The 71,587-nt window shown below is 41.7% G+C and overlaps 1 protein-coding gene, 1 long non-coding RNA gene and 19 other non-coding genes across 22 annotated transcripts in view; 1 reads left to right on the top strand and 20 right to left on the bottom strand.

The window, feature by feature from the left end:
• The window catches only part of LOC120546083, a 782-nt gene extending 204 nt beyond the window's left edge, over positions 1–578 (top strand). The window contains exons 2-3 of the long non-coding RNA XR_005636784.1: positions 92–187; positions 510–578. This is a non-coding gene — a long non-coding RNA (uncharacterized LOC120546083). The remainder of the gene's footprint in view (positions 1–91; positions 188–509) is intronic.
• The window catches only part of LOC120546081 (ras-specific guanine nucleotide-releasing factor RalGPS1-like), a 199,585-nt gene extending 187,956 nt beyond the window's left edge, over positions 1–11,629 (bottom strand). Inside the window, exon 1 of one of the 2 annotated variants that reach the window (XM_039780850.1) lies at positions 11,293–11,629. The gene's annotated coding sequence lies outside the window, so the exon portion shown is untranslated. The remainder of the gene's footprint in view (positions 1–11,292) is intronic. The other variant, XM_039780849.1, reaches the window with a different exon arrangement.
• Positions 11,630–24,406: 12,777 nt separating this feature from the next.
• Positions 24,407–24,543, bottom strand: LOC120546119. Its single transcript, XR_005636795.1, has one exon. It is a non-coding gene; the product is annotated as a U4 spliceosomal RNA (small nuclear RNA).
• Positions 24,544–46,317: 21,774 nt separating this feature from the next.
• On the bottom strand, positions 46,318–46,458 carry LOC120546124. Its single transcript, XR_005636800.1, has one exon. It is a non-coding gene; the product is annotated as a U4 spliceosomal RNA (small nuclear RNA).
• Positions 46,459–47,147: 689 nt separating this feature from the next.
• Positions 47,148–47,288, bottom strand: LOC120546117. The gene has a single exon (XR_005636793.1). It is a non-coding gene; the product is annotated as a U4 spliceosomal RNA (small nuclear RNA).
• A 689-nt stretch (positions 47,289–47,977) lies between these two features.
• On the bottom strand, positions 47,978–48,119 carry LOC120546112. The gene has a single exon (XR_005636789.1). It is a non-coding gene; the product is annotated as a U4 spliceosomal RNA (small nuclear RNA).
• A 695-nt stretch (positions 48,120–48,814) lies between these two features.
• On the bottom strand, positions 48,815–48,957 carry LOC120546115. The gene has a single exon (XR_005636791.1). It is a non-coding gene; the product is annotated as a U4 spliceosomal RNA (small nuclear RNA).
• Positions 48,958–49,645: 688 nt separating this feature from the next.
• Positions 49,646–49,784, bottom strand: LOC120546123. The gene has a single exon (XR_005636799.1). It is a non-coding gene; the product is annotated as a U4 spliceosomal RNA (small nuclear RNA).
• Positions 49,785–50,474: 690 nt separating this feature from the next.
• On the bottom strand, positions 50,475–50,617 carry LOC120546118. Its single transcript, XR_005636794.1, has one exon. It is a non-coding gene; the product is annotated as a U4 spliceosomal RNA (small nuclear RNA).
• Positions 50,618–51,300: 683 nt separating this feature from the next.
• Positions 51,301–51,441, bottom strand: LOC120546121. The gene has a single exon (XR_005636797.1). It is a non-coding gene; the product is annotated as a U4 spliceosomal RNA (small nuclear RNA).
• Positions 51,442–52,125: 684 nt separating this feature from the next.
• Positions 52,126–52,266, bottom strand: LOC120546111. Its single transcript, XR_005636788.1, has one exon. It is a non-coding gene; the product is annotated as a U4 spliceosomal RNA (small nuclear RNA).
• A 683-nt stretch (positions 52,267–52,949) lies between these two features.
• Positions 52,950–53,090, bottom strand: LOC120546120. Its single transcript, XR_005636796.1, has one exon. It is a non-coding gene; the product is annotated as a U4 spliceosomal RNA (small nuclear RNA).
• Positions 53,091–53,773: 683 nt separating this feature from the next.
• Positions 53,774–53,914, bottom strand: LOC120546110. Its single transcript, XR_005636787.1, has one exon. It is a non-coding gene; the product is annotated as a U4 spliceosomal RNA (small nuclear RNA).
• A 683-nt stretch (positions 53,915–54,597) lies between these two features.
• Positions 54,598–54,738, bottom strand: LOC120546113. The gene has a single exon (XR_005636790.1). It is a non-coding gene; the product is annotated as a U4 spliceosomal RNA (small nuclear RNA).
• Positions 54,739–55,423: 685 nt separating this feature from the next.
• LOC120546133 lies at positions 55,424–55,564 on the bottom strand. Its single transcript, XR_005636808.1, has one exon. It is a non-coding gene; the product is annotated as a U4 spliceosomal RNA (small nuclear RNA).
• Positions 55,565–56,251: 687 nt separating this feature from the next.
• On the bottom strand, positions 56,252–56,392 carry LOC120546144. Its single transcript, XR_005636819.1, has one exon. It is a non-coding gene; the product is annotated as a U4 spliceosomal RNA (small nuclear RNA).
• A 683-nt stretch (positions 56,393–57,075) lies between these two features.
• Positions 57,076–57,216, bottom strand: LOC120546143. Its single transcript, XR_005636818.1, has one exon. It is a non-coding gene; the product is annotated as a U4 spliceosomal RNA (small nuclear RNA).
• A 683-nt stretch (positions 57,217–57,899) lies between these two features.
• LOC120546125 lies at positions 57,900–58,038 on the bottom strand. The gene has a single exon (XR_005636801.1). It is a non-coding gene; the product is annotated as a U4 spliceosomal RNA (small nuclear RNA).
• Positions 58,039–58,721: 683 nt separating this feature from the next.
• On the bottom strand, positions 58,722–58,863 carry LOC120546109. The gene has a single exon (XR_005636786.1). It is a non-coding gene; the product is annotated as a U4 spliceosomal RNA (small nuclear RNA).
• Positions 58,864–59,551: 688 nt separating this feature from the next.
• LOC120546122 lies at positions 59,552–59,693 on the bottom strand. Its single transcript, XR_005636798.1, has one exon. It is a non-coding gene; the product is annotated as a U4 spliceosomal RNA (small nuclear RNA).
• A 691-nt stretch (positions 59,694–60,384) lies between these two features.
• LOC120546116 lies at positions 60,385–60,523 on the bottom strand. The gene has a single exon (XR_005636792.1). It is a non-coding gene; the product is annotated as a U4 spliceosomal RNA (small nuclear RNA).
• Positions 60,524–71,587: the final 11,064 nt, after the last annotated feature.

Below are 71,587 nucleotides of genomic sequence, written 5' to 3'. Positions count from 1 at the left end.
TTATTTGTGGACATATGTTCTGTTTGGACTGTTTAAAATCAGCTTTATGTAAACTCTTCAGTATATGCGAATTCTGTTTTTATCTGAATAGGAAATCCATGACATACACACCAAGCGCACTACTGTTCTCCACGTCCTTCCTGTGTATCTGCGCGAGGACGTCTCTGGATGTTTAAGAACCTGCACAGTGAGTCTCCTTAAGTCACTAACAGATTCTGCTGTGTATTATCTAACCCGGTAATACTAACATTTTATTCAATGTTCAAGTAAAACATTTTCTTGTAAATGTCCTTGGTTTCAGTCAGCACTTAGATCCTCTGGTATTTTGGTTGATTCATGTGTGCAGAACACGGATCTTATGTTTTTCAACTCTTACAATGAGACCCAGGTCTCTTTTGTAAAAGTGGTATTGGATTTCAATGGGACTTGGTTAAGGAAAGACAAATTATGTCATCTGTTCTGTTCCATGTGTTAGTTTGTGATTAGTATCTCTTTTTTCATTCATTCAGGATGAGTCTGATGAGCCAGAGCTTGATGGTGTTGCAGTGGGCCTCATTACTTTCATCGGGTGACCATGACGCAAGTCCAGTTCACTACCACCCTGTGAGAATCACTGTCGTCATTGAAAGTGATGCGCGGTCAGCCTTCCTCAGACTTGGCGATGCCTTCCTGGTAATCTGTGGAGTGATCTATGCACTGCACCTCAGCTATCCAAAGCACTGACCAACACTTTTGAATTCACTCAAAAGATTTAACTTGGTCTAGAAAGTGGTAAACTATCCCCTCGAGGTTGCAGACCCTCAAGAATGAATTAATGATGTAGAAACTCATCTGAAAAAAGGCTGCAGGGTAAAGCATTATAAAAGGCTAGTTCAAAGTTATTTTTGTCTAAATAATGCCTCAAAAAGTTACTGCACTACTGCAGGTGTTCAGCCAATAGGCCCAAACTACACAATATGCCTTTGTTCTCATTAATATAATGCAAAAGTAACGCTAATGTTTTGTATGTTTTAATGTTTTTCTTAACCATTGTGGGCTGCGCAAGATGACTCACATTTCACTGTGCATTTGATATGGTTTGTAAAACATTTACATTTTAGAGTTTTAAGTGAAAATGTTCTTAAACTCTATAGAATTTTTGAAATTTCATCCAAATTGCTGCCCTGTCGCCTTTACTGAGGAATTAGCAAGGAAGCCAGCACAGTGTTTTTCTTTTATAGCGTGAACTAACGATAATTTAATTTTGGTATTATTGTTTTTGATTACTCCAGATTATTTTCCTGACTATCTGATTAGTTGTCTGGTCAATATCAGAAATGTGTGATAAATATTTATTTCTAGGGCCTTAAAGAAACATGCCTACCGATTTTCCTCGGACTATAAGTCGCCCGGAGTATAAGTCGCATCAGTCAAAAAGCGTCATGAAGAGGAAAAAACATATATATGTCGCTACCGGACTATATGTCGGATTTATTTAGAAATGTATTTCACAAAATCCAAAACTACACAATAGCACCCAGAACAACAGGCTGAATAACGGTAGGTGTCCGTATGTTAACGTAAACACATTAACAGTTATTAAACTATACAATAGCACACAGAACAACTACACAGGGGCGACGAAGTTAGCGAGCTAACTGCACCGCTGACAAGCCTCTCACAGCAGCACGTTGTTCAAGCACCCATGTGTGACTCGTTCCTCCAGCTCTGGCCATCTTGCTTTCAGCCCGCAATTAGCCGACATTTCTTTGTTTTCTACTTGCATAAGAGTCACCTTTTCGCCAGTCCCTCACAAGTTTCTCCCTTTGTTTCAAACTTTCTTTCTGCTGCTCGATACCGTTTTCGGCTGCATATTTTACTACCTGCAGTTTATCTCTTTTCTCTTTCTGCAGTTGTCTTTAGGGAGCAGCATTCTAGTTGTCACAAGCATAGAGCCCTCTTGGCGGCTGTAGATGGTAATGTGTTCAGTATGAATTAACATTTAAAAACATGTTAAATTATATATATTTAGATATACAAGTCGACAAGTCACAGGACCAGCCAAAGTAGGAAAAAAAGTGCGACTTATAGTCCGAAAAATACGGTCACTTATTGGGATTTATTCACAGTATCCCCCAAGAGTTAGATAAGTCCATACATACGCCATCTCCTCTGTAAAGGCGTGTCATATCTCTGTCTGACGCACTCCATGCCTAGCTTAGCACAGATCCTGAGGTATCTGGCTCCATCTATGCTCCTAATAAGTGACAAAATAACGCCAACATTTTCCTATTTACATGTTGTGATTTGTACAACATGTGCTAAGTTAGGCTAGCAGTGGGTGCTCGACAGAGTTACAACACACACTGAGATGAGAAGGGTATTTATGGACTTCTCTAACTCTGAGGATAACGTGAATAAGACAAAGTCCCATTAAGTCGGTGTGTTCGCTAATGACCAGGAACACATTTGGAAGGATAGAATCAGAGAATTTTGAGTTTTTCTTCTTAAAAATCTCAAATTTATTTATTTATTTAATATACAATTAAAGTATATAAGTATATTTTAAAATTATTTTTTATTTTAATTTATAAATGTTTTTCTATTTCATTTTAACATGTAACTGTTCAAAAGCAGACGTTCACTTACTTTTGATATATAAGTTAGTTAAACTTAATGTAAGTGAGGCCACCGTTGCCTAAAAATTTTAAGTTTTGAATCACATGTTTTTAAGTAAACAAACTCAACATATTTGACTAATGTGTAATAAAAAACAATGACAAAACAAACTAATAAACATTGAGTTTTATTAACATAAAAATTGTGTGGTTGTGTACTTATCTTTTAAAGTTCTGTGAACTTATTCCTGTGGATTGAAAACTCAAAACTGTAAGTCATAATAACTAAAAATATATAAGCGCCCCCTTAACAGAAAACTAAGTCATATTAACTGCAAATATTTGAGTTGAGCTAAATGAGCACTTTTAATTTAACGGTTATCAAAAGGTACAAGTAGCAATTCAACCAACCTTTTAAGTTCGGAAAATGTTGACTTTTAGTTATCAACTTAAAAAGTGAGGCAACTGATTGCCTCACTTTTTTGAGTTCTGGTAACTTATTCGGGTTTACAGTATATATAAAAAATATATATATAAAAAAAAAAAAAAAAAAAAAAAATATATATATATATAATGGACAGTTTAGTAGAAATGATGATTCCACTGAAATCTAGTAAATACTATATAAACACAAATACTGAACCGCAGGGGACTATTGGTCAGGGGTGAAGAACATTCATCACTTCAGATACATCCAATGATAACAACACGTTTTATTCATTCATCACCAAACTATAGTAATATAGTATAGTAACTATAGTATTTGACCAGTAATCAAGTGGTGATAATGTTCACTCCAGGCCTGTTGTTCTGCTGTGCTTAGCTGGTCTTTACTCAGACTTTAAGTTATGTTATGATAATTATATTTTCTTATGTAAGTCTTAAAGTTACAAGTCATACTATTCTACTGGAATTTAAGGTTTTTACAGTTCAACAGCTAAATAAAGACAAGTTATTTATATCATTCGTTCATGGATTAATTGATCCCGTTTTATGTTAACACATAGGCCTGGCCTTTATGAAAGAACACTTCCTATGTTAAATGTATCCACTGTTGTGCTTACATACTGAATCACGTTTTCTGCAAGGTCTGCACACCAGTTACAGGTTTTCTCGATTGCTAAGATACATTTCTTGAAACCCTCACCCATTTTCTCAAAACTGTAAACACAAAACCAAATTCTCAAACTATATTCACAAAACACCTGACTCTGCTAGCATAATCAAACAATGCTTTCAGATCATACACACAGCCAGTCAATAACTACACACTACACAGCATTCATTATTATATTACCTCAAAAAAACACAGTGTTACTGTAATTCATATAGTTAACACATTTTGCAATGAAAACAAAAAGTATATCACAACTGAAGGTAGTGCAAGTACTCCAATACTGAATGTCTGTATATTAGGCACTTGTAGAACAATACAGTAGTCCAACTGCAAAAGGCCAAAGAACAAAGAACAAAGAAAACTAAATGAAAAGCACATGACAGTCCACTAACAAACATGGTGAAACCGCAAAATCAGACATTAACATTCAACGCTCCTGTGCCACCTGTGCACTCTGAACTGGCTGATATTCTCTATGATTGGTTTGATCACCTCATTAGAAATATATGTGTGTACAATTTTAAAGTTGTTACAACAATTCAAAACTTTTGCTGCCCGTGTTAACCATTCTGCAACACAAGTGCATCTCAGTGTGAAATGTGTTTCAGCAAGTGAGAATGTGTTTAGGGTTTTGCCAAAAGAGCGACTGATTCAATAATTGGGTTTAGGCCACTGAGCATTTGGTTCAGAGAATGGGGTTTAGTGTTTTAGCTATTCAGAAAAACTGTAATCAATTTAGACTGGCTCAGATATTCTGAAGTACAGAACCTACCACAAGACGTTCCACATGCAAGCGGACAGTGTACACAACCTGGACAGAAGGCAGAGATTGTGAGAACAGCATTACAAGCAGAGTGGCTGTTTTCATTGCTAAGACGGCCTCTAATGTGCAACTGAAATGCTGCATGTGTGGATGACCACTACTGAGAAAAGTAGATGCCCTCTTACACATCACATCAGCCACAGTCCACTACATGCATACAACAGGGTGTTATTACATTAGCTGGGTCACATACCAGTGATATAACCAAAAGATATATCCTTGGATTCATTATTTGTTTAAATAATAGTAATAAATAAATATTTTTTTAGTTTTACTGAAAGAGACAATTCTATTGTTAATCACAATTATTTCTGAGACAATTAATTGTACAGCCACATTTGGAATTGCTCCAGCTCTACAGTAGGTTAGTGTTTGAACTGCTGGTTTTACACAGAGAACTCAGCCTGTGTCTCTGGAGGAGCTTTGGTATGTCTGAAATGCTTTTCTTTATTTATTTATATTTATTTATTTATTTATTTATTTATTTTTATTTATTTATTTTTACATATATATATATATATATATATATATATATATATATATATATATATACACACACACACAAAAAACATAAAAATAAAAAAAAATTATGTGGTAAAAAATTATTAAATATATATAATATAATATATATATATATATATATAATATTTTGTTAGAGAAGAGAAAAAGAGAGAGAGAAAGAGAAAAGAGAAAGAGAAGAAAAAAAAAAAAAGAGAAAAAAAAAGAGAAAGAAAATAATATATAATACAAAAGAGAAAAAACAGAGAGAGTATATATAGTAGTATAAATAACAGAAAAGTATATAAGATATAATAATAAGGAGTATAATATATAAAAAAAGAAGGTAAAGAAAAAAAAAAAAAAGAAAAGAAAAGGAAAGATAAAAGAAATGAGCCAGAAAGGAGTGGAATGGAGGGGGGAAAAAAGAGAGGCATCAAGAGACAGACAGAAAATAAACTTTTGGTCAAAGGTCAGTTTCATTCGGGCGAGCAGAAATCAACTTTGCGAGAATTTACCTGCGGAGTGTGTATGCCCTCCAGAAGTCACTAAGCAAACACTGGCTGGCGCATGGTGGCTGCTCTGTGTGCGTGCTGCTTATTTTTATACGCACAGGTGCCATTCTTTCCCTCTCCCTAGGTTTTGTTTCACGCTCGCAGCTGCCTGTTCAACTCTCGATTGTTGAATTGGTGCGTAAAGAATAATATCTGTGTGAAATTATAGAATTTGCTCTTGAGCATGGTTTATTGCGCTCGCGAGATATGACATTAACATGACTCCATAAAGTGGACTATTGGCCTCGGCAGGGGGCAGCACTCACAGAGTGCATCATATTACAATTAGCTGGCGTGACATTCATGAGTTTCCATCAGCATGAGTTTAAAACAGCTCATACAGCAGCCTCAGGATTCAGTTCTGCAGAGGAATTGAATAAGGAAATAATAAATCTCTATTGTGATTGCGGATGAATCATAATGAAGAGATCTGTTAGTTGCCCTAAAGAGGCAAACACTATATCATCTATCATTTAGGTCCAGGCCTATATAATCAGGTCAGTTATCAGATGGTTCCTCTGTCACAATAGGCCTACAGCAGTTCATAGAGCATATCTAATTATTTTTCTTAGACTATGATTGTTATAGGAAGCATGATAACCAGTTTTTAATCATACTGTGGTATTTTTTGCAGCTTTCTGAGTTGATAAAATGTCTACAGATTAGGGCTGAACGATTAATCGGATTTGCAATAATATCGCGATATGTTAAAATGCAATTTCCTAATCGCAAAGGCTGCGATTTGGTCACGTGACTCGCAAGAGCAAATCAGTCTGCACTCCGCAGAGAAAGCATCAACTTGGCACGCTAACGCTATGCCGTAACTTGACCTGTTGTACAATGGCCTCAGGCTCGACAGAAACTTTAGTCCCAAATAGAAACAGTATGTCACTTGTGTGGGACTATTTTGGTTTAAAAAAAACTGGAACATGAAAACCACACTCACTCCCGTGAAATATGACAACTACAGTTTATCCAAAAATAGCATTGGGCACACTGACTTTGATGCATTTACTGTCTATCAAACCCCAGATGAGACAAGAAGCTAACGTTAGCGAACGCTGCCGTCCCTCTTCCTCTGACGCCCCGCTGAAGGAGACGCTGTATTCCTCCGACCCGCTGTATTAACCTTACGGTTTAAAACCCTATCCAGGTTAGTGGAGATGCATACCGCTCAAAACTAGGGCTGCAGCTATCAATTATTTTAGTAATCGAGTATTCTACCGATTAATCGAGTAATCGGATAAAAAATAAATAAAAAATAAAAAAAACACTTGTTTTATTGAAGAGCAACAATAAACAATAGTTTGGTTAAATATTCGGAAAAAGCTACATTTTTATTGCCTACATTGCTTACAATATCATATCTCAAAAAACTAAACATTAAGTGCATTCAAGTGCCATATTACTAGGGCTGAAACGATTCCTCGAATAACTTGAATAATTCGATTACAAAAAATCCTCGATGCAAAATGACTTGCTCGAAGCTTCGTTAAATCAATGTTACCAATGCTGACGGACGGTTAGATCAGATCGTGGTCACCACTACCTATTTTCTTGTCTTTGTTTTTGGTAGTTGTTGTGTTTAGTGTAGTTTCATCGTCCATACGACTCTGTGATTTAGTTTAGTCCACTTCATGGAATGGATGATTAAGTTAGACTCAATGTTTTCTGTTGAGATGCTGAAGTACTGACGTCGTGCTATTATTGTGGTAAGCTAGTTCGATTTTGCAGTAGACACACTGTACAGAGTTTTCGTTTCAATTACGTTTGAACGGATTCCAAACTTTGGACACTTTCTGTAGTTTTCTACAGCCTGTCTCTTCTCTTAGCCCCTCACTATTTACGCTCTAGCATGTGCATAGACAGTATATAATAGACCAACAGACCCCGTGTCTCTGGACGGAGACCAGTGAAGGATATTAGAAGCACTTTTCCAGTGAGCGCTGAGCACTGTGCAGCCTCCAACTGAGAGAGACAACGTAAATGTGACGTGAGGAACCTGTCTGAAAGTTGTAAGTCTTCTGGTAGCTTTGCCAAGAGAAATCTCAATCATTCCCAATCTTGCAGAGACGGAGAGTGTAGGTATATGTAAGGAGATAACATAGGCACAGGCTAATTATTGCTAACTAAAATGATAGTTAACATTAGTAATTAAACCTAAACAGCTAATGTAAGTCTAAACTGCCTGCGAGCTTCTCCTGTACTATACGGTAACTCCTCTACTATGCAACAGTAAGTCGCTTGGTTATGACACAATCGTTAGCCTATTTTTACAAAAACGTCTGCTACGGAGCCATAACGTGAGGTACAAGGTAATGGAGCCTTTTATACATTGTCGTGTTTCTTTAGAAATAAAACCACGGACAAATAGTCTTTAAAGCGCCCATATTATGCTCATTTTCAGGTTCATAACTGTATTTTAAGGTTGTACCAGAATAGGTTTACATGGTTTAATTTTCAAAAAAACACCATATATTTGTTGTACTGCACAGCTCTCTCTCACTGCTGCAGATCCTCTTTTCACCTGGTTTCTGTTTTAGCTACAGAGTGAGACCTCTTTTCTTCTTCTGTACTATCTTTGATTGCACTCGCACATGCGCAGTAGCTCAGATGTAGATCTTGTCAGCTAGCTAACTCTAGAGACAGTAAAAGAAAGCTAACGCTACGAGCTAACGGTTGTGGTTAGCCAGCACGTTTCGCATACATTTTTTTTTAAAAAGTCCAGACGCTATCAAAATCATAATGTCATATTTATTGATATTACACCCACAGCAATGCTACACAAGCATGTGTGTTGTCTAAAACAGTTCTCCTACATATTTGGAGTCATCCAGTGCAAAAATAAACATAATGAGCATTATAATTCATATAAAAGGACAAACTATTTACATTTCTTCAAAAACTGAAGCCGTTCTACAGAGAAGAATGGCGTCACTGTTTTGAGATTTGGCATACATTTGGGCCCTTTTTGAAGAAATGTAAATAGTTTGTCCTTTATATGAATTATAATGCTCATTCATTGGATAGACCTACAACCAATCAGAGCAACGGAACTCAACGCAACTGTCAACAGAACCATTGACAACTCAACACTGTGTATCGTCTCCATAGCAACCTCTGTGCTCTTTGCACAATGCATTCGTCCTAAATTCCGACTTTTAGACTTTTTTGAAGCTGGATATATCATTTGTTGCGTGTAAATATAAATGTGGATAACGTTAGTGATAGTGACATGCTTGCTACAGTCGCATTTCTAGAGATGAATCGGCAAAAACACGTTTTATTTCAATGAGTCACGGCTTTGTTCTAACGCCGCTGGGCGCTCCCTCTCTTCACTCACTCTCTATCTCGCTCCACCATATAACGCTCTCTCTTCACTCACTCTCTATCTCGCTCCACCATATAACGCTACCGTGCTTTCAGGCAGTTGTTGATGCTCCTCCGCTGAGGATTTTAAAATGAATGCGCTGTTGATTCTACACATCTCAATTCTCCAGCGGCAGCCACTAGACGGATCGTGGACGATTTGGGTCGGACTTGCGTTTATTTTGTCAGTGTTTAACCGCTTGAGGTAAGTTAGCCTACTACTAATGTTTAGCGTCATCTCAGCCTTGAAAGCAAACAAACATACTGTTGTGCTGTTCTTTCTCTACTAATGCAGCATCTTTTCAACAAATTAATAATTTTATAATGATATGACAAAATGTACTGTATACATACCTCTTTGCTGTCGATGCTTTAAACGCGCATCTGATGTCAGCCTTCCCCGCACAGCATGTGCTCTCCGTGCAGCGCGCAGTAACACGTGTCGAAAATAAACAACACGAGGCATCAGTGATGGTTTTTATTTCGCCTCTAGAGGCCGCTATTGTAATGCATGATGCCAGCAGACCCTTCTCAGCTCTCGTGTACTGTGTAATGAATGACAGCGCACGCTTCTCAGCCGCTCCAGCAACGGACGCAACCAGGAAAAACTATCGGTATGGATTTTTGCCGATAACGATAGCTCCACCAATCAACTATCGGTGCCGATTAATCAGCAAAACCGATGAATCGGTTGACCTCTAATCAAAATGGCACCATAGGAGGTTTGAGTTCTGAAGTGAACTCTTACCCCCTTGAGCATGTGTCGCCAGCAGCAGACTGAGCAGCGTCTGGTGTGCGACAGTAATAATGATCCGTGCGGAAACACCGTCCGTCAGCATACAACGTTGGTAACATTGATTTAACGAAGCTTCAAGGAAAGTCATTTTGTGTCGAGGATTTTTTGTAATCGAACTATTCGAGTTATTCGAGGAATCGTTTCAGCCCTTCTCCAAACCAACATTAAAAACTTAGTAACCTTCAACGGTATTGTTCATATTTATGCACAATGATAAATAAAGAAAACTTGCTAAAAAAAAAAAAGGAACTACACGCTGTTTTCAGGTAATGTTACTGTTGACGTTCAAACAGGCCTGGGTGTAGTTTTGAGAAATATCTTTATACTGGAAGGCTATTTTTATTTGTTACTTATATATTTTTGTATTGCCATTATCTGTTTTCATACATACAGAAGTTTAGTTTGCTAAATATATCAATTTTGTTTTTTGGGATATTGGATGTGAAAAGAAGGAAATGGTTCTTCCATGACATTGCACTTTAGATGTGTGTGAATTTCCCACAACAGGAGTAATTTATATAGTTCTATTTTATAGTGATCGATTATCTATTCAAAAAATCTTCTATGTTCTATGCAAAATGTAAAAAATTTGTGTGTGCTGTAAAGTGATTAGAAAATATGAAATCGGTATCGGCTAAAACTCAATGAAAATTTTTAAATTGAATTGAATCTTAAACTTATTCCACCAACTCTGCTCTGGTTGCATACAACACGTCTGCTCTCTCTCTCTCTCTCTCTCTCTCTCTCTCTCTGTCTGTCTCTCTCTGTCTCTCTCTGTCTCTCTCTGTCTCTCTCTCTCTCCTGCCCACTTCCCACTGCCCACAAATTCATGCATCACCTAATTTCATCATCACATCCAGGCCTGGCCTCCAGGAAAGAACAGTTTGTTTAATCCATCTAATCTTGTGTTGTTCATACTATGCAATGATTTTTTGCTTGTCTTGAATAATACAGAAGACAAAGAGCTTAAAAAAGAATTGCATATTAAATCGCAACCGCCATATTGGTGAAAGAAAAAAAAAGAAAAAAAAAAATCGCAATTAGATAATTTTCCAAAATCGTTCAGCCCTACTACAGATACCACAAATAGGATTTATATTGTGTAAGGTCTTTGATCTTCTAGGATAATTTATAATATTATAGAACACTGTAGGTTATGGCAACATGTGAAAGAAGGGGGGGTGGGGGCGTTTTCTACTTAGGTCCCAATAAATGCTATAGCCGGCCCTGCGCCATACACAAACATGCTCCGACAGCCGAGATCCCCGTCCAGTGTCGCAGACAGACACACATCTGCGCACCTGAACAACACATGTGACCACAGCAGCCATGGCCATGAATCAGAGTGTATCGGTCAGCATCCAGTGTCCTGTCACGAAAGCAGCTACGACACGCTATGACACGGCGTCTACAGCCCGGCCCCGAGCACACAGAGCCCGGCCTTCTACTGCTGCTGCTGCGGCTGCTGGCTGTGTCCGCGCAGCACAGCCTCACCCCCCCGCACACATTACAGCATGCTAATGCTCTGCGGTGCCTACCTCTCCGCCAGATACCGTCCCTGCCGCTGCTGCTGTTTTATTCAAACAAGCGACAGTCTGCGTCCACTTTAACACGAGCCGAGTCGAGGTGATTAAACCACAGCAGTGTCCGGGGGTACTAAACCACAGCAGTGTCCTGGGGGTACTCCTCCTTTGAGTCGAACATGAAGCCAAGGTCGCAACGTTTGGTCCGCAGGGTCCACAAACCGTGCGGGATACATTAGACGGAATCATACAAACATGGCTGTGACGAACCAAATTATCTCTATTCGCAACATAAAAGTGAAAATGAATAAATCCCGACAGCAGGAAGTGACAGGTAGGCGCACTTATGTTGACAGCCAGGTGTATTGCCTAATCATCGCTGGGCTCCACAGACAGCTCCCGCCTCTAAGATCAGCCGGCCAATCAGAGCGCAGCATCCTTCAGACGCAGGTGCATCTGTGACGCCTTCATTAGCTTCCTGTAGGCTCGTACACCACAGCTCCTCCGTGGTCCGTTCCTAAAATGTCCTCCAGCAAGAAGGTTTGACTGGGTGATCCTTTAGATCTATGAAGGATATATTTATTCATAATTCAACTTGAAAGTCCAAAGAGAAAATTAAAAGAGATAAAATTAAAAAGATATTATTTTACTAATCATAATAAATATACATATAAATGCTCAAACTGAAATCTTAAATTGAAAGATTACATTGTAAATCGCAATGGTAATAAGAAAAGATAAACATCAAATATGAAACTTGACAATGTGAAATGGAAAAGCTTATATGGAAATACTTAAATTTAAATCTCAATTAGAAAAAACGAATCATTTTATTTTAGCCTTTGCACTTTATAATTTCCATCTGGTATAGGCCCCAGACAATTGCAGGACGCTGACTTGACACTGCCTGTGTTCTGGTCTGCAAGTTGCCATGGTAAAAATGTAACTAGTCATGGATGTCACATAACAGCTAATATAATGTTAGCTAGTCACAAAAGGCAGCTCTTAGCTGCTGTATGGTCCGCTGCTTTCTCGCCGTTACACCGATAGGGAACTGAGGTGGAGTTGTTAATGCTTCTTTTTAGTCCTGGTGAGTTTGTGTGTGAGGCCACATGGTCAGACATGTAAGAACACATTCACCAAGTTGAAGCCATTGCCTTATGCTGTATATCTACATATGTGCGTCTCCCTTGGTGGGATCACAAATGCATCCTGGTTTTTCCGGGCTACATGCAGATCCAGACATTTGGTGCTGATAGATCTGAGGCTGTACCTGGCAGTTGAATGTGTTTAATAACAGCTAGCTGGAGGGGAGAGAAAACTGAGATGCAGATCCAGAGAGACAAGCAAAGTATCTTTCTGGAGATACTTTACTCCAGAAAGTGGAAAAGAAAAAGAGTTGCTGACCTCAGTGAGCGTGAGCAGCGAGCACAGAGGAAGAAATGGAGAAAGAAAAAGAGGGAAGCAAAGCTCATGGAAAAGGCCAGGGCAGCTCTAGCATCTTCACCTACAAAACCTCTTATATTGCAGCCAGTGGCAAAGTCCTTAAGGTCAGAAGTGTAAAAATGACATAGTTACCAGGTATCACTGTTGAATACTCACTTCTCAATGACTGAGCAGAATACTCTTATATTTGTGATAATAACAGTGATATTGAAATGGAAATAATAAAAACCAAAGAGATTCTAAAACCTACCTCACAAAAAACAAAACGGAGTAAATCATATTTAAACATGAGAAATATAAGTGATCACATAGAAAAGCCTTCACAAAACATGGAATTTGTTTGTGGCAATAAGTGGTTGTTTATAGCTCTGAAATCTTAGGATGTAATCAACAGGTGAATTATTTTCCCGTAGGGGCAACATTTCTTAGTCAAATATTATATAATATAATATATCATATGTCAAAGTTGAGTTTCAGATAATGGGTTAGGTTGGGTCTATGGATGATCAGATGTCAAATAATTGTCAGTTGTATGTTAGTAAATGTGTGTTTATTGTGTTTTAGGCAGACAACAAGGTTAACGCAATCAAACTAAACAGAGAAAGAAGCTTGAAATAAAAAAATAAAAGTACTCAAAGGTGCCCTGGTGAAAGTAAAAACTACAAAAGATAAATACAAGAAGTGAAAAGAAAAATAATGGACAAACCCAGTCACCTCGCACACAACTAAACCCTTTGGCCAGAAAACTGCTGCTTCATGCATCCGTGGTTGAAGAGTTAAGAAAGAAGTACCACAATGCAAGAGAACAAAAAGACAAGCAGGTGCTTGCTAGAGCAACCGTGGGTAACATCATAAAGAAATACAGGCTCCAGGGCTAAGCTGAGCAGAGACAATATTAGTAGAATGACAACTGGCAGACAAACCATCACTCTATAGACAAGGAAATTGTATGTATTATTAAAATGTATTAGCTTCTCTGCATTGGCTTCCTGTAAAATCCAGGATTGAATTTAAAATCCTTCTCCTGACCTACAAAGCTCTAAATGGTCAAGCACCATCATATCTAGAAGAGCTCCTAATACCTTATTGTCCCACTAGAGCACTGCGCTCCCAGAATGCAGAGTTACTTGTGGTACCTAGAGTCTCTAAAAGCAGAATGGGAACCAGAGCCTTCAGTTATCAGGCTCCTCTCCTATGGAACCAGCTCCCAATCTGGGTTTGGGGGGCAGAAACTGTCACCGCATTTAAGAATGAACTTAAAACTCCCCTATTTGAAAAAGGTTATAGTTAGGGAGTGAGGAGTTGCAGCGTCCGCCTAACCCGGCCCACCTGCTTCTCTTCATAGTCGTCAGATTAATAATATAACAAAAGTAGAGGGAGGCAGGCCAGCACAGCCCGATTCGGCAGGGGAGAGTTCCAAGCCCGAACAGGCTACCTCTCCTTATGACCTGTCTCTCTTAGTTACGCTGTTACAGTTCTAGACTGCCGGGGGACTTCCTTCCTTTGACACACTGAGCTACTCTCTCCTCTCCCTTTCTATTACCATTTGTGTGCATCCCGTCCCAGAAATGCTTGTTATTAATCCTAGCTTCTGGGGAGTTTACTCCCGGAGTCCTTATGTTTTTTCACCCAGCGTATTTCCTTGGAGAACGTTGGCACCAAGATCCTGGTTGCAGCTGTTGGCGTGGTCCTGCTGCACTCCCTGCTAAGCTCTGCGGTGCCCTGCAGTGTCATGCTGCGTCCTGCTGAACCCTGCTGCTTCCTGCTACGTCCATCCATGCTCTGCTGGGCCACGCTACATCCTGTAACGCCCTGCAGCGCCCTGATATGACATGAACTACTACGACTACCATTTGAAGTCACTGTTCCATTATTAATGTGACTATTATTGCCACTGTTCATCACATCCCCAACCGGCACCGTCAGACACCGCCTACCAAGAGCCTGGGTCTGTTGAGGTTTTTTCCCAAGAGGGAGTTTTTCCTCGCCACTGTCGCACTGCTTGCTCTTGAGGGAATTACTGTAATTGTTGGGGCTTTGTAAATTATAGAGTGTGGTCTAGTCCTACTCTATCTGTAAAGTGTCTTGAAATAACTCATTATGATTTGATACTATAAATAAAATTGAATTGAATTGTATTGTATTGAATTGAATTGAAAATGCAGAAGAGTGTTTCTGAAAGTGCACACGTGTCATACTCCTTTTTCTGCGGTCAGTGGCCATTTTGGGTTGTAGCACCAACTGAAGCTGACAGGGAAACATGTCAGTGCAAGCCGCGTGACAACCTGCAGTTCATGCCCTGGCCTTTTCAATGATGGGCTTCTTTCCAGTAAAGATGTAGAGGGATGTCAGATTCCATCGTCTGTGATCCAAATGTGAAAAGATTGTGCTAATGATGTTTGTAGATGTGTATAAAATACTAGAGACCCATACTTAACCCTTGTGTTGTCCTTCGGGTCCCAGTGACTTCCGTTTACTTTGTTGAGAATTGCTCTCTAAACAAGGGTTAATACAGCACCTTAGTTCTTGTTTGTACAGCATTTTGGTCAGCTTAAACTGTGTTTAAATGTGTTCTAGAAATAAACTTTACTTACTTACTTTACTTTGTTGAGAATTGCTCTCTAAACCCTGTTTCTTGTAAAGGGAAGTACATAATCCTTGTGTTGTCCTTCGGGTCACTGGGACCCGAAGGACCACACAAGGGTTAAGTAAAAGTACAAGTGCTCTATCAAAAAAGTGACTGGAGTAGAAGTTGAAGTGCTCCTTAAGCACAATACTTAAGTAGAAGTACTAAAGTATTCAACATTTTTTGTACTTAAGTGTTGCAAGTAGTTTATTTTAAAATGTACTACTCAAGTACTGAAAGTAAAAGTACAAGTATTGTGTTATTTAGTTATTAAAGAAAGCAGTCAAAAGTTTGAATATCATATTGTTTATATTATTTCAAATGTATAGCCTAAAGGATGTCCTTTAGGCTATACATTTGAAATAATGGCTGTAGCCAAAGGAATTAACAAATATTAGCTAAATATATTATATTTAAAATAACACATTAATAAATACTGAAATAAAATGTACAATTATTACACTGTGCAAGTAAAATGAACATCCTCTCCAGCACAGTAACGATGAAAGCCCCAAAAAACGTATCACACACTAGCTAGTAACGTGTGACGTACAGGAAAGTTAGCAAGTTAGCAACATCCAGATAAACTAGCAGCTTCACATCACAGGGTCAAACGGTTAACATTCAGGACTCACTGCAGACTGAAACAACTCAGGAATAGATTACTCTGCTGCAACAATAGCTAAATAGAAAGAGTACAAACTTAGATCGTCTCTGACTTCTGAACGGGCGACCGTAATGAAAAGAAACACGACGTAAATTACGTAATTAGCGTACGTAACTAACGTAAGCAAGGCAAGGCAGCTTTATTTGTATAGTACATTTCAGCAACAGGGCAATTCAAAGTGCTTTACATAAATCATTAAAGAGCAGTTAGAAAATGATTAAAAAACTAATTAAACCATTAAAGAGCAGGTAAAAATTATTAAAAAAATAATAATAATAATTTCTCCGACCACAGGTCCTTTTGGCTCCGGTTACTTGGTGTTTTCGTTATCCATTACAAGATTGCAGTAGTTCTTTTCACTACAATGTAGCCGTCGCTACAAAGCTTAGTTTAATCTCGGTAAACCTTGCTAAATCCGGGACAGTTCACAGTCTGTCTCTTGATAAGTTCACAGAAATATCTGACAAGTTCACAGACGTCTTTCTTATTGACCTAGTTCACAGACTAAATCTGACCAGTTCACAGACGTGGTCCTTGTATGGATAATCTATTGTCACACCTGTGTTTTTTGAGTTCTGATCTATGTCACATCCGCGTTGGAGAAATTCTCAGAAATATGTCCGTTATCTGTTCAAAAATACCACTAGATAAAAGACAAGAATAAAATTGACAGTGCAGTATAAGAAATTAAAGAACTGAGAGATAAAATACGCAAATAAAAGTTACAGTGCAGTATAAGAAATTAAACAATAAAGAGCAGTTATCGAGTGTCATCAATGCAACTTCAGTATAACAAATGAACAGTTATTTAAAGAAAGGCAACATCAAAAAGATAGGTATTTAGCTTTGATTTAAAAGAACTGAGAGTTGCTGCGGACCTGCAGTTTTCTGGGAGTTTGTTCCAGATATGTTGAGCATAAAAACTGAATGCTGCTTCCCCCTTTTTAGTTCTGACTCTGGGCAAGGCAAGGCAGCTTTATTTGTATAGCACATTTCAGCAACAGGGCAATTCAAAGTGCTTTATATAAAACATTAAAGAGCAGTTAAAAACAATTGAAAACAATTTAAAAACATTAATAAACAAATTAAAAACATTAAAAGACAAGAATAAAATTGATAGTGCAGTATAAGAATAAAAGTTACAGTGCAGTATAAGAAATTAAAGTTAATAGATTATTTAAAGAAAAGCAACATCAAAAAGATAGGTCTTTAGCTTAGATTTAAAAGAACTGAGAGTTGCAGCGGACCTGCAGTTTTCTGGGAGTTTGTTCCAAATATGTGGAGCAAAAAACTGAACGCTGCTTCCCCTGTTTAGTTCTGACTCTGGGGACAACAAGTAGACCTGTCCCAGACGACCTGAGAGGTCTGGGTGGGTCATAATGTAGTAGCAGATCAGAAACGTATTTTGGCCCAAAACCGTTTAGTGATTTATAAACCATTAAAAGTATTTTGAAATCAATTCTTTGAGGCACTGGAAGCCAGTGTAGAGACTTCAGTACTGGAGTGATGTGATCCATTTTCTTGGTTTTAGTGAGGACTCGAGCAGCAGCATTCTGAATCAGCTGCAGCTGTCTGATTGATTATATGGGGAGACCTGTAAAGACACCGTTACAGTAGTCAAGTATACTGAAGATAAAAGCATGGACAAGTTTTTCCAGATCCTGCTGAGACATAAGTCCTTTAACCCTTGATATATTTTTAAGGTGATAATAGGCTGATTTTTTAATTATGTTAATGTGGCTTTTAAAATTCAGGTCTGAGTCCATGACTACACCAAGATTTCTGGCTTTGTCTGTTGTTTTTAACATTGTCGTTTGAAGCTGAGTGCTGACTTTCAATCATTCCTCTTTTGCTCCAAAAACAACCACCTCAGTTTTTTCGTCATTTAATTTAAGAAAATTCTGGCACATCCAGTCGTTAATTTGTTCAATGCACTTAGTCAGTTGTTGTATTGGACTATAGTCCCCTGGCGATAAGGTTATATAAATTTGTGTGTCATCTGCATAACTATGGTAACTTATTTTATTGTTTTCCATAATTTGAGCCAGTGGAAGCATGGAGATGTTAAACAGGAGAGGCCCCAGAACTGAGCCTTGGGGAACTCCACACGTCATATTTGTATGCTCAGATGTATAATTCCCTATAGACACAAAATAGTCCCTATTCCTTAAATAAGACTCAAACCACTTTAGTAATGAGCCAGAAATGCCAACCCAGTTTTCCAATCGGTCTAGTAATATGTCATGGTTGACCGTATCAAATGCAGCACTGAGATAAAGTAATACTAAGACTGAAATTTTGCCACTATCTGTGTTTAAGTGGATGTCATTAAATACTTTAACAAGAGCTGTCTCAGTGCTGTGGTGTGGTCGAAAACCCAACTGGAAGGCATCAAAACTGTTGTTTAGTTATAAGAAAAGGTTGAGTTGTTGAAAAAACGTTTTTTCAATGATTTTACTTAAAAATGGAAGGTTTGATATCGGCCTATAGTTGCTCATTAGTGACGTGTCTAGATTGTTCTTTTTTAAGAGTGGCTTAATGACTGCAGTTTTCAGGGCCTGTGGGAAGATACCTGAAAGAAGAGACGTGTTTACAATCTGTAGAAGATCTGTAGCCAAACAATTCAAAACATTTTTGAAAAGGCCCGTTGGTAGAATATCAAGGCAACATGAGGCGGTTTTCAGATGTTGTATAATGTCCTCCAGGTTTTTACGGTTAATCATATGGAATTGGGTCATATTGGAATTTGTTTTGCCTGGACACTGTGACAACACATACCCTGTACTCGATATGGAAGCACTGACTGTTTGTCTAATTTTCTGAATTTTGTCTTTGAAGAAAGTGGCAAAATCATTGCAAGCCATGGTGGATAAAAGTTCAGATGCTACTGGTACTGGAGGGTTTGTTAACCTATCGACAGTAGCAAACAAAGCACGTGAGTTATTATTGTTTTTGGCAATAATGTCCGAGAAGAAGGACCGCCTTGCATTCCTCAGTTCCAAATTATAAATGCGAAGTCTATCTTTTTTAAGTGCTGTAGTGGACCTGGAGATTAGTTTTTTGCCACCTGCGTTCTGCTTTTCGACACTCTCTTTTTTCTGTTCTTACCAGTATGACATTTCTCCATGGAGATCTTTTCTTACCAGAGACAGCTTTGACTTTAGTGGGAGCAATGGCATCAATAACATTTGTAATTTTACAATTGAAATTGTCTACAAGCTCAGTGACTGAGACACCGTAGCCGTAACTACACACACCGTAAACTCCACAGTCTCCGTAGTGTGAGGAATTCACAACGGTAACAAGTAATGATGCATCACATAAAAAATATATCGGAGAAAAAGTATTAAACTCATCGAAAATATGTACTCAAGTAAAAGTGGAAGTAGGAGAAAAAAATAATACTCCAGTAGAGTACAGATACAGCCTTTTAGTACTTAAGTAGAGTAGTGAAGTAGTTCTACTTCGTTACAATACAGCTCTGGGTGTTTGTAGTAATATTTTCCACGGGGTTGTCCACGTTTATAGAGTGAGCATGAAACAAAATGGTAAGAACCCACAGGGTGGGAAGTATCCAGATGTGCTTTCTGAAGTCCACTTTCAGAACAGTGTAGTTTCACTGGCAGACTTTCGTCAATAACATCCACTGTCGCATGATTACACAGACGAGTGTAAGGCCAGTCAGATTCTCCTCGCACCACGCTTCTCTTTTTAGATGCTTTCAAATTCTCGTTCACATCTTTCCTTTACTTCATGACGTCTACCATCGGGTTTAAAGATAAGTGGTTAGGAAAGGACTTAGAAGGTCATTTTTGACTTTTCGACTGCTGCCTATATTTCGATCACCTCGATGGGGTATTGGTTACGTTTTCAACCAGCAATAACCACTATGAGGTCACGGCTGAATGGCAAAATACCATGTACTGTATGAAACATGGTCCATAGTTTTTCTAGAGTTATTGTGTGGCGAGAAGCCCTCAGTCTATGTTGGCCACAGTCTCCGTGACTCACCCACCTGTCACTCAAACCGGACCATGTTATGGTGAGCAGGCAAAAGAGGACCCAAACGCAGGGAGAAGGCAGGCAGGCAGGCGGAAGTTTTGAACTTAAAAAAAAAAAAAACGCACAGGGAATAACTTACTGGAACAAAAGAACATTGGGAAGATTTAAAAAAACCAGGGCACAAAACAGACAGGGTGGAAACATGAACTGACCAGACAAAGTCACAAACTGACGGGCAAAACGCAAGGAAGCAAAACGATCTGACAAGAAACAAAGGGAACACAGAGGCTAAATACATGAGGTAATGAGTAAACCAGGAACAGATGAGACAACAGGTGAAACACATCAGGGCGGGGCAGGACAGTCAGACAGGCGGGAAAACACAGGAAGTAAAACTAGACAAGACAAGACAGAAAACCAGACTATCAAAATAAAACAGGAACCAGAAATAATCACCAGCGAACAGGAATACACAGTACAAACAAGAATACACAGTTAAAGCAGGACAAACCAAAACACACAATGAACAGGGGAATAAGGAACAGAAATATTCACAACAGAGAACAGAAATATACAGAATAAAGATACAAAACAGCAACAGAAATGTCCACAACCACAACAGACCAGCCCTCAATTACACAGAACTTTAATCCTTAAAATAATTGGAAACGGGTAAGTTCACCCACTATGTCATTATCATGAACAGGAAAATTGGCTATAGATATCATACCCTTTTTTTGTACTAAGCTGTAAACATAGTTACATCTGCTGTAAATTTCAAGTACATCTCGCTGCAGTCTGCGGGAAAGCGGGGCTTGACCTCAAGTCATTTTGCTTTTGCTTACGTCACTCCCCATACGCTCGAACGGACATAGGCAGCCTGGTAGCGAAGCTCTTGTTTTACATTAGATGATAGAGCTAAACACAAACAACATTTCATGCAACAACAGTGAAGTTTTCATGTAGTTACAGTAATTGGGCCCGTGTACTTTTTCGTTCATTTGATTTCCGATTTTGAAACGAAAAAAGTGGTTCGGAAATAATGTAAGACTGCTCCGGTGAAAGCCTTGTTTTCATGAGCTTCTGGGGCTAGTTGCTAACTAGCTCGAAAGCTAACATCTAATTGCAGGCAGGTTGCTAATTAGCCAGTGCTAAAAAGCATGAAAGTACTAGTTTCCCCTGCTTTCTATCGATATTCCTTGGTATTTGTCTCTTGTTGTAGTTTCCTAACATGCTCGTAGACATGTAAATTAACTGTTTGCGTGCTAGCTAAGTAAACGGTCAACACCTTTTATATTGTAACGTTAGCTTCAGCTAAACCACAGCCACAACTTGCACTGCCCCGTTACAATGCAACTTCAACCCTCGGATATAACGGTAATCAAGTAGCGATTTTACTGTATAGACATCTGTATGTGTGTTCGACCTTTTGAAATCCTTAGATTAGGTGTGTTACTGTGCAGGTCATTGAGTGAAGCCAAATATCCGAGCAGCGTCTCGCGTGTTTGTGAATTCTACTGAACCAGACTGAGAGACCATTTAAAGGCTCAGGAACCCTTTGCATGTGTATTGGGTTAATTAGCTGATTAGAGTGGGACACTTTGAGCCTACAATATTGAACCCTGTCACAATATTCAAATTTTCTGAGATTTAGAATTTGGGGTTTTCATAACCTGTAAGCCATAATCATCAAAATTATAACAAATAAAGGCTTGAAATATCTCTCTTTGCATGTAATGAGTCTATATATCAGTTTCACCTTTTAAGTTTCATCCATCCATCCATCTTGATCCGCTTATCCGGTGTCGGGTCGCGGGGGGAGCAGCTCCAGCAGGGGACCCAAAACTTCCCTTTCCCGAGCCACATTAACCAGCTCCGACTGGGGGATCCCGAGGTGTTCCCAGGCCAGGTTGGAGATATAATCCCTCCACCTAGTCCTGGGTCTTCCCCGAGGCCTCCTCCCAGCTTGACGTGCCTGGAACACCTCCCTAGGGAGGTGCCCAGGGGGCATCCTTACCAGATGCCCGAAACCACCTCAACTGGCTCCTTGCCACTCCTTTGGCACTGTCCCAGACTTCCACGCAATGTTGAAGAGGCGTGTCAACCAGGACAGCCCCTTCACACCCAGAGCCTTGAGCATTTCTGGACGGATCTCATCAATCCCCGGGGCTTTGCCACTGCGGAGTTGCTTGACTACATCAGTGACTTCCGCCCGGGAAATCGACAACGATCCCCCATCATCCTCCAGCTCTGCCTCTAACATAGAGGGCATATTAGTCGGATTCAGGAGTTCCTCAAAGTGCTCCTTCCACCGCCCTATTACCTCCTCAGTTGAGGTCAACAGTGTGCCATCCTTACTATACACAGCTTGGATGGTTCCGCGCTTCCCCCTCCTGAGGTGGCGAACAGTTTTCCAGAAGCACCTTGGTGCCGACCGAAAGTCCTTCTCCATGTCTTCTCCAAACTTCTCCCACACCCGCTGCTTTGTCTTTTTCATGGCAGAGGCTGCAGCCTTTCGGGCCCTTCGGTACCCTGCAACTGCCTCCGGAGTCCTCTGGGATAACATATCCCGGAAAGACTCCTTCTTCTGTCGGACGGCTTCCCTGACCACCGGTGTCCACCACGGTGTTCGCGGGTTACCGCCCCTTGAGGCACCTAAGACCCTAAGACCACAGCTCCTCGCCGCAGCTTCAGCAATGGAAACTTTGAACATTGTCCACTCAGGTTCAATGGCCCCAGCCTCCACAGGGAACACGCAGACAGCCACCGGAGGTGTGAGTTGAAAGTCTGTCTGACAGGGGCCTCCTCCAGACGTTCCCAATTTACCTGCACTACCCGTTTGGGCTTACCAGGTCTGTCCAGAGTCTTCCCCCACCCCCTGACCCAACTCACCACCAGATGGTGATTGGTTGACAGCTCCGCCCCTCTCTTCACCCGAGTGTCCAAAACATACGGCCTCAGATCAGATGAAACGGTTATAAAATCGATCATTGACCTTTGGCCTAGAGTGCTCTGGTACCACGTACACTTATGAGCATCCCTATGTTCGAACATGGTGTTTGTTATAGACAATCCATGACTAGCACAGAAGTCCAGCAACAAACAACCACTCTGGTTTAGATCAGGGAGGCCGTTCCTCCCAATCACACCTCTCCATGTATCTCCATCATTGCCCACGTGCGCGTTGAAGTCCCCCAGCAAAACAATGGAGTCCCCCACTGGAGCCCCATGCAGAACTCCACCCAAGGTCTCCAAGAAGGCCGAATACTCCGAACTGTTGTTTGGTTTATATGCACAAACAACAGTTCGGTGCATATGCACAAACAACAGTCAGAGTTTCCCCCCCCCACAACCCGCAGGCGTAGGGAGGTGACCCTCTCGTCCACCGGGGTAAACTCTAACGTAGCGGCGCTCAGCCGGGGGCTTGTGAGTATCCCCACACCCGCCCGGCGCCTCACACCCTGGGAAACTCCGGAGAAGAAAAGAGTCCAACCCCTATCCAGGAGTATGGTTCCAGAACCGAGACTGTGCGTAGAGGTAAGCCCCACCAGATCTAACCGGTAGCGCTCCACCTCCCGCACCAGTTCTGGCTCCTTCTCCCACCGAAAGGTGACGTTCCACCTCCCCAGAGCCAGTGTCTGCTGCCCGGGTCTGGTCCGTCGAGGCCCCTGACCTTCACTGCCCCCTGTGTGGCAGCGCACCCGACCCCAGCGGTTCCTCCCACAGGTGGCGGGCCTCATGGGCCGGGCTCCGTGGCAAACCCGGCCACCAGGCGCTCGCCGACGAGCCCGCCATCTGGGCCTGGCTCCAGGCGGGGGCCCCGGGCTTCCTCCGGGCAGGGTCACTCCATCTCTACCTCATTAATTCATAGGGTTTTTGAACCATTCTTTGTCTGGCCCCTCACCTGAGACCACTTTGCCTTGGGAGACCCTACCAGGAGCACAAAGCTCCAGGCAACACAGCCCTCAGGTTCACAGAGACACACAAACCTCTCCACCACGATAAGGTGATGGTTCACGGAGAGGCACCTTTTAAGTTGAATTACTGAAATAACCCTAACCCTAACCCACTGCATTCATACCTGGAAGCTGCCCAGTACAACCACTGTCTGATCTGCTGGCCACTGAGCAGCTCCATTGGAGCGGTTGGGGTTAAGGGCCTTGCTCAAGGGCACCTCAGTGGTGGTAATGAGGGAGGGGACAAGCACTGCTCTTTCACTTTCCCCACCCAGATTTTATCCTGTCGGTCTGGGGATTGAACCGCCGACCTCCCAGTCACAAGCTCGCTTCTCTAACCTTTAGGCCACCACTGCCCACAAAAGGTATTAAAAATTCATAAGAACTTGTTACTTGTAGCCATTAGTTTTATTATTTGTACAGAACGTAAAGTCTCCCATGAGGCTAACAAAAATTGCCTGACTATATTTCAAGTCATCTCGGCGGGGTATATGGGTTAAGTTTTCAAACAGCAATAATCACGTCTCAGTACAACTTCATAGACTATGAAATTGCCACTGCGAATGGATGCCTTAAAGGAATTTGGGGCTATTGTGGGGCGAATGAAGCCCTCAGTCTATGTTTGCCACAGTCTCCGTGATGCATCCACCTGTCACTCAAACTGGACCAGAAATTGCCGCTGCGAAAGAATGCCTTAAAGTCTGTGTACCATTCGTTCTTTCGTTTTTCAAAATAAAACCAAAACTCAAAAAACAAATAAATGACTTATTTCCTTAATATTTGTTTCCAAAACCAGAATGAAAGAATGGATAACAACTTGTTTTTCCCATTTACAATTTTGTGCTCAAAATGGAAAAAAAATGGAAAAAATGGATAACTAGCGTTTCACCCTGTTCCATCCAATTTTTATATTCTTATTTGGCGCATCATGCATGACCCGGATGTTACCTTAACTCGTGGGACAATGACACTGACATGACCAAGAACAGCCTATGTTGTAGCAGGTAGCAAAAAAAAGAAATGGAAATTTTTGTGCTTTTTAGTGGAAGTAAGAGGGTTACTCTGAAGCCTGAAGACATGACCTCAGAGAAGATATCAGTTATTTTCCAAGTATGTATTTTATTTAAAGCAATAAAGCAACATAATATAACGTTATGGTGTTTAAATAGTCGTGGGCGCGCACATAATAATCTATCCAACGGCTATCATTTATGAACTTTCAAAGTTATTAGTGTGTTTGAATGGATTCTGGTGTGATGTTTTTATGTTTTTATTTTGCTTTGTTTTAGGTTAACATTGATTTCCATGCCACACTCGTTTTGGATTAAAAAAACAACAACAACTCTGAACTAAAAGATGTTCTCTGCTTTAGCTGTAACGTTATTTTATACTTTAGCTTTCGTAGCAGTCACTGAGAATATGTCATTAAATAACAGTTATTAATGAAAATGTTGGTGACTACAATGTGAATACATACATTATTTTGTAATAAAAGCACAAAAGGTGGTGTGGTTGGCTGGACTATATACATTTTGGTGCTTCTGTTCTATCCTGAACTCCTGTCATAGGTCCAAAAGGAAACCGTTTATTTGATGGAAGACACCAATGTGGCCATATTTCCCCGACCTGATGGTGACTTCAACTGCTTTGACCTCATCGCCAGAGTTCAGTATGAAGTGCATGGCGACAGCACCACTGTGGAAAAAAACTGCAGGGGCACTTCCCTCAGGCCAGGCTGCCCACTTTTCTTTCCACCACCCACCAAGCACTGCCACAAGCTCCTCTTGTCAATTCCAAGGAGCACCATCAAAACCTTCGTGAGGTGAGTGAAAAAAGAACATTTACATCTTGCTGAAACATCTGTCACTACTGTTACTACTTTCTTTTGCTACATTATTTGAGCAGGTGTGTCCAACTCTGTTTACTGGTAATCCCTTATCCTGCATATTTACCATCTGTTCCTGCTGCACCTGCAACTTATCAGCAAAAGTAAGCTTGTTTATCCAAGAGGTTGATGACCAGCCCTACATTAAGTGCTTATTGCTATCACTGTATATTAAGGTTCAACAATTAATACAAATATTATTGTAATTGCAATATTGCCAAGTGCACTATCCAAATCACAGGAACTGCAATTTTTTTAATTATTTGTTCCCATCAATATTCAGGAAATGTCTTCATTGCTGAAGTCCTGAATGGAAAGCTAGAGACCACCAAGATGGTTACAGTCCGCTTCTCAGAGTTTGAGGCTTGAATGGCAACAATCTCCAGATTTATTATATTATATATTATTATTTGAAAGACAACCGTTTATCCCGCCCCTCGGATTGAGCTCCGTCAATGGTGAGTTCCCAGACCCAACATCTTGATGTGGGTCTGGCTTGTCAGGCTACACATATAGGATATACACTACCAGTCAAAAGTTTTAGAACACCCCAATTTTTCCAGGTTTTTATTGAAATTCATGCAGTTCAATGTCTTATTGTACTCTGAAATGAAAGAATAGAACAAATGAACAATTTAAGTTAAAAAAGAAATCATGGAATCAATTTATAAACCAAAATGTATTCTAAATTTTTGACTCATCAAAGTAGCCCCCTTTGGCAGATATAACAGCTGAACACACTCGTGGCATTCTTTCTACAATGGAAATCAAATATTCTTCAGAAAGTTCTTCCCAACTCTGTTGCAGAAGTTCCCATAAAGGAAGGGTGTTGTAAGTAATACAGACAAGTTGGAACACCTGTGAACACCTCCCCCCAAACGGCCATTGTCCAATCACACATCATAGCAACCGTTACTGTGTGAGCAGGCCCGAAAAACATTGACTCCAAGCAAAATGGTGAAGCGGTGCGCCCACAGCGTTTGTAAATCGGACACTAGATACCCTGATTGTCTGGAGGATTCATTTGCACTAACGTGTTTACTATTTGGTAGCCTGAAAACTGGTATTAAAGGCTGTAGAAAGAATGCGGAATGAAAAGAGATCATGCGGTCAACAGTGTTGCCGTAGTAAATCGGACTCCAGCTGAAGTTTATAGCCTACATCCTTGACACATGTATTCTATAGTCCTAATAGTAATATACAGGCTTATATTGCACATCTCTTAGGCTACTGTAGGTGTACTTATATTTAAATAAACACACAGTAGCTGAGTTTATGCAGTGTCTTTTATTTTACTCATGTTTTTTCATGAGTCAGAACGAGGCAACAGCTGAGGGAGAGTGGCGTCCTCCGCCCTGCGCGCTGACCCCTGTCTCCTGACAGCAGAGGGGCTGGAAAAACAAGCCGAAATAACTCGGTCAATGGTACAAATAAATCGTTCACGTTCAAGAGAAAACGTTTCATAAATGAGGGCCAACATGAGTGGTGCCTACAATGGATAAAACAGTGTGGATGGCCCCACTCCCAGTTAAAGCTGCAGTAGGTAAGATTGTGAAGAGCCAGGACTTTGCCAACAAATTTGAACATCGACAACTTCTCAGTCCCTCCTCCCTTTCTGCTGCAGCCCAAACCGTCTCCTAAGCCCCTCCCACACAACGGAGTTTGACAGAACTGCCGGAATGTCAGACAACATGTTCAATAACTAAACACCAACACAACGTTAACTTTACTCACCAACAGTAAAACGATGCTAACTAGCAGGCTACCGTTAGCCATTTCAGCATCATATCAGACCGACCACTGTGCTAACGTTACTATCATCCTCACCAACGTAGCTTTGTGGACTTTTGACTACTAATAACCAAGTGAAAGATAAATCATTCATGGTAATTATGTTACCTGTTGAGAGGAAATGTGGCTACATCTGCATCGTTCTTCAGATCTTTAAAATCCTGCAGCTCACGCCACCTCTGAAAAGCCTCTCCAATATTCACCGGAGTTTGGGGAAACCTTTCTGCAGCTCGTGTGCGGGGAGGGGGGAGGGGAGAACGCTATATATGCGTGCCTGAGCAGTGATTGACAAGCAGATAGACCACCCCTGTGGCCCTTATTGGAGAAAATCGACCGTGAGCGGTGGAATTTTGCCAATGGCACTACAGGCTGTAGGAGGTGCCAGAGGAGCTGTCTTTTTTTTTTTTTTTACATAATTCATGTAGTTCTACTGGAACATAGGGTCAGTTTCAGCAAATATGACAGAAAGTTAGTTTTATAAGACTTACCTACTGCATCTTTAAATGTGTTGAACATTACAAAGCATAAATACGTCTGCTCAAAGGTAAGGCTAACAGCTAACTAGTTACTGTGTTGTCTAGCTCTACTAACTAGAGGCAAGAACACAAATTGGACCAAAGTTATGATTACCATGGATATCATTGCCAGAATGTTAACCTACTCTCTAAGCTAAGTTTAACGAGCCCTTTAGCCAGCGGTCCCCAACCCCCGGGCCGTGGACCGGTACCGGTCCGTGGGTCATTTGGTACCGGGCCGCAGAGAATGAATAAATAACTTACATTATTTCCGTTTTATTTATTATCTGAGTCTGAACGATGTTTTATTTTGAAAAATGACCGGATTCCCTCTGATACATCCGTCTATGACTCACTCTTGACGCTTGTCTCGGTCACGTGATACGTTGCCTCTAAAATTAAACCCACAAGCTAGCAAAATGAGTAAAAAACAAACGTCTTTGGAAAGTTTCTTTGCGAAGAGGAAAAGGCCTAGTGAGGAGACAGAAGAAGAGCCTACGACTTCCAAAAAAAAGAAAGCTGCATTTAACAGACAATACCAGGAGTCCTACTTAAAATATGGATTTATCGCCACAGGTGATTCCCGCGCACCAAGCCCACTCTGTATAACCAGCTCTCTAATGAGGCAATGAAGCCTTCAGAACTGCTTCGCCACTTGGAGACCAAGCACCCTGCATTAAAAGACAAGCCTTCGGAGTATTTTGAAAGAAAAAAGCATGAACAAGAAGGACAGAAGCAATTACTGAGGGCCACCACATCAACAAATGCGAGTGCACTGAGAGCATCATACTTGGTGGCTAATCGTATTGCTAAGGCTAAGAAGCCATTCACCATTGGTGAAGAATTGATCCTGCCCGCCACTAAAGACATTTGCCGTGAACTTCTAGGAGAGGCTGTGGTTAAAAAGATAGCACAGGTGCCTCTTTGGGCTAGCACCGTCACTTGGCGCATTGAGGAAATAGCAGAGGACATTGAGACACAATTGTTGGAGAGGATTAATACATCACCTTGGTACGCACTCCAGGTTGACGAGTCTACAGATATTGACAATAAGGCAATACTACTTGTTTATGTGCGATATCTTTATCAGGAGGATGTGCATGAGGATATGTTATGTTCACTATCGTTGCCAACCAAAACCACAGCCGCAGAACTATTCAAGTTGCTGGATGATTATATATCAGGAAAACTGAAATGGGCCTTTTGTGTCGGCATATGCACAGATGGAGCTGCTGCCATGAGCGGACAGCTGTCTGGTTTAAGTACTCGGATCAAGGAGGTTGCACCTGAATGTGAGTCTACGCATTGTGTCATTCACAGAGAAATGCTGGCTAGCCGAAAAATACCACCGGAACTTAACAGCGTATTGAATGATGTTGTTAAAGTTATTAACCACATCAAAGCACATGCCCTTAACTTGCGCCTGTTCGAGCAGCTTTGTGAGGAGATGGACGCGGAGCACAGACACCTTCTCTTACTCACAGAAATAAGATGGTTATCCCGAGGGAGATCGCTGGCCAGAGTGTTTGAATTACGAGAGCCGCTGCAGAGATTTCTCTCAGAAAAAAAGTCACCGCTGGCAGCACATTTCAGTGACGAGGAATGGGTCACAAAATTCGCTTACTTGTGTGACATTTTCAACCTGCTCAATGAACTCAATCTGTCACTTCAGGGAAAATTGACAACTGTCTTCAAGTTGGCAGATAAAATAGCTGCATTTAAAGCCAAACTGGATTTGTGGGGCCGGCGCGTGAACAGAGGTATATTGACATGTTTCAAACATTCGCGGGGATTTTGGAAGACACTGAGCCCGAGCCTTCATTCTCCCAGCTGGTGCACGATCACCTGTCTTTGCTTTTAAAAGAGTTTGAGCGCTACTTCCCAACCACAAAAGACCCACGAACTGCCAATGAATGGATCCGCGACCCATTTGTCAACAAACCAGGTGAATCCAGCATGTCTTGGCAAGAAGAAGATCAACTGCTGGAGATCGCAAATGACGGCGGCCTTAAAAGTATGTTCGAGACAACAACACTGCCGCTGTTCTGGATTAAAGTCACGGCAGAATACTCTGAGATCACCACAAAAGCAGTGAAAACCCTGTTGCCATTTCCGACATCCTATTTGTGTGAAGCAGGATTTTCTGCAGTGACAGCAACCAAAACAAAATTACGGAGTAGACTGGAGATAAGCAACACACTTCGGGTGTCATTGTCTCCCATTACCCCTAGATGGGACCGTCTCGTTGCAGGGAAACAAGCTCAGGGCTCCCACTGATTTAGCGTTATGGTGAGTTGTATATTTCATGCACTTTATATTTGTTTTTGTGTTGTATCTTATTTTGAAGGCATGTTTAAACGTTACCATAGCGACCAGAGAGTGTTAGGGGGCAGAGAGGATGTTACTCATGTTATGTTGTTGGCGCGATGTTACGAGGACGCTGCTAATAAAGTTGCATACGAGTACACAGTGGATTCACGTTTATTTTTATATTTAGAAAATACCACAGTTTTTATGCCGGTCGTATCATTTTATTTTGTGTATTTATCCGCTACACCTTAAAGGCCGGTCCGTGAAAATATTGTCTGACATAACTGGTCCGTGGCACAAAAAAGGTTGGGGCCTTTAGCTTTAGCCAACATTAGTTAACATGTTAGCTAATGCTAGCTACATTAGCTGCTGTTGTGTTGGGTCTTTGAGCTCCCCAACTTTATTTTTCGTCAGTTTACAACAAAGTCGAACATTTGAATATATCCCTCCACTGCATACTGTAACCCCTTTTGCCTCGATCTGGAGGATATCGTGGAGGTATTGCTCCAAAAAAGGTCACTGACACGCACGGGTATACCTCTTCCCGTCATGGCAATCTGTCGCGCTGGTCGTGTTCATATATGTCAATGGTTGTGTTTGACCATTTGTTTGTCGGACGTAGCAACAGTAACTAAGGGGGGCGGGGCTTGGCGAAAGGCTAATTGGTAGCACCAACTTTTAAAGCTTGATCAACCTCCATTGCTGCAGAACAGCTTTACATTGTTTACCCATTTCTTGTTCCCTGAAAAAGGCCTTTTTGTAAAATACTGAAATGTACATTATTTTTCAGTTTTGGGTAACCTAGACTTTTTTTTAGTGAAAAAATGAATTATTAAGGTCTAATTAAATGTTACATTGTACATTTTTTATGTTTTTCAGTCGAAGAGAAGATAACGGCCTTCAAGAGGTTATGGCAGACATTGAAGAGGTTGTCGAAGCAGCCCAGGGACTAAAAGAAGTGTCGAAGATGATTAAGGATTTGAGTGGATTTGCACATTCCACAGTAATGTAACAACAACCCTGTCTCTTTCGGAGGCTGAAGTAGCTTATTTAAGAATGTTTTTTACCTGTCTTGCCTGCAAAGGTTACTACTGTTTAACAGTGGGTCATTAGGAAGATGGAATGAAAGATCAAAATCACTTCACTTCTGTTTGTGTGTGTTTTACTAGATTTGACATGCTGTGTGGATTTACTTTATATTTGGTCATTGTAGTTTGGGTTTGGCCTACGTACTGAAAATAAATGAAGTGCATATTTTTTTTAACCTACAGGTCCTGTAGACAAGCCAATGTTCTCAACATGCTGCAGAACCCTAATCAGGTGTAAGACATGTGTTGTGGAGTGGAACAGCAGCCACAGTTACTGCCCGAAGTGTCGCACTGTAGATTTGGAGAACAGAGTTCATGAAGTGGCTGGACTCTCTGAGGCGCTGGCACCACTGGAGAAGTTATTCCTTTAGTATGTTGCTATGGGGGCAACAAATATGTTTATACAGCTCTTCATAGCCTTGTTTTTATAGAGTAACAATTTCTAATTTTGAAAGTATTATTGTCATCTGTAATTGTGGCACTTATATAAGGTTTACAAGATTTTCAACTTGTTATACAAGATTTTCTCACATTTTTTCACATTAAAAGAAATATGCAGACATCTGAACAAACTTTGAATTTATTCATCTACAACTGGGCTTAAATAAGTTCCTCACAACTACTGTACAAACATATGCATGGTTCATTGGTGGAAATTTGAGATACTTGAGTATTTTCTTTTCATGACTTTTTACTTCTCCACTACATCTCAGAGGAAATAGTCTACTTTTGCTCCACTACATTCATTTGACAGCTAAAAAATTTAGTACAATTTTCTCTTTCTTCTCTTTCTCTCTCTCTCTTTTTTTTTGTTTGTAACTAAATAATGAGACTCTGAAAAGGCCCATTAAGAGGCAGTCTAGCCAATTGGACAACAGCAAAGATGAACATTTGTTGGGACAACAGGAACATAAATGGTTAATGGCTCCACTGCACAGACCACAGAGAAAAAAAGGTATGAGGTGTGAACTTGAGGTATGAATGCACTGTATGGTACTTGAGGTATTAATGTGAATCGTGTTTCATTTAAAATATTTGATATTGCTTTGAGGTGAGCAGGGATTTACAGGAAAGGGAAGGAAAGGGAAGGAGGGAAGAAAAGGGGAAGAAGAGGAAGGGAAAGGAAGAAGGGAAAAAAGAGGGGAAAAAACAGGAAAAAAAAAAAAACCTCAAAGGTGGATAAGATCATACCATTTGTGTGGTTTGTTAATTTTTTTTTTTAGTTAGTTGTAATTATAACGATATTTGACTACTGATTGCAGTTTATTTTATTTGAGAGGAAGGGGAGGGGGGTCAGGGGCAAGGGGGTAGAAACTATCAGTTAAAATATGGTAAAATTAGAGAGAATTATGAGCAATGAAAAAGACAAAAGACATATTGAGCCTTAAATATATTATTTTTGTGGAAAATATGGATTAAGTAGGTATGAATCTAGAATTGAAGGGGGGGTGAGGGGCGTGGGCTACCTACCACAAGCTGATAAAATAGGGTATGTACATGCTCACATTGTTGGCTGACACCCTGACCCCAAAGATGTTCATAACAACAGTCACCTTGAGATATCACCTTGTCATGGGGTGGTACAGATGGAACCCAACTTTTGTGTGTATGTGTTTTTCCGTTTTTCTGTTTTTGTTTTTTTTCCTTTTTTTGGTTTAGTTTTAATGACGGCTTCATGGTCATCACACAGACACACACACATGTGCTCACACATCGAAATACATACAGGTGCGTACATGCAGGCACGTATACACACACATGCACTCACACACACACCTATATCTGCCTATACTATGCTGTAGAAGTAAACCAGTTTGATATATTTAGATTAAAACAAAGAATAACTTTCTTCAAGATTTATCAAATGTTTATTTTAATGATTTGTAGTAAACATAACGCAACAGAGAAAATCCTTGGTAGTCAGCCCATAGACCTATCAGTTGTTTCATGTGCGCCTTAAAGATAATATCTTTGAATGTTAATGGGATAAATAATGTCATAGAAAAGAAAAAAGATTATGTTAGAGATGGAGAAAGATAAAGTGGACATAATTTACTTCCAAGAAACTCACCTGGAAAAACAGGAACATGAGAAATTACAGAAAATAACAAAAAGCCAGGTTTATTATAGTTCAAAGCAAAGAGGAGTAGCAATAATAACTAAATCTCATGTAGGCTTTGAGATAGAAGATTGTTTTTCAGATAAAGAGGGAGATATGTTTTAGTGGTTGGTAAAATAGAAGGAATGGAATTTTCTCTTCTGAATATTTATTATCTACCTGATATGGGTCCTGAACTTATGATACAATTGATAGATTTACTAGTTATAAAGACAAAGGGAGTTGTGATAATGGCAGTGAATTTAAATTTGGTGATGAATTCAAAACTAGATTCATCAAGCATTAAGCTACATAGAGCAGAGAAAAATGCCAGTGTATTGAAAAAAGCCTGTTTAGCTCATAGATATATGGAGAGAGTTACATCCAGATAAAAAAGAATATACCTGCTACTCTGGGAGACATTCAATTTATAACAGGCTTGATTACTTTTTTATGTATAAAAATAATGTAACGTTAGTTAAAACATGTAACATTAGCTCAATAAATATGTCAGATCATGCAGCGATCTCCCTGACAATAACATTACAGTCCAGTAAGGGCAAGTCCCTGTGGAGATTAAATAATTCACTTCTGCAAGAAACGGAGTTTATAGAAAAAATTAAAAAAAACTAAAAGATTATTTGGAAATAAATGATACAGAAGAAATTACATTATGGGAGGGAGCCAAAGCTGTAATGAGAGGACATATAATTTCATATTCCTCAGCTAGGCTAAAGGCAAGACAAGCACAACAGAAACAGTTAATGGAGGACATAAAAGCAATAGATAATAGACATAGTAAGACAAATAGTAACAAAGACAAATTAGAGCTAAAGGAAAAATGGACAAAATTAGACAAAAATACGTATATTTGAGATTGAAAAGTTGATGAAGTTCACACAGCAAGAAAGTTATGATGGTGGGCCAAAGACCTTAAAAATACTGGCATACAAACTCAAGAATCAAATGAAGAAAGTACATATTACAAAATTAAAGACGGAACAAGCTGAAATAATAACTGATAAGGATCAGATTGCGGACGAATTTGCCAGTTATTATGAACAATTGTATAGGACAGAGGTAAGCGTAGATAGAGAACATATTCAGACCTATCTGAGAAATCTTAAGCTACCAAAAGTAACACAAGTAAATAATGCAATGCTAACAAAACCAATAATAGTACAAGAGGTATATAAGCAAATACAGGAGTTGAAAAATGGAAAATCTCCAGGTGATGATGGTTTTACAAATTAATTCTATAAAGTTTTTAAAGATCAAGTAAGTCCTTTATTGGTTAGAGCATAAAGGTACGCATTGGATACAAGAAAATGGGCGCAAACATAGGCATCATCTACAGTAATACTTATACATAAAGAAGGGAAATATGCCACGAAATGTGCATCATATAGACCTATATAATTACTTAACACAGATCATAAAATAATATCAGCAATATTAGCTAATAGGTTAAAAGATGTAATGACAGATATAATTACATTACATGTCATTTAGCTGATGCTTTTACCCAAAGCGACTTACAATTGCTATATATCAGAGGCCACACACCTCTGGAGCAACTAGGGGTTAAAGTGTCTTGCTCATGGACACATAGGTTGATGTATTGCAGTGGGAATCAAACACAGATCTCCCACACCAAAGGCATGTGTCATATCCACTGCACCATCACCACCCCCACAATCACTCCTCATCAATGTGGTTTCACTCCAGGAAGGGTTTTGGTGGATAATATTAGAAGAACACTGGATATAATTGATTATGCACAAAAAGACCTTCTTTTGATGACACTGGATGCTGAAAAAGCTTTTGATTTAGTTAGCTGGCCTTTTATGTTTGAGGCAATAAAGAGTTTTGGAATGAATTAAATATTTTGCCAATGGCTACAAGCACTCTATAGTAAACCGGTCTCAATAGTTAAAACAAATGGTATCCTGTCAAGGAGATTTATTATTCAAAGAGGAACTAGACAAGGAGACCGTCTCTCACCACTCCTTTTTGCAATGTATATATTTTGCAATGTATATAATGTATATAATGTATATGTAATGTGATTGAACAATATAGCACAGTCTCAGAATATAGAATAAATGAAAATAAATGTGAATCTATAACTATTGGAATACAGATGAAAAAATCTTTTAAAGAATGTTATAAATTTAAATGGGACACAGAACTTATAAAATATTTAGGTATTTACATAGGTAAAAATTTGGATGAACTATATAAAAACAACTATTGTACTTTGGAAAGAAAGATAAAACAGGATTTAAATAGGTGGAAACTAATACCAGATGGGATATATAGTAGAGTGGAGACACCAGAAATGTATTTTAATACATGGAATAAAATGATTGCAAACTTTATTTGGAACAATAGAAAACACAGAGTCAAATTTAAATTACTAACAGAAAGAGGGAGGAGGGTTAGGTGCCCCAAATATACAAAATTATTAGTATGCAACACAAACTTTAACAATAATGACGTGGATGAAATGTGATACAGAGGTAAAATGGATAAACATATAGAAAGAGTTAACAGCAGGTTTAATTGGAACATTACCTTGTCAAAGGAAAAAAGACACAAAAACAGCTGCCACAGGTATTTTGTATTGAGAATACTGTAATGAATTGGAGATAACTGTGCAAACGATTAAAAATACAAAGTGAAAATGTACAACTTAGAGAAATGATTCATGACCCAGACTTTATACCTAATAGAACAGATATGATTTTACAAGGCTGGGCTAGTAAGGGATTCATTTCATACTCACATTTTTTTACTAAAAAGAAGAGAAAATGGGAAATTAATTACTACAATATTTGGCAGAAAATAGAAATAAAGCCACAAAACTTTCAGATGTTTATAAAATACTGCAAAAACTAACAAACGTGGAGAGTAAAGCAAAAGAAAAATGGGAAAAAGAGATCCATAAATATCTCAGGCGAGGCCTGGAGAGACTCCTTAAAAGATAATTTTGAAACAACCCAGTCAAAACATTGGAGGGAATTTGCTTGGAAAATAAGTCAGAGATTTTTCATTACACCTCATATTATGGGAAAATGTATCCAGCAGCAGAAGCTGGTTGCTGGAGAGAATGCGGGGAAAGTAAAGCAAATTATACACATATATTCTTTACATGTCCGGTAATAAAGTGCTTTTGGGAAGAGGTGGAGAAGGCCATTAAAGAAATTATTGATATTAAAGAATCCCTGACATTAGAAAATTGTTTACGTATCAACATACAATGTAAGATAAAAGCGAAGGATTGAAATATTTTTAATATGCTACATCTTACTGCACTGAAACAACTGACAAGGACATCGAAAGCACCAGAATTATATCTATGGTATAACACAATAGAACAAGTATTAGAAATGGAAAAGCTCACTTTCATAGCTATGAATAGCTTAGAAAAGTGGAACAAAATATATCCCAAACACATACTAGACAAAATAACAAAGTATTTTAATGGCATGATGTTGGTTTTGTTGTGTTTCCACATACATCCATACATGCATGCACGCGCATACAGGCACACATACACACACATGCGCACACACACAAGGATGTAGGTTTTGTTATGTTTCCACATGGATCTATACACGCGCACACGCACGCACACACATACGCACACATGCGCACACACACAAGCGCATGGCCACGTGCACGCAAACACTGCACACACACACACACACACACACACACACACACACACATATTAACGTCGTTTTTTTTTGTGTTTCTTTTTGTGTTATTAAATAATATAAAACTGTACAAAATTGAAGTGCAAAAGGTAAAAATATGTAATAACATGTGACTGGATATGAAAGCACTACATTAAAGTATTAATAAAAATTTTGTACAATTTGATGTTATAAATTAACATCTGAAAAAAACGAGTTCAATAAGTCAATTGATAAATTAATTAAATTAATTGCCGTGAAGGCATTTTTATCTAACATCTTACGGTTCCAGCTTAAGAAATGGGACAAATATAACCATACAGTACTTTTTTGTGTACTTAGTCCACCACTGTGCACTGTGTCCAACCCTAGTTTGCATATCGCAAACTAGGCCAGTGGTGGACTAAGTACGTATGGGTATCCCCCACCTGTATTTATCTTCCATGTCTTTCAGTAATATTGATCAGATACAACAGTGCCTCCTGAAACACACTATGGTCATTGTTAACCACTTTTCCAAAAAGAAGAGACATGTCTGGAAACCTCTCTCCAAACAGCTGCTCAGCACGACATCGGTCTTGCTCTGATGAAAATGGGTCAGAACCAAAGGCAGATACCCAAGTCAGGGAAGACCCCAATTCCTGCTCATACATGTGTGCTGCCTCGGCAGCATTGGGCAACAGCTCTGTGGGAATTCTTGCTGGACAACAATCAGCTGCAAGTTGGTTTAGTTTAGTACAAATACTAGCATAGCGTACCTGGTATCCTATGGGCATTCCAGGACTGCACAACCCTTCCAAGTCCAATCTGACTCACTTGACATGCCAGGCTGGAGACACAAAATTTGGTTACATTATCCTGGATGTTGAGCAGCTCTTGATCCAGCAGCGCCCCCTACAAAGTAAAAAAAATGGACCCCCTGCAGTGCGTTTAACGTAGACTCACGAAACTTGGTAAACATTTGTAACATGTCAAGACGTACAAAAACCGTAATTGGAGCCATACCCTAAACCCAACAAGAAGTCCGCCATTTTGATTTCAAAGTTCGAAATTAGTGCGATTTTGGCCATTTCCACATGTCGTACTTTAATGAATTCCTCCTAGAGATTTCATCCGATGAACTTCAAACTCGGTCTGTGCCATCGTAAGATGTTAAAGATGAAAAGTTGTTAAAAGAAAAACTTTTTGTCATAGGGCGTGGCCATGGCGGGGCGGCCATTTTGTGCGTTTTGCCGCCGAAACAGGAAGTGGGTGTAACTCGAGTGTACATTTTCCAACTAGCTCGAAACTTGTCATGATTCATAAGAGTCCAACCCTGAGGACAAATAAAGGAATATTTACTTAAAGTCATAGCGCCCCCTAGTGGCAACAGGAAGTAGACCTAAAAGTCAAGGTGCTATACTTTAACGAACTCCTCCTAGAGATTTCATCCGATGGACTTCAAACTTGGTCTGTATCATCTCAACACCTTAACGATGAAAAGTTATTAAAAGAAAAACTTTTCGTCAGACGGTGTGGGCGTGGCGTGGCGTGGCGGCCATTTTGAGTGTTTAGCGATGAACAAAGAAATTGTTGTAACTTGAGTGTACGTTGTCGTATCTGCCCGAAATTTCTCGCGATTGACAAGGGTCCAGGCCTGAGGACACCTACAGGCAAAAATTGTCTTTTGGTCATAGCGCCCCCTGCTGGCAACATGAAATGCGCCTTATATGACAAACGTCATCCGATTTGCATGAAACTCAGAATGTGTGGTCTACATGTGATACTGAGCCGCCCCCTATAATATGGCCATGCCCACTTACTGAGGCCACGCCCCCTTTCATAACATTTGAACTGTTGAACTGTATGACATAGAGTCTTGTGTGAGGTATCAATCAACTCGGCAGGGAGTTCCCTTTTCATTGGTGAATATTTGCAGCGTCTGAGTGCCGAGTGAATGCACGGTCGCAAGGAGCAGTGTCCGCCGGTAACTCCGACGCGAGGGCCCGTCCATCGCTGCTCGCAGCTTTAATTATTTAATGTTACTGTTATTAACCTTGACTTGACTTGCCTGTAAACTTCCTCATAAATAATAAAGTTGTTTTTCACTGGCATTGTGGATTCAGCAACAATTTTGCTGCTGAATCCATCAATAGTCAAGACATGCGTCACTCCAAACATTCCCAGCTTCTCATTCTGGTCTAGGTGGAGTTTGTGGCCCATATACTTGGCGTGGTAAGGAAGTGGATTCAGATTACGTGCTCCCTAAAACAAGTATAATTCAATCAATGCAAGGTATAATAACAATAAGCTTTTACCTCTTTGAGAATTCTTCCCACTCGAGATTCTCCTGCCCTTACCCCAACTGATGACAGGTATCCTGTCATGAATTTTTGACCGTAACATGGACCTGTCTGTTAAGACAAAAAATTGTAATTTTGAATTGTAACTTTTTAAATTTGTAAACAAATTAGTCTTTACCGGGAAAATTTCCTGGTGGGCCGATGCACTTTTGGGCCGAATCACCGATATAAATAGGCCTTTTTTATTTTTTGGCCGGGCCGGCCCATAAAGAACTCACAGCAGCCCATTGTTTAATTTTCTATATTGACACTGGCCTGACCCAATTAAATCCAGGAACCCCCTTCCCCACTCCGGGCCACAAATTTACGAATCCCACTATGGCCACGCCTCCCGGTCCTTAGACATGAGCTGTAATAGTTATGCTGGAAGTTTAGCATCCACGTTATAATGGTCAAACTACCACCAAAGTGCAAGGGAGGTGCAGAGAAATTACGGGACAAAAAGATTAAGAATCTACAGGCGGATTCCTCAAAATGTGCCAACATTTGGGGCTGTAGTAGCTGCTTCAACACCAGCATTACCTGAAGTAGAGGAAGGAGGAGAGAAGCAGAAACAGCATCATGACAGGGATGAAGCCGAGGAGGAGGAGAGTGACCATGACAGGGCCATGGGAGCGAGTGAGGAAAAGATGGAAGAGAGAGTAGTTGACGACGTGGTAAGGAGTAGGCTAATTAACAGGGACTCTCAGGAAGGGAGGCTGTGTGTGTGTGTGTTTGTTTGTGTTTCACGTCATAACGACAACAAGCAGTTTGGCTGTAACATTAAAGTTAGTGGCTGTCAGGTAATATAACTGTTTAGGCTTACATTGAGAAGGGTTATGGTATTTAGAAGACATTTGTGTCCAAAGCGACAAAATATGAATCTTACAATGTCTAAAATTAACAGTAAACAGTTTTTAAAGTTGCTAAGTCAATATTAAGCAAGGCTAACTGAAAAAAATTCCATCTCTGAGTGAGTGAGAAAGAAAAATATTTGTAAACGTTAATTATGTTATTTTTCTTGTTATAATGTGTAGATTTATTTTTTAAACTGTATTCACTCTTTTATAATTAATACTGTGGACTATTGTGTAATCTGCACTATATGATGTATGCTAAAAGTCATTGATCCCATTAACATTATGCTAAACCCACTATAATAGGCTACATAATTGGTGTATGGCAAAGTTAGCCTACATTTTAAAGGTTGAAAAACAATTAAATCAGTGTGATCACCCTGTTGCACTCATTATTGCTCTGTTGTAATACCAGCACAGAGTGCCGTGCTCACCGTGTAAGGGTAGCGTTAGCTTACACACTCTTATTAGATAGGTTAACGTTACTTAATAGGCTACTTGGTTAACGTAACCATGGTGGGTACTTTCTTTCCTCGTCTTGTGAGCACTTACCTTATCTATCGATGACATGATTGCCATTTCCAGTTCTGCTTCTGACATGTCTTTTTCGTCTGAGCTGGTGTTGAACAAAGAATCTTCTGACAGACATTTCTGAGCATCTCGGGACATCTATGTGATGCAGCGTGACGGAAATCTCAGCATGCGTTCTACCATCCTCAAAAAGATGGCGAATTAAGTCGGAATATTCATTCAGTCCGGCCATGTCACTACTTCATGTCTTAACATCTTGTTTGGTTGGCGGACTCTGGTCCAAGTAAAGGTCACATTCGGGTCATGCATCTTGCGTCAAATAAAAATATAAAAAAATCTGACACGGTGTGAAACGCTCGGGTCCGTGTACTTTTTCGTTCATTCGATTTTCATTTCATAACCAGGTATTATAAAACAAAAAAGAATGGTTATTTGATTTTTGTTTTAAAATAAAACAATTGAAATTGAAAAACAAGGCATTTTTTCCTTTTCATGGTCAAAAGGGGATGGGAGAAATTTTAAATATGATCTGATTTTCATTTTCTATTTCATATAACAAAAATAAAATCACTCGGAAATAGAAATGAAAAAAGGCTTGTTTTTTAATATTCAGAGACTGGATGTTGTCATTTCCAAGGCAACAGCGCCAGCGTAGCCTACCAGTGTTGCTTTCAGCCAAGGCTAAAATTACTTTGGAAACCTGTACTCTTGATAATGCTTGGGGGGAATTTTATTTCATAATGTCACATGTATTTATTACCCTCTCTCCCTGCCTCCCTCTGACTATCTGTTTCTACCCGCCGGAGACAACTTCGCCCGAAGAGAGTCGAACCAGCTGAGGAAATAGACTTTCAGTTCACGGCTGTAACGTTACCGTTACGCCACCGTTACCAATCCCAGCAAACTTTCTGTTGCTGCCGTTAAACTTGCTGATCAGGGGGATCAGACCTCCGGTGCTGGGTCTAATATTCTAATATTAGCTGTTGCAGCTAGCTAGCAGCTAGTCACCAGCCCTGTGAACTGAGTACCAGGTTCGCTCCCCGGTGCTGACTGACTCTGGTCCGTCTGCAGAGCTGGCGTTACCCACTCTAGCTGAGCTGGGAATCTGCCGCGCTCGTGATTTATTCATATTTTATTTTCTTTGCAGATAGTGATATGTTATGATGCACTGATGCCAGGCTGGCTAGTTGCTTTTAGTCGAAGTCTGTGAGATAACAAAACTTCCTTTGAATATAATGTGCATATAAAGTCCCCTGAAATAAATATAAGTAAAACATTTGTATTTAGGCTATTGAACTATGACTAATGTCTATGTTCATATATATTGCCTCATTTATGTATTTCATGATCTATTTCATAGCCATATTCATGTATATTATATTTATGTAAAGGAGGGCAAAAAACGGATGATCAGTCGCTAAGAAAGTATATGCTACAGTTTCCCTCAACTGCAGCCGAGACATTCTAACACTTAACGTGAAAAAGCTTAACGTGGTTTAATGTACACCTAAACAATGATCAATCAGATATAAGTCAGTTATTAGTCAGATAACGTCCATAATAAGCTATTGGACTTTGGGTTAGATTTTTTGACAGTTTTCAGTGGTTATGAGGATATGAGAGAGAAATTTCTCTGAATTGACTCACTGAATTTACAATTGTTAAAACGCTGTTAGCTACTTTAGCTTTGCCATTAGCAATGGCTAATTCCTCTCAGCATTTGACTCTATGTCATGCCTTAACATAACAGAGGATCTTAGTCCCTCTCAAATTGATACATTTGTAGACGGTGCTACGACCTGCCTACGGACGACTTTAGACTCTGTGGCTCCCCTCAAAAAGAAGATGATGAAGCAAAGGAAACTAGCACCTTGGTATAACTCCCAAACTCACAAATTAAAACAAATCTCGTGAAACCTAGAAAGTAAATGGCGTTCCACCAAAGTGAACGAATTTCATTTGGATTGGCAAGAAAGTCTCAAAACCTATATGAAGGCCCTAAGAAAGGCCAGATCAGACTATTACTCATCACTAATAGAAGAAAATAAGAACAACCCAAGGTCTCTTTTCAGCACTGTAGCCAGGCTGAAAGAGAGTCACAGCTCTACTGAGCCATCTATTTCTCTAGCTCTGAGTAGTGATGACTTCATGAACTTCTTTAATGATAAAATTATAACAATTAGAGATAAAATCCATCACCTTTTGCCCTCAACTTCTAACGGTTCACCTTTAAACGCAGGACCGCTAGAAAGAACGACTAGTCCCGACATATTTTTAGACTGCTTTTATCCTATAGACCTTCAACAATTAATGTTAAAGATATCCTCAGCTAAGCCATCTACCTGTCTCTTAGACCCCATCCCAACAAGACTACTCAAAGAAGCGCTACCCATGGTTAACACTTCATTACTAGATGTGATCAATATGTCCTTATTAACAGGTTATGTACCGCAGTCATTTAAAGTAGCTGTTATAAAACCTCTTCTAAAAAAAAACACCCTCGATCCTGAGGTCTTAGCAAACTATAGACCTATATCTAACCTTACCTTTTTATCCAAGATCCTTGGGAAGGTAGTTGCTAATCAGTTATGTGATTTTCTACATAGCAATAGTTTATTTGATGACTTTCAATCAGGATTTAGAAAGCATCATAGCACAGAGACGGCACTGGTGAAAATTACTAATGACCTTCTAACTGCTGCAGACAAAGGACTTTTCTCCATTCTTGTTCTACTAGATCTTAGTGCTGCATTTGACACTATTGACCATACAATCCTGTTACAGAGATTGGAACACTTAGTTGGCATTAAAGGAATCGCTCTAAGCTGGTTTAAGTCCTATTTCTCTGATCGATCTCAATTTGTTAATGTTAACGATAAATCCTCCAAGTACGCTAAAGTTAGCCATGGCGTTCCACAAGGCTCAGTGCTTGGACCAATTCTATTCTCCTTATATATGCTTCCTCTTGGTAATCTTATTAGGAAACACTCAATTAACTTTAACTGTTATGCGGATGACACCCAATTATACTTGTCAATCAAAATCAAACCAAAAAATCAGCTAGCTAAACTTCAAGCGTGCATTAAAGATATAAAATCCTGGATGACCTATAATTTTCTGATGTTAAACTCTAACAAAACTGAAGTTATTGTGCTGGGCCCTAAACACCTCCGAACCTAATTATCTAAAGACTTAGCTACTCTGGTGGTATTGCCCTGGCCTCCAGCACTACTGTCAGACATCTAGGGGTTATTTTTGATCAGGATATATCCTTTAACACCCATCTAAAACAAACCTCAAGAACAGCCTTTTTCCATCTTCGTAACATTGCCAAAATTAGGAATATCCTGTCTCAAAACGATGCTGAAAAACTAGTCCATGCATTCGTTACTTCCAGGCTGGACTATTGTAATTCCCTACTGTCAGGTTGCTCAAATAAGTCCCTTTAGACTCTCCAGCTGATCCAGAATGCTGCAGCACGTGTTCTCACAAGAACTAAGAAAAGAGATCATATTTCTCCTGTATTAGCTTCTCTGCATTGGCTTCCTGTAAAATCCAGGATTGAATTTTAAATCCTTCTCCTGACCTACAAAGCTCTAAATGGTCAAGCACCATCATATCTAGAAGAGCTCCTAATACCTTACTGTCCCACTAGAGCACTGCGATCCCAGAATGCAGAGTTACTTGTGGTACCTAGAGTCTCTAAAAGTAGAATGGGAGCCAGAGCCTTTAGTTATCAGGCTCCTCTCCTATGGAACCAGCTCCCAATCTGGGTTCGGGGGGCAGAAACTGTCACCACATTCAAGAATGAACTTAAAACTCTCCTATTGGATAAAGCTTATAGTTAAGGAGTGAGGAGTTGCAGTGTCCACCTACCTGGCCCACCTGCTTCTCTTCATAATTGTTAGATTAATAATATATAAAAAAAGTAGAGGGAGGCAGGCCAGCACAGCCCGATCCGGCAGGGGAGAGTTTCAAGCCCGAACAGGCCACCTCTCCTTATGACCTGTCTCTCTTAGTTACGCTGTTATAGTTCTAGACTGCCGGGGGACTTCCTTCCTTTGACACACTGAGCTACTCTCTCCTCTCCCTTTCTATTACCATTTGTGTGCATCCCGTTCCAGAAATGCTTGTTATTAATCCTAGCTTCTGGGGAGTTTACTCCCCGGAGTCCTTATGTTTGTTCCCCCAGCGTATTTCCTTGGAGAACGTTGGCACCAAGATCCTGGTTGCAGCTGTCACCGTGGTCCTGCTGCACTCCCTGCTGAGCTCAGCGGTGCCCTGCAATGTCATCCTGCGTCCTGCTAAACCCTGCTGCTTCCTGCTACGTCCATCCATGCTCTGCTGGGCCACGCTACATCCTGTAACGCCCTGCAGCGCCCTGATATGACATGAACTACTACGACTACCATTTGAAGTCACTGTTCCATTACTAATGTGACTATTATCGCCACTGTTCATCGCATCCCCAACCGGCACCGTCAGACACCGCCTACCAAGAGCCTGGGTCTGTCCGAGGTTTCTTCCCAAGAGGGAGTTTTTCCTCGCCACTGTCGCACTGGTCGCACTGCTTGCTCTTGAGGGAATTACTGCAATTGTTGGGGCTTTGTAAATTATAGAGTGTGGTCTCGACCTACTGTAAAGTGTCTCAAGATTACTCATGTTATGATTTGATACTATAAATAAAATTGAATTGAATTGAATTGAATTGAAATTTGGTAATTATTGATCATTGTTAAGGTACATTAAACCACATTAAGCTTTTTCACGATGCCCCCCTTTACATAAATATACATTAATATGGCTATGAAATAGATCATAAAATACATAAATGAATATGAATATATTAGTCATTATAGTTCAATAGCCTAAATACATATTGTTTTACTTTTATTTATTTCCGGGGACTTTTATTTATTTATTCCGTCTATTATATGCACATTATATTCAAAGGAAGTTTTGTTATCTCACAGACTTCGACTACAAGCAACTAGCCTGCCTGGCATCAGTGCATCATAGCATATCACTATCTGCAAAGAAAATAAAATATGAATAAATCACGAGCACGGCAGATTCCCAGCTCAGCTAGAGTGGGTAACGCCAGCTTTTTATTTGGATAACGTAATTTGTGAAAGTACGGTACAACTTGGACAGCATGGGATAACAACATCTAATGAAGATATTCAAAGTTCACAAGAATGTATCACCTGCAGCCTTTAGTTCTACTATTTGTACAGAACATCAAGTCTCCCATGAGACTAACAAAAATTGCCAGAGCTGACTATATTTCAAATCATCCCGGCGGGGTATTGGGTTAAGTTTTCAACCAGCAATAATACGTCTCAGTACAACTTCATAGACTATGAAATTGGCGCTCGCGAAAGAATGTCTTAAACACATACAACATTAAACTGGACCTCGTTTAGCACTCACAACACATATGGTGCATTTTTCCAACCTCAGGGGTGTACAGTCATACTGATGATGATTGTGATTGGCTTCTTGACCATAAACCACGCGCCCTTTCCATGAGGTCGTGGCTGAACAGGTATATACCATAAACCGTATGAAACATGGTCCATAGTTTTTCCAGAGTTAATGTGTGGGCTAACGAAGCCCTCAGTCTATGTTGGCCACAGTCTCCGTGACGCACGCAACCGTCCACTCAAACCGGACCAGCCCTCAATTACACAGAACTTTAATCCTTAAAAGAATTGCAAACGGGTTAGTTCACCAACTATGTGCGTGAACAGGAAATTTGGCTAAAGAGACCTCCCGGTTTTTGAACTAAGCCTTATACATGGTTACTTCTGCTGTAAATTTGGGCATTTCAGCATAGATGTCAATGGTGACTGACTCACTGTTGGAGCCAGCCTCAAAAGTGGCCATTCCAGGAAACGCACTTTAGCCGGTTACACAATGGCTGGAACTACTATATTATTTGGATAACGTAACTTGTGAAAGTCCCGTTACAACTTGGACAGCATGGGATAACAACATCTAATGAAGATATTCAAAGTTCACAAGAATGTATCACCTGCAGCCTTTAGTTTTACTATTTGTACAGAACATCAAGTCTCCCATGAGACTAACAAAAATTGCCAGAGCTGACTATATTTCAAATCATCCTGGACGGGGTATTGGGTTAAGTTTTCAACCAGCAATAATCACGTCTCAGTACAACTTCATAGACTATGAAATTGCCGCTGCAAAGAATGTCTTAAACACATACAACATTAAACTGGACCTCGTTTAGCACTCACAACACATATGGTGCATTTTTCCAACCTCAGGGGTGTACAGTCATACTGATGATGATTGTGATTGGCTTCTTGACCATAAACCACGCCCTTTTCCATGAGGTCGCGGCTGAACAGGTATATACCATAAACCGTATGAAACATGGTCCATAGTTTTTTCCAGAGTTAATGTGGGGCGTAACGAAGCCCTCAGTCTATGTTGGCCACAGTCTCCGTGGACGCGCCTAACCGTCACTCAAACCGGACCAGCCCTCAATTACACAGAACTTTAATCCTTAAAAGAATTGGCAAGCGGGTTAGTTCACCAACTATGTGGTGAACAGGAAATTTGGCTAAAGAGACCTACCCGGTTTTTGAACTAAGCCTTATACATGGTTACTTCTGCTGTAAATTTGGGCATTTCAGCATAGATGTCAATGGTGACTGACTCACTGTTGGAGCCAGCCTCAAGTGGCCATTCCAGGAACGCCCAGTTTAGCCAGTTACACAATGGCTGGAACTACTATATTATTTGGATAACGATAGCTAGTGAAAGTACGGTACTACTTGGACAGCATGGGATAACAACATCTAATGAAGATATTCAAAGTTCACAAGAATGTATCACCTGCAGCCTTTAGTTTTACTATTTGTACAGAACATCAAGTCTCCCATGAGACTAACAAAAATTGCCAGAGCTGACTATATTTCAAATCATCCTGGCGGAGTGTTGGGTTAAGTTTTCAACCAGCAATAATCAGGTCTCAGTACAACTTCATAGACTATGAAATTGCCGCTCGCGAAAGAATGTCTTAAACACATACAACATTAAACTGGACCTCGTTTAGCACTCACAACACATATGGTGCATTTTTCCAACCTCAGGGGTGTACAGTCATACTGATGATGATTGTGATTGGCTTCTTGACCATAAACCACGCCTTTTCCATGAGGGTGGCGGCTGAACAGGTATATACCATAAACCGTATGAAACATGGTCCATAGTTTTTCCAGAGTTAATGTGGAGTGAGCGCGAAGCCCTCAGTCTATGTTGGCCACAGTCTCCGTGGCGCACCGCAACCGTCCACTCAAACCCGGACCAGCCCTCAATTACACAGAACTTTAATCCTTAAAATAATTGCAAACGGGTTAGTTCACCAACTATGTATGTGGTGAACAGGAAATTTGGCTAAAGAGACCTACCCGGTTTTTGAACTAAGCCTTATACATGGTTACTTCTGCTGTAAATTTGGGCATTTCAGCATAGATGTCAATGGTGACTGACTCACTGTTGGAGCCAGCCTCAAAGTGGCCATTCCAGGAACGCGCATGTTTAGCCAGTTACACAATGGCTGGAACTACTATATTATTTGGATAACGTAACTTGTGAAAGTACGTTACAACTTGGACAGCATGGGATAACAACATCTAATGAAGATATTCAAAGTTCACAAGAATGTATCACCTGCAGCCTTTAGTTTTACTATTTGTACAGAACATCAAGTCTCCCATGAGACTAACAAAAATTGCCAGAGCTGACTATATTTCAAATCATCCTGGCGGGGTATTGGGTTAAGTTTTTCAACCAGCAATAATCACGTCTCAGTACAACTTCATAGACTATGAAATTGCCGCTCGCGAAAGAATGTCTTAAACACATACAACATTAAACTGGACCTCGTTTAGCACTCACAACACATATGGTGCATTTTTCCAACCTCAGGGGTGTACAGTCATACTGATGATGATTGTGATTGGCTTCTTGACCATAAACCACGCCTTTTCCATGAGTTCGCGGCTGAACAGGTATATACCATAAACCGTATGAAACATGGTCCATAGTTTTCCAGAGTTATATATTGGGGCGAACGAAGCCCTCAGTCTATGTTGGCCACAGTCTCCGTGGACGCACCCAACCGTCACTCAAACCCGGACCAGCCCTCAATTACACAGAACTTTAATCCTTAAAAGTAATTGGAAACGGGTTAGTTCACCAACTATGTGGTGAACAGGAAATTTGGCTAAAGAGACCTACCCGGTTTTTGAACTAAGCCTTATACATGGTTACTTCTGCTGTAAATTTGGGCATTTCAGCATAGATGTCAATGGTGACTGACTCACTGTTGGAGCCAGCCTCAAGTGGCCATTCCAGGAAGCACGCAGTTTAGCCAGTTACACAATGGCTGGAACTACTATATTATTTGGATAACGTAACTTGTGAAAGTACGTTACAACTTGGACAGCATGGGATAACAACATCTAATGAAGATATTCAAAGTTCACAAGAATGTATCACCTGCAGCCTTTAGTTTTACTATTTGTACAGAACATCAAGTCTCCCATGAGACTAACAAAAGCACCAGAGCTGACTATATTTCAAATCATCCTGGCGGGGTATGGGGTAAGTTTTCAACCAGCAATAATCACGTCTCAGTACAACTTCATAGACTATGAAATTGCCGCTGCGAAAGAATGTCTTAAACACATACAACATTAAACTGGACCTCGTTTAGCACTCACAACACATATGGTGCATTTTTCCAACCTCAGGGGGTGTACAGTCATACTGATGATGATTGTGATTGGCTTCTTGACCATAAACCACGCCTTTTCCATGAGGTCGCGGCTGAACAGGTATATACCATAAACCGTATGAAACATGGTCCATAGTTTTTCCAGAGTTAATGTGGGGGCGAACGAAGCCCTCAGTCTATGTTGGCCACAGTCTCCGTGACGCTTTACCCACCACCGTCACTCAAACCCGGACCAGCCCTCAATTACACAGAACTTTAATCCTTAAAAGAATTGCAAACGGGTTAGTTCACCAACTATGTGGTGAACAGGAAATTTGGCTAAAGAGACCTACCCGGTTTTTGAACTAAGCCTTATACATGGTTACTTCTGCTGTAAATTTGGGCATTTCAGCATAGATGTCAATGGTGACTGACTCACTGTTGGAGCCAGCCTCAAGTGGCCATTCCAGGAAACGCAGTTTAGCCAGTTACACAATGGCTGGAACTACTATATTATTTGGATAACGTAACTTGTGAAAGTACGGTACAACTTGGACAGCATGGGATAACAACATCTAATGAAGATATTCAAAGTTCACAAGAATGTATCACCTGCAGCCTTTAGTTTTACTATTTGTACAGAACATCAAGTCTCCCATGAGACTAACAAAATTTGCTACAGAGCTGACTATATTTCAAATCATCCTGGCGGGATATTGGGTTAAGTTTTCAACCAGCAATAATCACGTCTCAGTACAACTTCATAGACTATGAAATTGCCGCTGCGAAAGAATGTCTTAAACACATACAACATTAAACTGGACCTCGTTTAGCACTCACAACACATATGGTGCATTTTTCCAACCTCAGGGGGTGTACAGTCATACTGATGATGATTGTGATTGGCTTCTTGACCATAAACCACGCCTTTTCCATGAGGTCGCGGCTGAACAGGTATATACCATAAACCGTATGAAACATGGTCCATAGTTTTTCCAGAGTTAATGTGGGGCGAACGAAGCCCTCAGTCTATGTTGGCCACAGTCTCCGTGACGCACCCAACCGTCACTCAAACCGGACCAGCCCTCAATTACACAGAACTTTAATCCTTAAAAGAATTGCAAACGGGTTAGTTCACCAACTATGTGGTGAACAGGAAATTTGGCTAAAGAGACCTACCCGGTTTTTGAACTAAGCCTTATACATGGTTACTTCTGCTGTAAATTTGGGCATTTCAGCATAGATGTCAATGGTGACTGACTCACTGTTGGAGCCAGCCTCAAGTGGCCATTCCAGGAACCGCACTTTAGCCAGTTAGACAATGGCTGGAACTACTATATTATTTGGATAACGTAACTTGTGAAAGTACGGTACAACTTGGACAGCATGGGATAACAACATCTAATGAAGATATTCAAAGTTCACAAGAATGTATCACCTGCAGCCTTTAGTTTTACTATTTGTACAGAACATCAAGTCTCCCATGAGACTAACAAAAATTGCCAGAGCTGACTATATTTCAAATCATCCTGGCGGGGTATTGGGTTAAGTTTTCAACCAGCAATAATCACGTCTCAGTACAACTTCATAGACTATGAAATTGCCGCTGCGAAAGAATGTCTTAAACACATACAACATTAAACTGGACCTCGTTTAGCACTCACAACACATATGGTGCATTTTTTCAACCTCAGGGGGTGTACAGTCATACTGATGATGATTGTGATTGGCTTCTTGACCATAAACCACGCCTTTTCCATGAGGACGCGGCTTAACAGGTATATACCATAAACCGTATGAAACATGGTCCATAGTTTTTCCAGAGTTATTGTGGGACGAACGAAGCCCTCAGTCTATGTTGGCCACAGTCTCCGTGCGACGCCGCAACCGTCACTCAAACCGGACCAGCCCTCAATTACACAGAACTTTAATCCTTAAAATAATTGCAAACGGGTTAGTTCACCAACTATGTGGTGAACAGGAAATTTGGCTAAAGAGACCTACCCGGTTTTTGAACTAAGCCTTATACATGGTTACTTCTGCTGTAAATTTGGGCATTTCAGCATAGATGTCAATGGTGACTGACTCACTGTTGGAGCCAGCCTCAAGTGGCCATTCCAGGAAACGCAGTTTAGCCAGTTACACAATGGCTGGAACTACTATATTATTTGGATAACGTAACTTGTGAAAGTACGGTACAACTTGGACAGCATGGGATAACAACATCTAATGAAGATATTCAAAGTTCACAAGAATGTATCACCTGCAGCCTTTAGTTTTACTATTTGTACAGAACATCAAGTCTCCCATGAGACTAACAAAAATTGCCAGAGCTGACTATATTTCAAATCATCCTGGCGGGGTATTGGGTTAAGTTTTCAACCAGCAATAATCACTTCTCAGTACAACTTCATAGACTATGAAATTGCCGCTGCGAAAGAATGTCTTAAACACATACAACATTAAACTGGACCTCGTTTAGCACTCACAACACATATGGTGCATTTTTCCAACCTCAGGGGGTGTACAGTCATACTGATGATGATTGTGATTGGCTTCTTGACCATAAACCACGCCTTTTCCATGAGGTCGCGGCTGAACAGGTATATACCATAAACCGTATGAAACATGGTCCATAGTTTTTCCAGAGTTAATGTGGGCGTAACGAAGCCCTCAGTCTATGTTGGCCACAGTCTCCGTGGACGCCCAACCGTCACTCAAACCCGGACCAGCCCTCAATTACACAGAACTTTAATCCTTAAAATAATTGCAAACGGGTTAGTTCACCAACTATGTGGTGAACAGGAAATTTGGCTAAAGAGACCTACCCGGTTTTTGAACTAAGCCTTATACATGGTTACTTCTGCTGTAAATTTGGGCATTTCAGCATAGATGTCAATGGTGACTGACTCACTGTTGGAGCCAGCCTCAAGTGGCCATTCCAGGAAACGCAGTTTAGCCAGTTACACAATGGCTGGAACTACTATATTATTTGGATAACGTAACTTGTGAAAGTACGGTACAACTTGGACAGCATGGGATAACAACATCTAATGAAGATATTCAAAGTTCACAAGAATGTATCACCTGCAGCCTTTAGTTTTACTATTTGTACAGAACATCAAGTCTCCCATGAGACTAACAAAAATTGCCAGAGCTGACTATATTTCAAATCATCCTGGAAGGGTACTGGGTTAAGTTTTCAACCAGCAATAATCACTTCTCAGTACAACTTCATAGACTATGAAATTGCCGCTGCGAAAGAATGTCTTAAACACATACAACATTAAACTGGACCTCGTTTAGCACTCACAACACATATGGTGCATTTTTCCAACCTCAGGGGGTGTACAGTCATACTGATGATGATTGTGATTGGCTTCTTGACCATAAACCACGCCTTTTCCATGAGGTCGCGGCTGAACAGGTATATACCATAAACCGTATGAAACATGGTCCATAGTTTTTCCAGAGTTAATGTGGGGCGAACGAAGCCCTCAGTCTATGTTGGCCACAGTCTCCGTGACGCACCCAACCGTCACTCAAACCGGACCAGCCCTCAATTACACAGAACTTTAATCCTTAAAAGAATTGCAAACGGGTTAGTTCACCAACTATGTGGTGAACAGGAAATTTGGCTAAAGAGACCTACCCGGTTTTTGAACTAAGCCTTATACATGGTTACTTCTGCTGTAAATTTGGGCATTTCAGCATAGATGTCAATGGTGACTGACTCACTGTTGGAGCCAGCCTCAAGTGGCCATTCCAGGAAACGCCATTTAGCCAGTTACACAATGGCTGGAACTACTATATTATTTGGATAACGTAACTTGTGAAAGTACGGTACAACTTGGACAGCATGGGATAACAACATCTAATGAAGATATTCAAAGTTCACAAGAATGTATCACCTGCAGCCTTTAGTTTTACTATTTGTACAGAACATCAAGTCTCCCATGAGACTAACAAAAATTGCCAGAGCTGACTATATTTCAAATCATCCTGGCAGGGTATTGGGTTAAGTTTTCAACCAGCAATAATCACGTCTCAGTACAACTTCATAGACTATGAAATCGCCGCTGCGAAAGAATATCTCAAAATTATACAACATTAAACTGGACCTTGTATAGCACTCACAACACATATGGTGCATTTTTTCAACCTCAGGGGGTGTACAGTCATACTGATGATGATTGTGATTAGCTTCTTGACCATAAACCACGCCTTTTCCATGAGGTCGCGGCTGAACAGGTATATACCATAAACCGTATGAAACATGGTCCATAGTTTTTCCAGAGTTATTGTGGGGCGAACGAAGCCCTCAGTCTATGTTGGCCACAGTCTCCGTGACGCACCCAACCGTCACTCAAACCGGACCAGCCCTCAATTACACAGAACTTTAATCCTTAAAAGAATTGCAAACGGGTTAGTTCACCAACTATGTCGTGAACAGGAAATTTGGCTAAAGAGACCTACCCGGTTTTTGAACTAAGCCTTATACATGGTTACTTCTGCTGTAAATTTGGGCATTTCAGCATAGATGTCAATGGTGACTGACTCACTGTTGGAGCCAGCCTCAAGTGGCCATTCCAGGAAACGCAGTTTAGCCAGTTACACAATGGCTGGAACTACTATATTATTTGGATAACGTAACTTGTGAAAGTACGGTACAACTTGGACAGCATGGGATAACAACATCTAATGAAGATATTCAAAGTTCACAAGAATGTATCACCTGCAGCCTTTAGTTTTACTATTTGTACAGAACATCAAGTCTCCCATGAGACTAACAAAAATTGCCAGAGCTGACTATATTTCAAATCATCCTGGCGGGGTATTGGGTTAAGTTTTCAACCAGCAATAATCACGTCTCAGTACAACTTCATAGACTATGAAATTGCGCTCGCGAAAAGAATGTCTTAAACACATACAACATTAAACTGGACCTCGTTTAGCACTCACAACACATATGGGTGCTTTTTCCAACCTCAGGGGTGTACAGTCATACTGATGATGATTGTGATTGGCTTCTTGACCATAAACCACGCCTTTTCCATGAGGGCGCGGCTGAACAGGTATATACCATAAACCGTATGAAACATGGTCCATAGTTTTTCCAGAGTTAATGTGGGGCGAACGAAGCCCTCAGTCTATGTTGGCCACAGTCTCCGTGGCGCTCCCAACCGTCACTCAAACCCGGACCAGCCCTCAATTACACAGAACTTTAATCCTTAAAAGAATTGCAACGGGTTAGTTCACCAACTATGTATGGTGAACAGGAAATTTGGCTAAAGAGACCTACCCGGTTTTTGAACTAAGCCTTATACATGGTTACTTCTGCTGTAAATTTGGGCATTTCAGCATAGATGTCAATGGTGACTGACTCACTGTTGGAGCCAGCCTCAAGTGGCCATTCCAGGAAACGCAGTTTAGCCAGTTACACAATGGCTGGAACTACTATATTATTTGGATAACGTAACTTGTGAAAGTACGGTACAACTTGGACAGCATGGGATAACAACATCTAATGAAGATATTCAAAGTTCACAAGAATGTATCACCTGCAGCTTTTAGTTTTACTATTTGTACAGAACATCAAGTCTCCCATGAGACTAACAAAAATTGCCACAGCTGACTATATTTCAAATCATCCTGGCGGGGTATTGGGTTAAGTTTTCAACCAGCAATAATCACGTCTCAGTACAACTTCATAGACTATGAAATTGCCGCTGCGAAAGAATGTCTTAAACACATACAACATTAAACTGGACCTCGTTTAGCACTCACAACACATATGGTGCATTTTTCCAACCTCAGGGGGTGTACAGTCATACTGATGATGATTGTGATTGGCTTCTTGACCATAAACCACGCCTTTTCCATGAGGTCGCGGCTGAACAGGTATATACCATAAACCGTATGAAACATGGTCCATAGTTTTTCCAGAGTTAATGTGGGGCCGAACGCGCCCTCAGTCTATGTTGACTACAGTCTCCGTCGCACCCAACCGTCACTCAAACCGGACCAGCCCTCAATTACACAGAACTTTAATCCTTAAAAGAATTGCAAACGGGTTAGTTCACCAACTATGTGGTGAACAGGAAATTTGGCTAAAGAGACCTACCCGGTTTTTGAACTAAGCCTTATACATGGTTACTTCTGCTGTAAATTTGGGCATTTCAGCATAGATGTCAATGGTGACTGACTCACTGTTGGAGCCAGCCTCAAGTGGCCATTCCAGGAAACGCAGTTTAGCCAGTTACACAATGGCTGGAACTACTATATTATTTGGATAACGTAACTTGTGAAAGTCGTGAGGTGTACAACTTGAACAGCATGGGGATAACAACATCTAATGAAGATATTCAAAGTTCACAAGAATGTATCACCTGCAGTCTTTAGTTTTACTATTTGTACAGAACATCAAGTCTCCCATGAGACTAACAAAAATTGCCAGAGCTGACTATATTTCAAATCATCCTGGCAGGGTATTGGGTTAAGTTTTCAACCAGCAATAATCACGTCTCAGTACAACTTCATAGACTATGAAATTGCCGCTGCGAAAGAATGTCTTAAACACATACAACATTAAACTGGACCTCGTTTAGCACTCACAACACATATGGTGCATTTTTCCAACCTCAGGGGGTGTACAGTCATACTGATGATGATTGTGATTGGCTTCTTGACCATAAACCACGCCTTTTCCATGAGGTCGCGGCTGAACAGGTATATACCATAAACCGTATGAAACATGGTCCATAGTTTTTCCAGAGTTAATGTGGGGCGAACGAAGCCCTCAGTCTATGTTGGCCACAGTCTCCGTGACGCACCCAACCGTCACTCAAACCGGACCAGCCCTCAATTACACAGAACTTTAATCCTTAAAATAATTGCAAACGGGTTAGTTCACCAACTATGTCGTGAACAGGAAATTTGGCTAAAGAGACCTACCCGGTTTTTGAACTAAGCCTTATACATGGTTACTTCTGCTGTAAATTTGGGCATTTCAGCATAGATGTCAATGGTGACTGACTCACTGTTGGAGCCAGCCTCAAGTGGCCATTCCAGGAAACGCAGTTTAGCCAGTTACACAATGGCTGGAACTACTATATTATTTGGATAACGTAACTTGTGAAAGTACGGTACAACTTGGACAGCATGGGATAACAACATCTAATGAAGATATTCAAAGTTCACAAGAATGTATCACCTGCAGCCTTTAGTTTTACTATTTGTACAGAACATCAAGTCTCCCATGAGACTAACAAAAATTGCCAGAGCTGACTATATTTCAAATCATCCTGGCAGGGTATTGGGTTAAGTTTTCAACCAGCAATAATCACGTCTCAGTACAACTTCATAGACTATGAAATTGCCGCTGCGAAAGAATGTCTTAAACACATACAACATTAAACTGGACCTCGTTTAGCACTCACAACACATATGGTGCATTTTTCCAACCTCAGGGGGTGTACAGTCATACTGATGATGATTGTGATTGGCTTCTTGACCATAAACCACGCCTTTTCCATGAGGTCGCGGCTGAACAGGTATATACCATAAACCGTATGAAACATGGTCCATAGTTTTTCCAGAGTTAATGTGGGGCGAACGAAGCCCTCAGTCTATGTTGGCCACAGTCTCCGTGACGCACCCAACCGTCACTCAAACCGGACCAGCCCTCAATTACACAGAACTTTAATCCTTAAAAGAATTGTAAACGGGTTAGTTCACCAACTATGTGGTGAACAGGAAATTTGGCTAAAGAGACCTACCCGGTTTTTGAACTAAGCCTTATACATGGTTACTTCTGCTGTAAATTTGGGCATTTCAGCATAGATGTCAATGGTGACTGACTCACTGTTGGAGCCAGCCTCAAGTGGCCATTCCAGGAACCGCAGTTTAGCCAGTTACACAATGGCTGGAACTACTATATTATTTGGATAACGTAACTTGTGAAAGTACGGTACAACTTGGACAGCATGGGATAACAACATCTAATGAAGATATTCAAAGTTCACAAGAATGTATCACCTGCAGCCTTTAGTTTTACTATTTGTACAGAACATCAAGTCTCCCATGAGACTAACAAAAATTGCCAGAGCTGACTATATTTCAAATCATCCTGGCAGGGTATTGGGTTAAGTTTTCAACCAGCAATAATCACGTCTCAGTACAACTTCATAGACTATGAAATGCAGCTGGAAAGAATGTCTTAAACACATACAACATTAAACTGGACCTCGTTTAGCACTCACAACACATATGGTGCATTTTTCCAACCTCAGGGGGTGTACAGTCATACTGATGATGATTGTGATTGGCTTCTTGACCATAAACCACGCCTTTTCCATGAGGTCGCGGCTGAACAGGTATATACCATAAACCGTATGAAACATGGTCCATAGTTTTTCCAGAGTTAATGTGGGGCGAACGAAGCCCTCAGTCTATGTTGGCCACAGTCTCCGTGACGCACCCAACCGTCACTCAAACCGGACCAGCCCTCAATTACACAGAACTTTAATCCTTAAAATAATTGCAAACGGGTTAGTTCACCAACTATGTGGTGAACAGGAAATTTGGCTAAAGAGACCTACCCGGTTTTTGAACTAAGCCTTATACATGGTTACTTCTGCTGTAAATTTGGGCATTTCAGCATAGATGTCAATGGTGACTGACTCACTGTTGGAGCCAGCCTCAAGTGGCCATTCCAGGAAACGCAGTTTAGCCAGTTACACAATGGCTGGAACTACTATATTATTTGGATAACGTAACTTGTGAAAGTACGGTACAACTTGGACAGCATGGGATAACAACATCTAATGAAGATATTCAAAGTTCACAAGAATGTATCACCTGCAGCCTTTAGTTTTACTATTTGTACAGAACATCAAGTCTCCCATGAGACTAACAAAAATTGCCAGAGCTGACTATATTTCAAATCATCCCTGGCGGGGTATTGGGTTAAGTTTTCAACCAGCAATAATCACGTCTCAGTACAACTTCATAGACTATGAAATTGCCGCTGCGAAAGAATGTCTTAAACACATACAACATTAAACTGGACCTCGTTTAGCACTCACAACACATATGGTGCATTTTTCCAACCTCAGGGGGTGTACAGTCATACTGATGATGATTGTGATTGGCTTCTTGACCATAAACCACGCCTTTTCCATGAGGTCGCGGCTGAACAGGTATATACCATAAACCGTATGAAACATGGTCCATAGTTTTTCCAGAGTTAATGTGGGGCGAACGAAGCCCTCAGTCTATGTTGGCCACAGTCTCCGTGACGCACCCAACCGTCACTCAAACCGGACCAGCCCTCAATTACACAGAACTTTAATCCTTAAAAGAATTGCAAACGGGTTAGTTCACCAACTATGTGGTGAACAGGAAATTTGGCTAAAGAGACCCAACCCGGTTTTTGAACTAAGCCTTATACATGGTTACTTCTGCTGTAAATTTGGGCATTTCAGCATAGATGTCAATGGTGACTGACTCACTGTTGGAGCCAGCCTCAAGTGGCCATTCCAGGAAACCGCAGTTTAGCCAGTTACACAATGGCTGGAACTACTATATTATTTGGATAACGTAACTTGTGAAAGTACGGTACAACTTGGACAGCATGGGATAACAACATCTAATGAAGATATTCAAAGTTCACAAGAATGTATCACCTGCAGCCTTTAGTTTTACTATTTGTACAGAACATCAAGTCTTCTCCCAGCAGACTAACAAAAATTGCCAGAGCTGACTATATTTCAAATCATCCTGGCAGGGTATTGGGTTAAGTTTTCAACCAGCAATAATCACGTCTCAGTACAACTTCATAGACTATGAAATTGCGGGTTGCGAAAGAATGTCTTAAACACATACAACATTAAACTGGACCTCGTTTAGCACTCACAACACATATGGTGCATTTTTCCAACCTCAGGGGGTGTACAGTCATACTGATGATGATTGTGATTGGCTTCTTGACCATAAACCACGCCTTTTCCATGAGGTCGCTGCCCGAACAGGTATATACCATAAACCGTATGAAACATGGTCCATAGTTTTTCCAGAGTTAATGTGGGGCGTAACGGGAAGCCCTCAGTCTATGTTGCGCCACAGTCTCCGCGGACGCACCCAACCCATTACTCAAACCGGACCAGCCCCTCAATTACACAGAACTTTAATCCTTAAAATAATTGCAAACGGGTTAGTTCACCAACTATGTGGTGAACAGGAAATTTGGCTAAAGAGACCTACCCGGTTTTTGAACTAAGCCTTATACATGGTTACTTCTGCTGTAAATTTGGGCATTTCAGCATAGATGTCAATGGTGACTGACTCACTGTTGGAGCCAGCCTCAAGTGGCCATTCCAGGAAACGCCATTTAGCCAGTTACACAATGGCTGGAACTACTATATTATTTGGATAACGTAACTTGTGAAAGTACGGTACAACTTGGACAGCATGGGATAACAACATCTAATGAAGATATTCAAAGTTCACAAGAATGTATCACCTGCAGCCTTTAGTTTTACTATTTGTACAGAACATCAAGTCTCCCATGAGACTAACAAAAATTGCCAGAGCTGACTATATTTCAAATCATCCTGGCGGGGTATTGGGTTAAGTTTTCAACCAGCAATAATCACGTCTCAGTACAACTTCATAGACTATGAAATTGCCATTGTAAAGCCGGCCTCGCAATTTCGCTTTGCCATTGTAAAACCGGCCTCGCAATTTCACTTCGCCATTGCAAAGCCGGCCTCGCAATATTGAAATGAGATGACCAGGGCAGGGAAAATATTTCGTACCGGGTTAAGTGTGGCCATAGCGGGGGCTTAAGTGTGGGTTCCCGGACCGACCGGAGGTCAAGGTGCCTGAGGTGGGCTCTTTTCCTGAATGTATACCCGGAGGTTAGCCCCTTCTGTGGGCCGATGGGTGGCTCCCCTTGGTGGGCCTTGTAAAGTCGGCTTCCGAATGCCACCTATCCAGCCGGCATTGTAAGGTCAGCGTCGCAAATAACGCACAGTTGGGTTTTAGGAACCACTGTGCTAAAATGGTTAAGTTTAGGTAAGGGGTTGGGGGTAACAGCCCTCACCTGTGGGTGCTAGTCTGGTATCTCCTAGCAGGTGGTTGGCACTGTGAAGCCAGCATTGCAAATAATGACAGTTGTGCTTACGCACCACTGTGCTAGAATGGTTAAGGTTAGGGATAAGGGATGAAATGGGATGTTGGTAACGGGTAACAATCCCTGCAATGGTAACAGCCCACACATACAGGTAGGGTCCTTTGGTGTTTTGAACCTTCACAATAAACTTGCTGTTCTTTCACATAAAAAGAACCAAAGTGTTGTTTTTCATACGGGCGAGGGGTAAGGGTTTAACTGAAGCAAATGCCATGTATCGGTGCATGTAACGCCACGCGTGAAATTAGCAAGATACGCCAATGCGATTGAGCCAGCTGGTGGCCAGATTTTGACGAGACTGGAACCACATGGTGTGTGTGTGTTCAGCCATTCTGGCATTGTAAAGCCAGCTTTGCAATGAGTGTGTTTCTGACACTTTGAAATAATCTGTTGGATGCTGTTCCGCTGGCAGCATATATGCCGCGATTCGCTTACGGAATCCAACAGCTAATTTCAAAGTGTGAAAAGTGTTTCATTGTAAAGCCGGATTCTGCAAGTCATCTAGCAAATGCCGGCTTCGCAAGGAGTGTGTTTTTTGACACTTTGAAAATGTACGCCAACCTGGGAACTAGGTAAGGGTGATAGCCACGCATCATCAAGTGATGATCCTCTAAACGGTGTTGACCGCCTCGCACTTCACTTAGCCATTGTAAAGCCGGCCTAGCAATTTCACTTCGCCATTGTAAAGCCGCTGACTTCACCTGTTGTAAAGCGGCCTAGCAATTTCACACCGTATTGTAAAGCCGGCCTAGCAATTCACTATACATGTAAAGCGCTAGCAATTTCACTAAATAAGCCTGATTCACTTCTACCATAAACGCGCATTTCACTTCGCCATTGCAAAGCGCCTGATATTGAAATGACCAGGGCAACGCAAAATATTTCGCTGCCGGGTCTGTGGCCATAGCGGGGGCTTAAGTGTGGTTCCCGGACCGAACCGAGGTCAAGGTGCGCTGAGGTGGGCCTTTTCCTAAATGTATACCCGAGGTTAGCCCCTTCTGTGGGTCAATGGGTGGCTCCCCCTTGGGGGGCCTTGTAAAGTCGGCTTCGCGAATGCCACCTATCCAGCCGGCATTGTAAGGTCAGCTTTGCAAATAACGACAATTGGGTTTAGGCACCACTGTGCTAGAATGGTTAAGTTTAGGTAAGGGGGTTGGGGGGTAACAGCCCTCACCTGTGGGTGCTAGTCTGGCATCTCCTAGCAGGTGGTTGGCACTGTGAAGCCAGCATTGCAAATAATGACAGTTGTGCTTACGCACCACTGTGCTAGAACGGTTAAGGTTAGGGATAAGGGATGAAATGGGATGTTGGTACGGGTAAAAATCTCTGCAATGGTAACAGCCCACACATACAGGTAGGGTCCTTTGGTGTTTTGAACCTTCACAATAAACTTGCTGTTCTTTCATGATAAAAAGAACCAAAGTGTTGTTTTTCATACGGCGCAGGGCGAAGGGTTTAACTGAAGCAAATGCCATGTATCGGTGTACGAACCGCGACGCGTGAAATTAGCAAGATACCGCCAATGCGATTGAGCCCAGCTGGTGGCCAGATTTGACGAGACTGGAACCACATGTGTGTGTGTGTCTAGCCATTCTGGCATTGTAAAGCCAGCTTTGCAATGAGTGTGTTTCTGACACTTTGAAATAATCTGTTGATGCTGTCTCCGCTGTAGCATATATGCCGCATTCGCTACGGAATCCAACAGCTAATTTCAAAGTGTGAAAATGTGTTTCATTGTAAAGCCGGATTCGCAATGTCATCTAGCAAATGCCGGCTTCAGCAAGGAGTGTGTTTTTGACACTTTGAAAAATGTACGGCACCTGGGAACTAGGTAAGGTGTCCACTTGTGATCCTCAAACGGTGTTGGTCGGCCTGAATTTCACTTAGATTTAAGCGCTACAATTCATTGCATTTAAAGCCCCCAATTTCACGCTCATTGTAAAGCCGGCCTCGCACTTCACCTCTGAGGCAATCAATGCCATAAGCGCTCGCAATTCACATTTAAAGCGCCCTAATTCCGCTTTACATTGTAAAGCCGGCCTCGCAATTTCGACCGCCATTGTAAAGCCGGCCTAGCAACTTCACTTTGCCATTGTAAACCGGCTGCAATTTCACTTCGGCCATTGCAAAGCCGGGCCTGCAATATTGAAATGACCAGGGCACGTAAAATATTTCGTGTCGGGTTGCGTGGCCATAGCGGGGCTTACGTGGGTTCCCTGACCAACCGGAGGTCAAGGTGCTTGAGGTGGGCCCTTTTCCTGAATGTATACCCGAGGTTAGCCCCTTCTGTGGGCCGAAGGGTGGCTCCCCTTGCGGCCTTGTAAAGTCGGCTTCGCGAATGCCACCTATCCAGCCGGCATTGTAAGGTCAGCTTTGCAAATAAAACGACAGTTGGGTTTAGGCACCACTGTGCTAGAATGGTTAAGTTTAGGTAAGGGGTTGGGGGAAACAGCCCTCACCTGTGGGTGCTAGTCTGGTATCTCCTAGCAGGTGGTTGGCACCGTGAAGCCAGCATTGTGAAATAATGACAGTTGTGCTTACGCACCACTGTGCTAGAACGGTTAAGGTTAGGGATAAGGGATGAAATGGGATGTTGGTACGGGTAACAATCTCTGCAATGGTAACAGCCCACACATACAGGTAGGGTCCTTTGGTGTTTTGAACCTTCACAATAAACTTGCTGTTCTTTCATGATAAAAAGAACCAAAGTGTTGTTTTTTCATACGGCGAGGCGTAAGGGTTTAACTGAAGCAAATGCCATGTATCGGTGCATGAACCGCATGCGTGAAATTAGCAAGATACGCCAATGCGATTGAGCCAGCTGGTGGCCAGATTTGGACGAGACTGGAACCACATGGTGTGTGTGTGTCTAGCCATTCTGGCATTGTAAAGCCAGCTTTGCAATGAGTGTGTTTCTGACACTTTGAAATAATCTGTTGGATGCTGTCGCTGGCTAGCATATATGCCGCATTCGCTACGGAATCCAACAGCTAATTTCAAAGTGTGAAAATGTGTTTCATTGTAAAGCCGGATTCGGCATGTCATCTAGCAAATGCCGCATCGCAAGGAGTGTGTTTTTGACACTTTGAAAATGTACGCCAACCTGGGAACTAGGTAAGGGTGATAGCCAACGCATCATCAAGTGATGATCCTCAAACGGTAAGTTGACCGGGCTCGCACTTCACTTAGCCATTGTAAAGCCGGCCTAGCAATTTCACTTCGCCATTGTAAAGCCGCCTCGCAATTCCACGCCATTGTAAAGCCGGCCTCGCAATTTCACATCGCCATTGTAAAGTCGGCCTCGCACTTCAACCGCCATTGTAAAGCCGGCCTCGCACTTCGCTTTGCCATTGTAAAGCCGGCTCGCACCAACCGCAATAAAGCCGGCCTCGCAATTTCACTTCTGCCATTGTAAAACGGCCTAGCAATTTCACTCGGCCATTGCAAAGCCGGCCTCGCAATATTGAAATGGTAGACCAGGGAACGTAAAATATTTCGTGGCCGGGTTAAGTGGCCATAGCGGGGGCTTCATGGGTTCCCTGACCGACCGGAGGTCAAGGTGCTTGAGGTGGGCTCTTTTCCTGAATGTATACCGGAGGTTAGCCCCTTCTGTGCCATGGGTGGTTCCCTGGTGGGCCTTGTAAAGTCGGCTTCCGAATGCCATTCCTATCCGCGGCATTGTAAGGTCAGCTTTGCAAAAAACACATAGTTGGGCTTTAAGCACCACTGTGCTAAAATGGTTAAGTTTAGGTAAGGGGTTGGGGGTAACAGCCCTCACCTGTGGGTGCTAGTCTGGCATCTCCTAGCAGGTGGTTGGCACTGTGAAGCCAGCATTGAAATAATGACAGTTGTGCCTTACGCACCACCGTGCTAGAAGGGTTAAGGTTAGGGATAAGGGATGAAATGGGATGTTGGTACGGGTAACAATCTCTGCAATGGTAACAGCCCACACATACAGGTAGGGTCCTTGGTGTTTTGAACCTTCACAATAAACTTGCTGTTCTTTCATGAAAAAAGAACCAAAGTGTTGTTTTTCATAAGGGCGCAGGCGGAAGGGTTTAACTGAAGCAAATGCCATGTATCGGTGCATGCAACCGCATGCGTGAAATTAGCAAGATACGCCAATGCGATTGGAGCCAGCGGGGGGCCAGATTTGGACGAGACTGGAACCACATGGTGTGTGTGTGTCTAGCCATTCTGGCATTGTAAAGCCAGCTTTGCAATGAGTGTGTTTCTGACACTTTGAAATAATCTGTTTGATGCCTTCCGCTGGCAGCATATATGCCGATTCGCTAACGGAATCCAAACAGCTAATTTCAAAGTGTGAAAATGTGTTTCATTGTAAAGCCGGATTCGCAATGTCATCTAGCAAATGCCGGCTTCGCAAGGAGTGTGTTTTTGACACTTTGAAAAATGTACGCCAACCTGGGAACTAGGTAGGGGTGATAGCCACGCATCATCAAGTGATGATCCTCAAACGCAGGTTGACCGGCCTCGCACTTCACTTAGCCATTGTAAAGTCGGCCTAGACAATTCCGCCATTGTAAAGCCGGCCTCGCAATTTCATCGCATTAGATAAAGCCGGCCTCGCAATTTCACTCTTCTACATTGTAAAGCCGGCCTCGCAATTCACATCGCCATTGTAAAGTCCCTCGCATTCACCGCCATTGTAAGCCGGCCGCAATTCTGAGGCGTCATGCGCCTCGCACTCACTTGCCATTGTAAAACGCCTCGCAACTTCACTTCGCCATTGCAAAGTCGGCCTCGCAATATTGAAATGAGATACCAGGGCACGAAAAATATTTCGTACGGGTTAAGGTGATTATAGCGGGGGCTTTATGTGGGTTCCCTGACCGACCGGAGGTCAAGGGTGCCTGAGGTGGGCCCTTTTCCTGAATGTATACCCGAGGTTAGCCCCTTTCTGTGGGCCGATGGGTGGCTCCCTCGGGTGGGCCTTGTAAAGTCGTGTTTCGCAATGCCACCTATCCAGCCGGCATTGTAAGGTCAGCTTTGCAAATAACGCACAGTTGGGTTTAGGCACCACTGTGCTAGAATGGTTAAGTTTAGGTAAGGGGTTGGGGGTAACAGCCCTCACCTGTGGGTGCTAGTCTGGTATCTCCTAGCAGGTGGTTGGCACTGTGAAGCCAGCATTGAAATAATGACAGTTGTGCTTACGCACCACTGTGCTAGAAGGGTTAGGGTTAGGGATAAGGGATGAAATGGGATGTTGGTACGGGTAACAATCTCTGCAATGGTAACAGCCCACACATACAGGTAGGGTCCTTTTGGCGTTTTGAACCTTCACAATAAACTTGCTGTTCTTTCATGATAAAAAGAACCAAAGTGTTGTTTTTTCAACACGGCGAAATGGGTTTAACTGAAGAAAATGCCATGTATCGGTGCATGCACCGCATGCGTGAAATTAGCAAGATACGCCAATGCCATTGAGCCAGCTGGTGGCCAGATTTGGACGAGACTGGAACCACATGGTGTGTGTGTGTCTAGCCATTCTGGCATTGTAAAGCCAGCTTTGCAATGAGTGTGTTTCTGACACTTTGAAATAATCTGTTGGATGCTGTCTGGCTTAGCATATATGCCGCGATTCGCTACGGAATCCAACAGCTAATTTCAAAGTGTGAAAATGTGTTTCATTGTAAAGCCGGATTCGGAATGTCATCTAGCAAATGCCGGGTTTCGTAAGGAGTGTGTTTTGACACTTTGAAAATGTACCAACCGGGAACTAGGTAAGGGTGATAGCCACGCATCATCAAGTGATGATCCTCAAACGAGTGTTAACCGCCTCGCACTTTCACTTTAGCCATTGTAAAGCCGGCCTAGCAATTCTAACTTCGCCATTGTAAAGCCGGCCTCGCAATTTCATCGCTACATTGTAAAGCCGGCCTCGCAATTTCACATCGCCATTGTAAAACGCTCGCACTTCACTACGCATTGTAAAGCCGGCCTGCAATTTCGCTTCATAAAGCGGCTCACTCTTCGCATTGTAAAGCCGGCCGCAATTTCACTTTGCCATTGTAAAACCGGCCTCGCAATTTCACTTCGCCATTGCAAGCCGGCCTCGAACATTGAAATGCAGGATTTTCGGTTAGTGTGGCCATAGCGGGGGCTTGTTCCCGACCAACCGGAGGTCAAGGTGCTGAGGTGGGCCTTCTTTTCCTGAATGTATACCCGGGATAGCCCCTTCTGCCGAAGGGCTCCCTTGGTGGGCCTTGTAAAGTCGGGTTTCAAAATGCCACCTATCCAGCCGGCATTGTAAGGTCAGCTTTGCAAATAACGACAGTTGGGTTTAGGCACCACTGTGCTAGAATGGTTAAGCTTAGGTAAGGGGTTGGGGGTAACAGCCCTCACCTGCGGGTGCTAGTCTGGCATCTCCTAGCAGGTGGTTGGCACCGTGAAGCCAGCATTGTAAATAATGACAGTTGTGCTTACGCACCACCGTGCTAGAACGGTTAAGGTTAGGGATAAGGGATGAAATGGGATGTTGGTACGGGTAAAAATCTCTGCAATGGTAACAGCCCACACATACAGGTAGGGTCCTTTGGTGTTTTGAACCTTCACAATAAACTTGCTGTTCTTTCATGATAAAAAGAACCAAAGTGTTGTTTTTTCATACGGGCGAGGGGCGCAAGGGTTTAACTGAAGCAAATGCCATGTATCGGTGTACGGAACCGCACGTGAAATTAGCAAGATACCGCCAATGCGCATTGAGCCAGCTGGTGGCCAGATTTGACGAGACTGGAACCACATGGTGTGTGTGTGTCTAGCCATTCTGGCATATTAAAGCCAGCTTTGCAATGAGTGTGTTTCTGACACTTTGAAATAATCTGTTGGATGCTGTTCCGCTGGCAGCATATATGCCGTGATTCGCTACGTGAATCCAACAGCCAATTTCAAAGTGTGAAAATGTGTTTCATTGTAAAGCCGGATTCGCAATGTCATCTAGCAAATGCCGGCTTCGCAAGGAGTGTGTTTTTGACACTTTGAAAATGTACGCCAACCTGGGAACTAGGTAAGGGTGATAGCCAACGCATCATCAAGTGATGATCCTCAAACGCAGTTACCGGGCTCGAACTTCACTTAGCCATTGTAAAGTCGGGCCTAGCAATTCTCACTTTCTATTGTAAAGCCGGCCTCGCACTACATCCATTAAAGCCGGCCTCGCAACTTCACTTTGCCATTGTAAAGCCGGCCTCGCAAATTCACATCGCCATTGTAAAGCCGGCCTCGCAATTCGTCGCTTATTGTAAAGCCGGCCTTAAATTTCACTTTGCCATTGTAAAGTCGGCCTCGCAATTTCACTGCTTCATTGTAAAGCCGGCCTCGCAATTCTCACTTACATTGTAAAACCGCCCGCAATTTCACTTGCATTGCAAAACCGGCCTCGCAATATTGAAATGGTATAAACCAGGCACGAAAAATATTTCGCTGCCGGGTTAAGTGTGCCATAGCGGGGGCTTAAGTGTGGGTTCCCTCGACCGACCGGAGGTCAGGGCGCTTGAGGTGGGCCTTTTCCTGAATGTATACCGGAGGTTAGCCCCTTCTGTGGGCCGATGGGTGGCTCCCTCTGGTGGGCCTTGTAAAGTCGGTTTCGCGAATGCCACCTATCCAGCCGCATTGTAAGGTCAGCTTTGCAAATAACGACAGTTGGGTTTAGGCACCACTGTGCTAGAATGGTTAAGTTTAGGTAAGGGGTTGGGGGTAACAGCCCTCACCTGTGGGTGCTAGTCTGGTATCTCCTAGCAGGTGGTTGGCACTGTGAAGCCAGCATTGTGAAATAATGACAGTTGTGCTTACGCACCACCGTGCTAGAACGGTTAAGGTTAGGGATAAGGGATGAAATGGGATGTTGGTACGGGTAACAATCTCTGCAATGGTAACAGCCCACACATACAGGTAGGGTCCTTTGGTGTTTTGAACCTTCAACAATAAACTTGCTGTTCTTTCATGATAAAAAGAACCAAAGTGTTGTTTTTCATACGGCGAGGCTTAAGGGTTTAACTGAAGCAAATGCCATGTATCTATGGGCCGCACAACGCACGTGAAATTAGCAAGATACCGCCAATGCCATTGAGCCAGCTGGTGGCCAGATTTGGACGAGACTGGAACCACATGGTGTGTGTGTGTCCAGCCATTCTGGCATTGTAAAGCCAGCTTTGCAATGAGTGTGTTTCTGACACTTTGAAATAATCTGTTGGATGCTGTTCCGCTGAGGCATATATGCCGCATTCGCTACGGAATCCAACAGCTAATTTCAAAGTGTGAAAATGTGTTTCATTGTAAAGCCGGATTCGCAATGTCATCTAGCAAATGCCGGCTTCAAGTAAGGAGTGTTTTTTGACACTTTGAAAAATGTACGCCAACCTGGGGAACTAGGTTAGGTGATAGCCACGCATACAGTGATGATCCTCAAAGCAGTGTTAATCGGCCTCGCAACTTCACTTTAGCCATTGTAAAGCCGGCCTAGCAATTTCACTTCGCCATTGTAAAGCCGGCCTCGTAATTTCATCGCTGTCATTGTAAAGCCGGCCTCGAAATTTCACATCGCCATTGTAAAGTCGGCTCGCACTCGCTTTACATTGTAAAGCCGCCTCGCACTCACTGGCCGCCATTGTAAAGCCGCCTCAATTTCACTTCCTGCCATTGTAAAAGCCGGCCTCGCAACTTCACTTCGCCATTGCAAAGCCGGGCTCTGCAATATTGAAATGGTAGACCAGGCACGTAAAATATTTCGTGCCGGGTTAAGTGTGGCCATAGCGGGGGCTTAGTGTGGTTCCCTGACCGACCGGAGGTCAAGGTGCTTGAGGTGGGCCCTTTTCCTGAATGTATACCCGGAGGTTAGCCCCTTTCTGTGGGCCGATGGGTGGCTCCCCCTGGGGGCCTTTGTAAAGTCGGGCTTCGCGAATGCCACCTATCCAAGCCGGCATTGTAAGGTCAGCTTTGCAAATAACGACAGTTGGGTTTAGGCACCACTGTGCTAGAATGGTTAAGTTTAGGTAAGGGGTTGGGGGTAACAGCCCTCACCTGTGGGTGCTAGTCTGGTATCTCCTAGCAGGTGGTTGGCACTGTGAAGCCAGCATTGCAAAAATGACAGTTGTGCTTTACGCACCACCGTGCTAGAACGGTTAAGGTTAGGGATAAGGGATGAAATGGGATGTTGGTACGGGGTAACAATCTCTGCAATGGTAACAGCCCACACATACAGGTAGGGTCCTTTGGTGTTTTGAACCTTCACAATAAACTTGCTGTTCTTTCATGATAAAAAGAACCAAAGTGTTGTTTTTCATACTGCGAGGCGTGCAGGGTTTAACTGAAGCAAATGCCATGTATCGGTGCATGCACCGCATGCGTGAAATTAGCAAGATACCGCCAATGCGATTGGCGCCAGCTGGGCTGTGCAGATTTGGACGACCGGAACCACATGGGTGTGTGTGTGTCTAGCCATTCTGGCATTGTAAAGCCAGCTTTGCAATGAGTGTGTTTCTGACACTTTGAAATAATCTGTTGGATGCTGTTCCGCTTGGCAGCATATATGCCGGATTCGCTACGAAATCCAAAAAGCTAATTTCAAAGTGTGAAAATGTGTTTCATTGTAAAGCCGGATTCGCAAGTCATCTAGCAAATGCCGGCTTGCAAGGAGTGTGTTTTTGACACTTTGAAAAATGTACCAAACAGGAACTAGGTAAGGGTGATAGCCACGCATCATCAGGATGATCCTTAAACGCAGTTGGCCGGCCTCGCAACTTCACTTAGCCATTGTAAAGCCGCCTAGCAATTTTCACTTCGCCATTGTAAAGCCGGCCTCGCAATTTCACGCTACATTGTAAAGCCGGCCTCGCAACTTCACTTCGCTACATTGTAAAGCCGCCTCAATTTCACATAGTCTCTCCCTTGAGCCTCGCACTTCGCTTATTTAAAGCGCCTCGCACTCCGCCATTGTAAAGCCGCCTCGCAATTTCACTTTGCCATTGTAAAACCGGCCTCGCACTTAACTTCACCGCCATTGCAAAGCCGGCCTCGCAATATTGAAATGGTAGAACCAGGCACGTAAAATATTTCGTGCCGGGTTAAGTGCACTAGCGGGGGCTTAAGTGTGGTTCCCTGACCGACCGAGGTCAAGGTGCTTGAGGTGGGCCCTTTTCCTGAATGTATACCCGAGGTTAGCCCCTTCTTGGGTCAAGGGTGGCTCCCTTGGGGGGCTTGTAAAGTCGGCTTCGCAATGCCACCCATCCAGCCGGCATTGTAAGGTCAGCTTTGCAAATAACGACAGTTGGGTTTAGGCACCACTGTGCTAGAATGGTTAAGTTTAGGTAAGGGGTTGGGGGAAACAGCCCTCACCTGTGGGTGCTAGTCTGGTATCTCCTAGCAGGTGGTTGGCACTGTGAAGCCAGCATTGTAAAAAAATGACAGTTGTGCTTACGCACCACCGTGCTAGAAGGGTTAAGGTTAGGGATAAGGGATGAAATGGGATGTTGGTACGGGTAACAATCTCTGCAATGGTAACAGCCCACACATACAGGTAGGGTCCTTTGGTGTTTTGAACCTTCACAATAAAACA

This window comes from Perca fluviatilis, chromosome 17, assembly GCF_010015445.1.
Source record: "Perca fluviatilis chromosome 17, GENO_Pfluv_1.0, whole genome shotgun sequence".
NCBI classification, from domain to species: domain Eukaryota; kingdom Metazoa; phylum Chordata; class Actinopteri; order Perciformes; family Percidae; genus Perca; species Perca fluviatilis.
Note: the sequence above shows the minus strand (reverse complement) of the source record. Positions and strands in the feature narration are given on the sequence as shown.